At 39.3% G+C, this 62,592-nt stretch overlaps 2 long non-coding RNA genes across 5 annotated transcripts in view; one reads left to right on the top strand and one right to left on the bottom strand.

Moving 5' to 3' along the window:
* The first annotated feature begins 13,047 nt into the window (after nucleotides 1-13,047).
* LOC125618914 lies at nucleotides 13,048-45,999 on the top strand. 2 transcript variants are annotated; one of them, XR_007350296.1, is made up of 5 exons: nucleotides 13,048-13,180; nucleotides 14,705-14,816; nucleotides 37,207-37,295; nucleotides 45,061-45,147; nucleotides 45,406-45,999. It is a non-coding gene; the product is annotated as an uncharacterized LOC125618914 (long non-coding RNA). The 2 variants fall into 2 exon arrangements; XR_007350297.1 differs by lacking the exon at nucleotides 37,207-37,295 and having other exon boundaries at nucleotides 45,406-45,996.
* Nucleotides 46,000-57,788: 11,789 nt separating this feature from the next.
* The window catches only part of LOC107158518, a 5,146-nt gene continuing 342 nt past the window's right edge, over nucleotides 57,789-62,592 (bottom strand). The window contains exons 1-4 of one of the 3 annotated variants that reach the window (XR_007350294.1): nucleotides 62,334-62,562; nucleotides 60,797-60,974; nucleotides 59,455-59,615; nucleotides 57,789-58,258 (exon numbers count right to left, since the gene is read on the bottom strand). This is a non-coding gene — a long non-coding RNA (uncharacterized LOC107158518). The other 2 variants (XR_007350295.1, XR_007350293.1) reach the window with 2 other exon arrangements.

The raw sequence follows: 62,592 nt of genomic DNA, 5'->3' as shown, positions 1-62,592 counted from the left end.
AACTGAGCTAAACCTCCAGTGACACACTGACTTTTTAAAAATCTAGCATTTGCTTGTAAATATTACTGGCTATGTTAGGCACTGCTAAGTGAAAAGTGGGACTTGTGATATTCAGAGAATGCAATGCTGTAGGACTGGGGTTCCTGATTCATAAACAGTATGTGGCAACTATGAAAGCCATGAAGGTAGAAGGAGTAGCGAAGCTGATTGAACAGATAACAAAAAGAGATACTGAGGGATATGCCAAACTGAAGAACATGTTCAAGCCAACCATTGGTATGTGGGCTTGTGAGCCTAGATCTTCTGTTTTGAAAGAAAGAATACAGTGTTGATGCAAAAATATCTAAGAGTTAAAAGTGGGTAATTAAATAAAATGCCATCAAAATACACAACTGATAAAATTAGCTGCCAATTTGTGAATTTACCTCAAACAGAAAAACAGATGTTTATAAAGAGAGAAAACCTTTGTCTTGTCCAGGATGCTTACAAATATGTTTCATTTAGCTCAGATGCAAATAACTTTAAATAGATTTATGATTTCTGAATGAACCTATTAAATATTATACTACACAAATAACAAGGTTTTCTTTATATTCTTTTATTCTTAAAGCCTCACATATAAAATATCTCAGAGAACATATGAAGGGAATAAGCCAAAGGATGAGAAAATGGCTAAAACCCATTCTCAAATGTGCACATGTAGCCTGAAGATTAGGAAAAGTGACCAGACACATTGTGTATTCAATACTGCACTGAGGCTACAGGTGTATCAGTATGGCTATCCTGATAGTGATGGCACCAAGTCACTAAACATGCCTAGCTTTCCTCAGAAATATGACACAAAGCCAACAACCTCAGTTTGACGGCACCTAAATGTTTCCTAAAACAATTACTGTTATGGTTTGGATGTGAGGTGTCCCCCAAAAGCTCACGTGTAAGACAATGCAAGAAGGTTCAGAGGAGAAATAATTGGGTTGTACGTATCTTAACCCAAACAGTGATTTAATCCCAATAGGGATTAACTGAGTGGTAACTGAAGTGGTAGGGGGTGGCTGGAGGATGTGGAAATTGGGGCATGGCTTATATATTTGTTTCTAGAGAGTGGAGTCTTACTCTCCCTGCTTCTTGATCACCATGATATGAACTGTTTCCCTCTGCCATGATGTTCAGCCTCATCTCAAACCCCAACAAATGGAGCCAGCCTTCTATGGACTAAGACCTCTGAAACCTCAAATAAACTTTTCCTCCTCTATAGTTGTTCTGGTCAAATCCATTGGTCACAGCAATGAAAGAGCTGACTGAAACAACTATCAACCTATTTAATCAACTAATTAATACATACCATAACACTATCACTTACCCTAAATCTCATAAAATACAATTTTAAACTGACAATCATTTGCTTTGATATCTATACTTGCATTTCTTACCCAATGATGATCAATTCCATACTTCAAGTGATAGTTTTATTACAGAATGTCTAAGATCTTATATTTTAGCTCAGCCCACGTTATTGTTTCATTATTTTATAAATAATAAAATATAACATCCAAGATCTGTTATTTCAGATTGTTGTGAAAATTTCTGTGATAATCTACTCAGATACTTTCTATGACTCACCAAATATAAAGATCTATGAAGTATTACAGGTGCCATAAATGAATTTATCACCAATAGCCTTGATAGTCAACAAGAGCTTCACTAGCTGCATGGGTACTTGGCACCCATCCAGCCCTGGTAAAGCAGAATCTGTAGTTTTATAAATTCCCAGGGGAGTTGAATAAACATCACAGCTAAAATTTCCAGCAAGGAACATTCTAATGATGACTTGCATGTTACTAACAGAGTTTCTTCTTCTGTGAGTAGATGTGACAGACCAAGATGTCAGTGAAGAAATTGTGCATATTAAAATTAGAATAAGAAAACTATTTTCAATTAGTCCACCTACCCTATGCATCGAAGCAGTGTCAGAGGATGTGTGATTAGGAATGCATAAAACTCACTATGAGTGTCAAGAAAAAAACTTTATTATAATAGGCAATTTAACACTGACTCCCTGAAATCTTTTAAAATATTTCTGTGATCACATTGTAGAACACCCCTCGACCATAGTTCACACATAGCTCACAGTTTTCAGTATTCATTGTGATTCTTATTCTGTGATTCTAGGGAAATTAAGCACATTTGCTATTCATAGTTTAGAGCAGAAGCCCACCACAGACACAGTGGTCAGCCTAGGCCCTTCTACTTTTCCTCTCCTCAGGGGATTCCCACAACCACAGCGGTGTCACAGGGTTGTGTGTCCTTCTGATGAACAATCAGTGGCCATGCTGGAACTGACCTCAACACCAGATCAAGCTGGGCCCAAGAGTCACTAGTCTTGGGTACCTTGTGAAAAACATAAAATATCTCCCCCTGCCTCCTGCCACCACATGATATGGCTACTGCCATGGTCTGGGGACATTTCTATCAAAGTTAGAAATACATTACAATTCCTTTGGGTCAGATCTATGGGATTTACCCATTAGATGTCTAGCTGACTTAGATTCCCTGGCCAGAGCAGGACTTCTGGAGAGAGCTCTGGACACAATTCCATACTGAAACATTGACCAGGCACCTTATGTCATTGTCTGGTAAACATTTCAATGAACTGAGCTAGTTGATGTTTAAAACTTACTAAGAATAACAAAAATGCTTCATAATTCCCAATTAATAAAAACAAAATAGTTATCAATTGCCATGTTAAAAATGATTCAAAGCTCAAGGCCAACCTCATAAACTTAGCAAGTCCCCATGCAACTTAGTGTCACCCTAATAAAATAAAAAATAAAAGGGGCTGGAGATGTGCTCAGTGGTAAAGTACCCCTGTGTTCCATCCTTAGTATGAAAATTAAAAAAGAAAAATGAGTTGTTTCTGGAAGGTTGACCATTTGTGAGATAAGTGTTCTTTTTTCCTAACCCATGATATATTACTGGTTATTGTCATTAATCCATTTCAATATCCTTTCTACCCTCCTTTGTATCAAATCTTCACTTTTCTCTTGACTCTGATTGTAGAATATAGAATATGAAATTCAGAATCCAGCAGAACTTATTAGAAAGAAATCAGATGACAAAGTTCCAGATAAAGGTATCCATTATACCACATTTGATGTTAAAAAGCAGAATCCATGCCAAAATATTCATCAGTGTCCTGCTGAAATCATGATATAATTTATGCCTCTATCATGGGAAAATGTTTTCATATTTTCTTTTGGTCAAAATCATTTTTTAAAAAATTGCTGAATATTTCAGAGGATTTGAAGAGTTTTCTGTGGGTCAGAAAGATAACATATGTGATGAACAAGTCAGTGAAAAGAACTATTTAAAAAACAATAAATGTAACAAAAGTGTTTCATTAGCCACTACAGGAAAGGGAAGTTTGTGGTCTAAAACCACAAACCACCTGTCCCCAGTTTCCCTCCAGAGTTCTGGCTGATAAGGTCAAAATACACAAAATTTAGTCAGAGGTGGTAAAAACACTTCACAGAAGGCTTTATATATCAGAAGGATTCATTCATTCAAAAATACTTATTGAGGGGTCATTGTGTACTTGGCAATGTTCAAGGTACAGTTTAAAGCAATGAACACAATCAAATTCTTTCCTTGTGAAAATTACATTGTAGTGATGAGAAAAAATGAACATGAATAATATATGTTAGCTGGATGTTTTAATATGACACAGGGAAAGGTACTAGGGATTACAATAAAAGAACTGAAGGAATCTCCTTTATTCTTCCTCAAAATTATACCTTCAGACTTCCTAGGCTTTCTTGGTCAGATGATATGCAACAGGGAACCAGAAAAAGACAACAGAGGCCTCAGACCACTTATTTTTCACACAGTGGTCTCAATGCCCAATATCTTTGGCCAGCCAGGCAGTACCCTGAGTCACAAACCAGTATCCCATTGATTTTGGATTGAATGAATGGAATCACAAGGCCACCTGCCTCCTGGCTATTGGTGAACACAATGAAAAGAATAGGCGAACTCTGGATAGGGCAGAGGGGTGAGAGGAGAAGGGAGGGGACAGGGTGATGTGGAATGATGGGGACAGCAATGATGGTGGAATGTGATAGACATCATTATCCAAAGTTCATGTATGAAGGCATGAATTGGTATGAACATACTTTATATACAGAGATATGAAAAATTGTGCTCTATATATGTGTGTAATAAGAATTGTAATGCATTCCACTCTCTCATGTTTAAAAAATAAAATTAAATATTTAAAAAATAAAAATAATAAAAACAAAAAAAGAAGTACATGTCATAATAATTGAAACTTAAATCTCATGAAAGAGAAATAAAAACTCATTCTCAGGGCCCATCTGACCTGAAGAAGAGGAAAACTGCAACTTTAGGCTGTATATGCTGTCATGGGGGGAAGGGAAATTATGAACTCCCTCTAACCTTCCATGTGGAGGAAAAGGACCACAGAAAATTCCCTTTCTTCGACATCTTACCCACACATTACTCAAGGCCTATGTATCTGAATTCTTTTAACAAGCACATCATGTCCAGATTTCAAGAAAAAATTATTAGGCAAAAATCACAGCTTGTAGAGACAGTGCATGCATCAGAAGCCAGATCAGATGGCAGGCAATGATCAGACCAGGACTGTCAAGCAACCGTGACTCATAAGCCAAGCCTGATGATCTGCTTATTTCTGCCTATCCTAACTCATGTCTTTGGGAAAAGGATGAGGGAACTGAGAGCAGGGCAGGCACAGGGAAGAGGCCTCATTAGCATGAGAGGAAAATACACCTCCTAGGTCAAGGAGAGAAAATATTGAATGGACATGAGTAACTAAAGATAAGTGAAACTGAGAGGACCAGGAGACCTATAAGTTTCAGGGTTTAATCAATGCTTAATTTGTATATATACTGTATATACACTGCACTAGAGGAGAGTTAGGAAAAAGACAAAAGGCTGGTCAGTTTGCGTGTTCATTGCACATTCTAATACATATTATATCCCATGTTGAGTATGTGGCTTAATAAACATTTTTCTGATGTCCATCTGTTACAATTCGGGTATGAAGTGCCCGCCCCCCTATACACAAAGCTTCTATGTTAACGCCACAAATGTTCAGAAGTGAAGTGATTGGATTGTGAGAGCTCTGACCTAAAGAGTTCATCCTAGTTGGAATGACAGGGTAGTAACTCTAGGCAGGTGGGATACTACTAGAGGAGTAGGGTCACTGGGGCTGTGCCCTGGAAGGATGTATTGAACACACGTCCCCTTCCCACCTCTCTTTGCTTCCTGATCCTACTATGCGCTGAGCATCTATTCTCTGCTGGGCCCTCCTCCATGATGAGCTGCCCTACTCCAGAGAAATCGAGTCAGCCATCTAAGTAGGGACTGAGACCTCTGAAACCATGTGACCCCAATAAACTTTACCCCTATCAGTTGTTCTTGTTGGCTGCTTAGGTCACAGTGGGGAACAGCAAATGACAACAACAACAAAAAATCCAATAGACTGGAGGCAAGTACCAAGATTTTACATAGATTTGCTAGATTATGGGTCCCCCTGCTGGACACAAAGGATGCAATAATTCTGAATCACCAGATCCTCCCAACCACTTGGAGTCACCTATAGGGATAAAGTCTGGAAAAGCAAAGTCCATTTGCAGAGGATGTAAGAAAAAAACATTCCATAGACATTTCCTGTTCCTAGAGTGTTATGCAGTGGATGCTTGCTTCTTTCTACAGAGACATGCTAATTCTCAGGCTTTTAAGTTAGCCTCATTTGGATCAGACACATCCAGAGTACACATTTACCAGCACTATCTGGAAAGCAAAAGATTTCTGGACACATGTACTAAGTCCCCAGACATTTGGGCTTATGGAATACTAAACAATGACTAATTGATGAGTCAATAAAACTGTCCAGGTCATGTTTACATCAAAATGGGAAAACATCTTGATTATTCCAATTAGTGAAAAAATGCACATGGGTGCAATGTCAGATATAAGGAATCCTTAGTCAGAGGAACATTTTTGCATATAATACAAAACAGAGATATAAAATGCAACGCTCATGTACCCACTGCTTAAGATATCACCAGCACAGGGGAAGCCAATGGATACCATCTCAGAGATTATTCCTTTTCCTTCTGTCTGATATTTGTGATTCTCATTCCCATGCAGTTTTGATACTTATTATAACCAAGCTTACAGATTTAAATCATCATACTATACATATATATTCTTCCCCAAATTTCTTTTTCTGTTGGACACTATGTCTGGCATATTCATTCATGTTCAAACATAGAGTCCTGGTTTTTTCACTGAAGTTTGACATTTCAGGAATTAGTAGAATAAACCCACTTCTCTCTTGGTTTTTATCATGTATCATAATTTATTTAGATGTCTATTCCCCTATTGCTAGATGGTTAGGCTGATTCCAAGACTTTGCCCTACCCTCAATGCCACTATGATTATTGCGACCATGTTGCCTTGGGAGTTTATATCCAGTTTTCCTGGGTATAAACCAAAGTAGGAAATTATATATATATATCCAGCATGACCAGATATTGAACAAAGGCAAAGTAGATTGAACCAGTTTACACACCCATAGATGAGAAAGGTAATCTTTTCACTTCTTGACTGGTCAGTGGTTTAAAGATCTCATTAAAATTCAATACTTTTTTATGATTCTATACCCTTAGTCTGAATTCTTATTTTTCAACAGTTTCCTATTTGTAGACGTCATTACCCACACTAAAATACCCTCCTCCCTTTTTAGACCTTAACGTTATTTCACATTCAATTATCTCCTGCTCTTTTTCCAGTAGAGAATGTCATAGACAGTAAACCTAAGATACACAGAAATATAAATCTTCAAATTTTTCTATAATTAAGCTTCACTTCTGACTATGAGCCTCATGTTATTAAAAATAAGAAATCAGACTGAAATCATGTCCTGATGAATATGATTTAAGTTGACTATTGCTAAATCACTTTGAAAATTATTACCCAAGTTCAGAATTTTGCAATTCCCTCTCGGTCTTCCAAGGAGAGAATCTATATTAAGGGGTGGAAAGGTAATAATTGATGTTACTGGGGGAAAAACTGCATTTAGAAACATGGAGACTACTTGGAAAGAAAATCAGACCAAGATAAAATGGGACAGCAGCAGCAAAGACAGTAAAGGAGATCAAACAATTTTGCCCCAATTGTGAGCTGAAAACCATGCCAGAAAGGTAAGACATTTTATATAGAATCCACAGCTAGTCAGCCTCCACAGAAGCAATTAAATAAATACAACTTCTGCCTATGTATAAGGAATTACAAATAAAACCCAAGGGAATGCCTCTGAAATGGGTTTTCTCAGTAATCTTTCTAAAAGGAACTCATTGAGGGATCCTTGCTGGATGAAGGCTATGGAACACCCTCAGTGGTGTGGAGCTGACCCCAAAGCAAATGGTTCCCAGGCAGTGCTAACCCCACCCAGTGCTACAGTCACCACAGGACTCAGGTGAGGGCCAGCCAATTGATACCCTAATTCCCTTCAGGGTAAATGGTAAAGACCAGTGATCTGCAGGAGCCAGCATGGAAGCTTCTAAACCACAGAATGCCTGGCCAGCCTGCACCCACAGGTCCTGCACCTGTACATAGCTAGCAAGCACTTAGCACTGCTACACAGAAGCCCCACTGGAGGGAAATAGGTGCACAAGTTCAAAGCTGCCAGTCCCAGGAGCTCAGATGAGGGCAGGTAAACTGACACCACACCCTAGTCACATATTGGTACCCAGGTGATCCTCATCAGCGAGGGTGCAGGGTGCGGCTATTATGCCACAGACCACCCACAGAGAGCCGGCATTCACAGGGCCCACATTTGCAGACAGACACCAAGGCTACTGCTAGTAAGTCGCCCCTGCAGAGGGAATCAGTGCTCAATGTTCCGCAGCAGCCAGGGACAGTCCTGCACCCTGCACTCCTGCCACCAAGGGAAACAGCCAGCAGATGCGACGCCCTCCAAGTATGCAGACTCAGGACTCTGGGCTGACTATCAAGCACCAAGTGGCAGGAAAAATCACAGAAGCCAGGGAAGTAGCTCCTATGTTCCAGCACCTCTAAGATGGTCCATGGCTACAAGCTCCAGAATTGCTAGTCAACTTGATTCTCATTCAAACACATGAACTCACAGAAGGCAATGGCTGAGGAGAACACCAAGCAGCCAGTGGAGAACACTGCACAAAAACAACAGCAGTATACCCCACAAAAAGGCTCACAGAGGAGCATCACACAGACAACAGCCACCACCCAGTGTGCCCAGATATAAGCCCACCAACCTGCATCCTCTGCACTCCAGAGGGTGCAAAAAAACTCAATTCATAAATGAGAAAACACAACTTTTCAAGCATAAGTTGAAGGTTTAAAAACTCAGCCAGGAACTGCATGAAAGAAAAAGAGAAAATAGTTGAGTCCAGACACTAGATGATGTGGAGCCAGATCCCACTGCTGCAGTGAGGCTGCTCCCATGAAAAGTAGCAAAAGTTCCTCAAGACCTGGAGAACTTCAACATGAAATGCAATTTGGAGGAGCAGAACATTCTTTGGGCAATATCCTTTTACACTTATTAAGTTGTCAACAATTAAAACCTAGTGAGAAGTAAGAAAACCTATCGCTGGAGTGGATATGGATCCATAGGTTCCCCGTACATTACTAGTTGAGGTGAAACTTATTTCAAATACTTTGCCATTTGGCAATATCTTCTAAAGCTGAATTGTCGTAACTTTTCATGCAGCAATTCATCCCATTGTCCTGTGAGTATACTTTGCACATTCATAAAGAAGACACATATTATAAAGTTCATGGCCAAGTACTCTAATTGCATGAACTCTGGCATGACACCAATGCCAGTAAGCAGTGTAGCAATCATGGTGAAGTACAAAGATACAGATGGGCTTTAGGAAAATATTAAGTGCAAAAAAAGACCTAATACATCAAAAACAACATGACATGCTATTCATGAAGTTAAAAACTAACATGGAAAAACATTTTCAATGATACTTACAGATGCAACGAAACTTCACACAAGGCAAAGAAATCATGAGCATGAATTTAGGATGATGGTTACCTTGGGTGTGGGAAAATAGTGGGTGGGATAGGAATGGGTGGAGACCACAGAGGAAGATGCATATCATTTTTGACATCCTAGCCTTTCTTTTGCATTCATAGCTGATTCAATTACAAATATTTCACTATGATGGAATCAGAGAATGCAAAAGTAAAAGTCAACTTTTAGAAAACATGAATTTATTACTTCAGAAAGACAGAACATGTTCTATATTTTAAAAAGATATATGAAAAAGAATATTCAGATATCAAGAATGAGCTTTTTAAAATTAAACATTTAAACCCCAAAATAGAGTGGTAAAAAAATCAGAAGTCAGTGACATTTCTTAGACAAAATGAAAATAAAAATCAAATTCTAGATAGTATCAGCAAAAGTTTTGTGGCATATTCTGTAGACTGTTTTCTTCAACCTCAAGGGTCAACTGTTTCTTCCTTGCCTGCCTTTTAAACAGACACTATAAATGTTAAAACTTGACAGGATAAAGATGCAGGAACAGGGAGAATAAGGAAGCCTGTGTCCTCGTGACACCACTGGGAGACCGAACCAGCTCTAGGACTACCTCCCTCTGAACTCTTACATGAAACAATTCCAACAGAAACTATACTGTTTAACAAAATCAAAACACAGGTAGAAAACTGTAGCCTTCTATATCAACTTAGAGCCATGCTCAAACCATAGAATAAAGGCATTTTAAAATACAAAACAACACAAAAATTTACATGCACTCACTGGAAGGAAGCTACAGAAGGATAGACTGAAATGAGATAAACAACTCAGAAAGCAAAGGATGAGACAGCATAGCACAGGGGCTTGATGCAGGAAAGCAGTGCAGAGTTCCCAGAAAACGATTCAGCAGATCTAGAAAACAAGCAGACCAAACAAGTGCATAAAAACAGAAGGCGACAGGAGGCTTCAGGAAGCAGGAGAGAGCCATGCAAATGGAGAGACAGGGGACATACTAGAGGGATACTGTGATGCAACCACAGGTCTTGTGACTGATACACATGGAGGATAAAGGAAATAGGAAAGCTCAAGCATCTCTAAAGCCAAAAGGCACAAAAACCAGTTGTGTTGTAGACCCACTCAGAGGAAGAAGACAGCAAAAAAACTCAGGCAGCTAGATAGAATAGTCACATCTATAGGTGAGTAGCCATATCTAGATCTACATACAGATTACATATATCTAAGATCATTGATGTTCTAAACATGCATGGCCAGGTTTTCTGAGAGGAAAAGGGAAGAATGGGACAAGGAATGAGGTAACAACCACAATTAGAAAGAAGATAGGAGGGAGAAGACAGAGAATATTCATTTCATTAGCCCCCCCCCCCCTTTTTCTTCTGTTAGCCAAACAATCTAGGGCAGAGAGAAAGTAGTAGAACAGAAAGAGAAAGCCAGAGAGTCTCTAGCAAGAGAACAGTGCTCAGGGAAATTCTATTTATCATTTTACATTTCTCTATGTAAATAAAAATTAAAGCAATATTCATTACTTTTTCATTACCTAATATCCATTTTCTCCATGAACAGATTTGAGTTTTTCAATTTTATTCTCCAATTCTAAATCATTAAAAAAAAAATTCCAGTTTAGAAATAAATAATTACTAAACTGATAAATACATACTAAAAGAAGACCCTAAAATCTGTAAGCTATAATATATTTAAGAAACAGACACTTTGACAAATATTAATTTGTCACATACAATAATATTACCTGTCTTTTCCCTTTTATTATGGAAAGTTCAAAGAGCAGAGAAATGAACATGATTAATCTCTATGGACACATTATCCTACTCTAACAATTATCACATAGGTAATTTTGCTTCACTTCAAATAGTACTTACTTCCTTCTTCCCATCTTTTCTTACCTATCCTTGTCATTATTGTTATTATTTTAAACTTTGAGACAGGATCTTATTCAGTTGCCCACGCTGGTTTCAAACTCAGGGCTCATGTGATCCTTCCCCTCCTTAGCTCCCAGAATGGCTGGGAATACAGGCACGCACCACTATGCCTGGACACCCTGATAATTTTGAAACAAATCCCAAAATCACATCATTTCAGCTATAAATACTTTTTTCTATATAATCTTAAATCTACAACTAACCTCACAATAAGCATAAGTGTTAACCCAAATATTCATCAACACGTCTAGTTCTGAACATAGAACTTCTTTCCAAATAAATTACTCTCTTAATTATAAACAGATCCAACCTTTAAAACATAATTTCACCGTTTCTGGTACAAAGTAAATCTTGGTTTATAGGTTGGGCAGTTAACATTTTCAAGTCATTCAAAAAAATGTTCAAGAGCATACCCGCTTACAATAATAAAGAACACTAGCATATATTTCCTTTTGGAAAAAATGAAAAAAGAAGGGGAAATCAAATAGGCAATCAACCGGGCAAATATATACACTTCAGATTCAGGAATGGCAATCTTTTATGTTATTTAAGGACACTAATGTCTTTGGGCTTCTGTCTTTATGTCTCTAACATTTCAATTTGAATCCTCAAGAAAAACACTTTAAAGCATCTACAATCCATATGAAGGGAAAAAAAATAAAATTTTTAAAAATAATCCTCCGTGACTTTATCAACATATAAAATTTAAAACACACACACAAAAAACACACACACGCACACACAAACACACACACACACACACCAAAACAGAGGTAAACAGAAAGTAGTGGTGAGATTCCACCACAGCAGCAAAGAAGCATTTGGAGTCATTAGAAAAAAAAAAACAGGACAATGTACTACTTAAAAGTCCATCATTTCTAACCAAGATGAATATTGTGAATCCAATACCTATACACCTCACTTTAGCTTTCTGTAATAGAACACTGGCTTCTTGGTAAACTTGATGAGCTCTTCCTTGGACAATGTTTCCAGCAGAAAGATGTTCCTAATTTGTTCTCACATTTCCAGGATGCCACAAAAAGTAAACATAATGTCTGATAAAAATAAAAACATTCTACTGAATAAATCTTAAAGTGGACCAAACACCATACTTTGTTCCATATTTAAAAATTAGCAAATGCATGCTCAACTTAATAACTCAGTCATTAGGCAAAAGCAATGAGTAACCTCTTCCACTGTACTGTTTTACAGACTGACATTTTCTGATTTAACTATACATTGAGCAGTCAAAATGAATGCTACTTAACATTCCTTAGAGTTGTCAAATTCTTTCTCTTCCAAACTGAATAAAAATCCTTGGTCGCAATAAAATGTCAGCATATTCTCAACAACAAGATACATAAGGGAACATTTGGGTTTTAAATAAAAAAGCAGGCTTCACTATTTTGAAAATTACCTAACCCCTGTGGGCTCAGATTTCTCATCTGTAAAACAACAAGTAGAACCTACCTCATGGTTTCCATAAAATTTAATAAAGGAACCCAGTGCTTAAGCTAGTGTCTGAAACGAAGAAGGCAAACAATACATTTTAAGCAATAAACCACTAGCACTGGGAATCATTCAATGGTACATATTGTTAAAAAAATAAAAATAAAAAGATCTAATTCGACTCTCTCTCACGACATAAAAACTGGAGCCCGCAGGACTGATTCCCTTGATCCCTTGATCCCTACCCTAAGCCACTGCTCTTTCCATGGCACCAACACATACACTTTCATAAATTAGACTGCTTTACGTAGTCATTGAAAATTTGTAGGATCTCTTCCCAGTGTTAACCAGGAGCAGGAAGTGAACAAGAAAGGTCTTCTAAAGCAAGCACTTAAAAAAAAAAAAAAAAAAAAAAAAAGACCGGGGTAAGAGTCCAGAGAAACAGGACACCGCCTGTGACTGTGTCAGTGAGACCTGAAATACCTGGGCGGGTCCCTCTTTTAAACCGCCTCCTGCTCCCCAGGTCACACTGGGCTCCTCCGTCGCCCTCCCCTCTCCAGGGGGCCTGCGGGTCAGGCCACCTCTTCTCCTCTGAGGTCCGCGGCCCAGGCCACTTTGCTGAGGCCCCCGCATCCTGACCAGGACCCTGCAAGTCAAACCCCACCCAGCTGTGAACAGCAGCTCCGCTGAGGGGAGCCCTCAGGTGAGAGCCGGGACAGCGGGCTCGGGCGGTGGGCGCNGACCCGCCAGCGGGGACCCGCAGCCCCGCCGCCTGGGCACGGTACCGTCCTCTGGCCGGAGACTTTAACCCGACTAACGGCCAAAAGTAACGCTCTCGGGAAGGCCCCGCCCCACGCGTCTCCCTGGTGACAGCTCCCCCTCGCTTCCGCTTCCGACTCTGCCCTCTGGTGGCGGTTTCCCACGTGGTCCCCGGTGCCCCCCAGGCTGAGCTCTAACCGAGCCTTCCCTTCTAAAGCGATCCTGGGGCTGCTTGTCGCAAACCCCTTGCCACATCATGGCCGTGGGACCGTGTGGACGCGGCCCTGATGCTCGGGTTTCCCGTCTGAAATAGCTGGTCAGCCAGGGTAATGGGACTGCTGCCCTGGAGGACAGGGGCCCTGGGGAGGCGCCTGCCAGTCTCCTTGCTTTAAGGGACCGCCTCCAAGGGCCTCCTGGGCAGCCAGCTGCTGGCGAGGGCTTTCCTGGGCATATGTTGTGGGTCTGCCCCAGCTTCAGGTCTGGAAGTGGGACCTTCCTTCAAGCAGACACGACACTCAGGGTAGCACTGCCCTTGGTGGCCCTGTGCAGTCAGCGATGTGATAGAAAACAGACTCTCCCAGGGTGTTGGGACTAAGCACCTAAGAGAAACCACACCAAAAGAAAGCCAAGGACCCTCGCTTCCCGGGCTCCCCATGGGATCGGCCTTGGAGTCCCCAGAGCTGCTGCTGTGCCCTGATGGGCCCTCCAGTTCCCCAAGCAGCCTTCCTGCTGAAGTGCTGAAGAGTTTGCTGTCACCCTGACCTTCCATTAGTGTTCCCCATAAAATCCCATAACTAAGGTAACCTGGAAAGATAACTCAGTTCCCTATTGTTTGACATAGCCAAAAGGATGCGAAGAGGCAGCACACGGTATGGATTAAATAGATGGTAGCCGATTCTCTTAGGTAAAGGAAGTGTCAACTAAAAGAGAATGACTACTGGAGACATTAGGGTGCCCTTTCTATGATCTACTCTTCCCCTTCTACAGTGTGTAGTGCTGAGAGCCACAGCCGAGTCTGTATGGCCCCTGGCATTTTGCCAACAGTATTGATTGACAGGCGAGGCATTACTATCCGCCTCTGCCGCAACTTTTGAGTTCTCGCACTATTTTGGAGTTCTCATGGGGATTTCCGGGGATTCCCCGAGAGTTCCCATTGGTTGGGGAAGTGCAGGAGGAGGGATTTCCCGGAGAGATATTTCCGCGGGGGGGTTCCTGGACAAGCCTCCTGGCGTTGGGGAGGATTCCCCAGGAGCTGTGTGAAGTGTTTTCCTGCAAGTTTGTTCCTGCTTCAGTGGCTGGTGATTTGTGCCCAGCCAGACTGCGGCAGTGTAGCATTCCTGGTGCTTGGCTGTGGTTGGTTCAAGGATAACAGATGTGGTAAGATGTACAGTCAGTGAGGTTGGGGACTTCTGCTTAATATTTTGGTTTAATCGTAATTTTTTTTTTTAACCTTTGATTGCTGCCTCAGAATTTGCCACTTCAGTATTAGGCAGCCTGAAGACAAAATTGCTAAGAGGAAAAAGGCAGGCCCAAGACCACCATGGAGAAGTGAAGATGGAGTCCAGGTCCATCTATGAGCAGTGAGTGAAATTCATTTTGGGAATTGAGCCAGTTAGCATTGGGATTTGCTATGGCTTGTAACAGTGTACCAAGTAATTTGGAAGGTTTTCCAACTAGAAAAAAATGATCTCTCCATAATAAGACAGTTGGAGAAAACGCCTATAAAGATGTGCATTGTACAGTGTATAAAATGAGCAACTTCTCTATGGGACTAGAAAAGTAATATCAAACAATTATTTCGAAAACTAACTCTTAAGAGCCACCAGAATATTAATATTTTTATAACAGCAAATGCTATTAAAGGAGGGTGGATAAATGGATTTGCAAACTGTATTCAAAGCCTTAGATGGAAAGAGAAATTTGTCCTGCCTTATCTTCACAAGTAAGGTGCCTTTTTTTTGGACACTTAATGGAATCTATTAATTAATTGTAGAAAAAGATCAAATGACAAGAACTGAAGATCACTAGTCAGTTTTTTCCCCAGGTTTTGAGAAGGGTTAAAACAGAAACTTCAGAGATTTGTTTTCTATCAATCAAAATGATATTATATCATTTTTCCTTTCCAGTGTGGGATCTGGGTATTGTTTATGTCATGTCTCTTCAGGTTTCTTTATTTGGAATATGTTTCATCCTTTCTTGGTCTTTTATCAAATTAATATTTGAAGGTTATATTCCTCACTTTTTTTTTCATTTGACCTACAGTCAAATGGACTTTTCTTTTAGCTTACAGTTCTTTGAGTTTAGGTATACATTGAGATTTGTGCAATCAGCAGCACAATCAGGTTACAGAAAAAGTTCTGTTGTCTCTGAAAATCTCTCCACACTACTTTGCTATAACCACACTCCTGTCCCATACCTAATGCTGGCATACAAGGTCTCTTCTTCATTACTACAGTTTGGAACTTTCAGGAATGTCATATAAATGGAAACTGTATGGAAGCTTTTGAGACTGGTCCTTTCCCTCAGCATAATGCCTTGAGATTTCATCCAAACTGTCACCTTTATCAATAATTTGTTTCTTCTTATTGCTGAGTAAGTAGTTAGTTTTATTTTGTGGATGTATCACAATTCGTTCATTTAGCAGTTGCAAGACATTTCAGGTTGTTTCTAGTTTGGGGTTATTATGAAGTGAGCCAGCTAAACATTTCATGTACAGTTTTTTTGTGTGAACCTAAGTTCTTAATTCTAAGATAAATTGCTAGGAGTGAGATTTGCTGGGTTCTGTAGTGGGTGTATGTTTGACTTTTTTTGGTGGGGGGTACCAGGGATTGAACTCAGGGACACTCAACCCCTATGCCACATCCCCAGCCCTATTTTGTATTTCATTTATAGACAATTGGTTATCTTTACTTATCTTTACTATCTTTACTTTACAGTTGGTTGTCTTTACAGTTGAGTTGCTGAGCACCTCACTTTTGCTGAGGCTGGCCTTGAAATTACCATCCTCCTGCCTCAGCCTTCTGAGCTTCTGGGATTACAGGCGTGTGCCACCATGCCTGGCTGTGTTTGACTTTTGAAGAAACTGCCAAAATGTTCGTCCTGATCATCACCCAGGATGCAACTGGGAGGAGATGATCTCTTTCTGGCACCAGGCCAGTTGCATTCTTGAATATACCATTTTCATTTCTCACATTGTCAGAGTCCAAGTGGAGCCATCCCCAAATGGGAATCTCTTCCTGGAGATTCACAAGGCCTTTCCAAGTCAGGTATTCAATTTGTACAAGAGCTCTACAGCAAGCTGGAAGTTGCTTTTCTAAAAGGATGGACCTGGTATGCATGCTAGGAAGGCAATGAGTTCAAACACAATACCAGGCAGAGGCAGCACCTCTCTTCACCAGAGTTTCTCATCAACAAAATCCTCAGTCGCGGAAATATTTGTTTCAAAGTGTTACTGAGGGGTGTGGAGAGCCCAAAGTAGTGAGTAGCCAGAGCTATGCCACTTCCAGTGAAGCCTGTTGGATTGTACCTCACTCCAAAGATACTAATTTATGGGGCAGCCAGTATAAAGGACCAGGTATAATCCCAGATGAATCAGGTGCTGTCTTCAGCACCTCAAGAGGTTAACAACATCTTTGAGATCTTTTTGGTGGGAGTGAGGGGCAAACAGACCCCAGTCTTTCCTTGTCTTCTAGAGTGATTAAACAGTGTACATCTGCTCAAATAGACAACATTGCATCAAGAAACTGCTTGGTATCAGGCCTAGAGATTCTGCTGCAGTTTTCCAGCCAGCCTCAGTGGCAGAGATGTGATTATACTGCATTCAAGGCCTTTGAAATCTTGGCTTCTGACTTGCCAATGTACGGCACACCATCTCCATGGTGAATGCTTTGGACCTTTGAAGGGGACAGGCATTTGCACTGAATCCTGACTGGCCCATTGGCACTTACAGTACAAAGAAGTATAAGCCCATAACCTAGAGGTTCCTCTATAACATTCAGACACAGGAAAAACAGCATAGCAACATGGAGTCAACTGAAGGTACTCCCACAAGGTCACTTCAGCTTCCCTCCTCTACTGCAGACCACTTCTGACACTTCATGGAATTTGGGTTTTCTGTTCCCACAAGAAATCAGATATGATGGTTATTTAGATGTCTTTGTCTAACAGAGTCCTGAAAATTGGAAACCCTGGTTCTTCTATATCCAGATGGGAGCATATGGAATTCTATTCCTCTTTCAGAAAATCAGACCTCTGCCCCAAATCTCAATCTTTCTTTTTAAAGCAAAGGAATAGAGAACATGGAAGAGGAAAGATGGGTTCATGGTGCAGAGGGAAAGAGTGGTCTTTGCTGGTAAACAAGGCATGATGTTACATTTCGTTTAGAGCTGAGTGGTGACTGCTTGAGGCAGAATCAAATGAACTTCTCATGTTCCTGACCTATGAAAAGCCCTACTATGCTCATTGCTAGCACTGTGTATTTCAGTTGTACAACATTCTTGAAAAGGTTGTCCACATGAAAATCTGAGAATTCCTCTGCTTGAAAGATGATCAGAACTGTGAGAATTCTATGAAGAATTGCTTTTAACCACTTGTATCCTGTAACCTTGCTAAACTCACTTGTTAGGTATAGGAGTGTTTATTTTGGAGAATTTTTTCCTAGGTTGTCTCTTTTACCATCCTAACCTGGTATCTTTTGGGGCTGGAAAAGCCAAATTCAACTGACAGATCAGGAAGGGTCTATGTGACCTTGTGGGAGCGCCGTTTCAGTTGACTCAGTGTCCTGTTGCCCTGTTGATTTTCCTGTGTCTGATAGTGATATAGTTAATCACATCATCTGTGAAGAGGGACAGTTAGTTGTACTTTTTCCTTCCAACAGGGATGCCTTTTCTTCTTTCTTTTCTTGTTTTTTTTTTTTTCCTGCTTAATGTTTTATTAAAGATCCTGTTGGATTTTTATTTTTTTTAAATACTTAAAATAAGTAAATTTAAAATTTAAACTTAAAATTTTATTTTTTTAGTTGTAGTTGGAAACAATACCTTTTATTTATTTATTTTTATGTGGTGCTGAGGGTCAAACCCAGGGCCTCATGCGTGCCAGATGAGCGCTCTACCGCTGGGCCACAACCCCAACCCAGGATTCTTAATTATTAAGAAAACAGTTTCTTCTTACAGAAAACTTGGTTTGGAATTATACAGTTTATGGAGGATAGAAAATATAATTACATGTCACAATAAAATTCAAGAACTTAAAAAATGGTTTCAAAAGCTGATTATAATTAGTTTTTTTTAATCTTTTAGCAGATCCAAAGATTAAAAATATAGGATCATATTCATGAAAGCTAAAAAAATACTTGATAACATACAGCATTAAAAAGCTTCTTAAAATAGGATTCAATGAAATCTTTCTTAATTTGATAAAGTACATCTCTCAGTCCAAAAGACAACATCAAGAGAAAACCTGATACAAATAATAACAAAATGTAGTAAGGTAGCAGAGTATAACATTAACATTTGGAAACCCATAGCTTTGGAAAATATAATGAAAGAAATTAATGCCTTTTGGTTAATTAAAAAAAAGAAAAGAAACAAAACATAAAGTTCATAGGAATAAACAAGAAAGTTAAGATCTATATGAGAAACATTTTTAAATACCCTCAAAAATTGATGTAAGAAAATCTGAACAAATGTAAGGAATGTGATGCTCTTGAATAAATGGACTCACATAGTAGAATATCCTTTCTCCCTGATTTATTTTACCAATCAGTGAACCTAAATAAGATGGATTGAGCATTTTCTGGATATTTGTTTTCCTTTCTTTTCTTGTAGCCCAGGTTTAGACTTCTGATACTGAGCTGAATGGGAGCGTGAGTACACAGATCAGTCTTGAGCTGATCTGTGGAGATAAGCAGTCTTTCACCGTTGAGTAGGGTGTTAGTTGTAGGTTTGTTGTGGCTGCTCTTTTCAAAACCCCATCATTAAGTCTGTAGTATAAAAATCAAATGCAGGTCTAGGGAAGTAAAGAGAAGGCTTTCCTCAGTTCACTGCACTTTAGCAAGTGCTTCTCTTTTTGTCATATCCCCTTTGGCTCACTAAGTGACCCACTCCTGCTTTATGTACTCTTAGGTAACATTTTCATTTCACTTATATCTTCTAAGTGTAACTCCAAAAGTTATGTTCTTGTTTGTTTAGGCCCTTTGTTCCACTGTGGTAACACGTCCAAGGAGATGACATTGCTTCCATTAACCTATCTCTATATCTGTCGTTACATCCAATCATCTCTCTTCTCTGTCCCAGATGTCTCCACATCCATGTATATTCATCATCTATTTCAATAATTGACAACATGAGTGCAAGTTTGTTTTGCTTTTACTTATATTTGTTATTGCCCTGTATTTCCATATTATTTAGAAATAAGTGCAATACATTTATTTTTTTCACTCATAAATAGAAAAGTAGGACAAAACAATCATCATGGCCATCATGCAAATAACATTGAATTCTTTTTTATTTTTCCGGTGTCAGCAATAGAACTGAAGGCTGTAGTACTGCCAGGCATGCACTTTAACCCTGAGTACATCTGCAGCCCAATCCTAAATTTTTGTTTTGAAACAGGGTCTCACTAAATTACCCAGATTGGCCTCAAACTTGTTATCCTCCTGCTTCAGCCTCTGAGTTGCTAATAACCGGGGATTCTTAATATTACCACACAGACAATCAGTGTTTATATTTCTCCAGTTTTCCTAAAAAAATACTCTTTTAGGGTTTGGTTATTTGATTCATAAGATGAAAAGGCCTATGCTTTGCAATTGAATTCACCTGTCTTTTAAATTTCTTTATTCTGAAAGTTCTCTGTTTATTTTTTTTCTTGCAGTGAAAGTAACTGAGTCATTTGTCCTGAAGAACTTCTTACACTGGGGTGTTGCTGATTGTGTCCCTATGTCTCACCGATCATTCTCTATGTCTCACTGTCTTCCTATCATCAGTAGTTGCATTTAAGAGCTCAGTCTCTGATTTTTGTTTGTGTACCTGTGTGTATGTGCATGTACACATATGAAGAACAGTTTACAGGTGGTGTAATTCTATCAGGAGTTGTGCAAAATCTTTCATCATATGATTTGGGCAGTTATTGATGATCATTGCTTGGATTCATTTATTAATCAGGAGGTATAAAGTATTGATATTCTGATTCTATCATTCTTTATTATTAGCTAGGGTACTTCTCTAAGAAGAAACTTCCCTTCATTAACATTTTTCTTCCCTGAGGATCAATGTCTGATTCCCACTATGCTAAGTAGTTTTCAAAGCAATCCTCCCAAAGTGACCACTTCTTCTTTTGTAGAATCATTTAATATTCATGGGTCCAAAAAGATTGAATGAGTTTCAGTTTATTGTAGCTCTTTTCTTTCCCACTGTTCAAATTATCCTATTCTTGGCTTTGAGAGGGATCCTTTCCAAGTTGGTTCTGGAGCTGACCATATCCTGTTCCATACACCTTTAACTCTTCAGTTTGGTGGAACCTTAGAGGTTTGCTGCTTCAACCTTTCTTCTTTCCCACTGAAGCTCATTTCTTCTCACCGTTCAGAGACTTCCTGAGGGCCCTAATTATGTATTTACACTAACTTCTTTCTTCTGCTAATTGAGATGTTTCATGATATTGTGTCAACACAACAATCATTCTTGATTGACTTAGAATATTTGGGGGGCATTTTTGCTGTACCCTGACAATTCTACTATAGCAATTAATCCACATTTATAGAATCTGGACTAAGCCCTAAATTTACTCAGCATGTTATCCTATTATTTTTCAACTCCTTTAATCCCAGAGTCCCTTAAAATATTCTTAATTGAGGATGAACAGCATCATCTCTAAAGGGAACTGAGAAAACCAAAATTGCTGGGCTTCTCTCCTTTTACCTGTTTTGACTCATTGCTTCTGGGGTGAGAGGAAATTTTTGATTTGGTGAGCCTTCTCTACAGTGAGCCAAGGAGCATAAGCAGTGAAATTATAGTAAACATGTATAAATTTGTTCACATATGTGACTAGAATGAAAACAAAATAACAAAACAAACATCAATACCAAAACACATGGGAGGAGATGAGAAAGGACTACTATAGAGATAGGAGGAACTATCTGGGATATGTCTTATCAGAGAAGTTGAGAGATGGAACCATTTCAGAAAACAATGAAAGTTACACTGTCAGGGGATTCAGAGGAACCAAGAAAAATATGTATTTAAAAGTATCCATGGATTTAGTGGCAGAAGGACCTCAGTGACCTTGGCAATAGCACTTGTGATAGAATTTTGGATACAGAAGCCTGACTGCACTGGATAAAATGTGAGTGGACAATCAGCCACTTAACAGGGGAACAGTAAGTGTTTATGAAAGCAAGAGAGACTTGAGAGTGTTAAGTGATGAATAGCAGCTCTGATTCAAGTGGCTGATATATCAGTACACACTTTAATCTCTGCTCCTTTCAAGATCCCATTAGTATAAAAGTAAGTTCTTTGGAGGCACCAGAAACAATGATTGATTTCTTGAAGATGCAAAAGGTGGGACTGTATCTTTGGTAAAAGACTCTCGAAAACAACAGAGTGGAGGAAGGATCCATTGCAAAGCCCCATAAAAGACTTTGAAAGCCCTTTCAAGATAAAGAGTTTTTAGGAGAAGTGGGAAGAGAAGGCAGTGGGTACGAGTATTCTGTAGGGCAGTTGATAGAATGGTTAATTCCAAAAAGTGCCCCTCCAGGCTGTAGTTAGAAATAGCATTGTCTTACAAACTGTGGGTAAAGGTCCTCATTTCAGGGTTGAGATGTCAGTGTGAACATTGTAGTCATAGACAGTAATATGTCCATTTTGGTTGCCATAACCTGAACTGTCTATGGCTACATAAGGATTTCAAGAACTGTGAAGGATCTGGATTTTGGTTTACTTATAAGCTACTAAGTTGTAGAGAAGCTGGCAAAAGATGTGAGACTTCTGTGTCAGAGACAAAGGACTTTATTTCTCAAGGCACAGCAGGTGTCAGGTACTTCATAGACTTCAGATTAACAGGTACACATGCAGTGGTCTTGTATCATAGCTAAGAAACATTGGATTCAGAGAAACAAATCTTGTATGTTGGCTCCAACACACCTGCTCTGTTCCCCAGAGGAATATATTATGATTATCACTCTGGGTGGTACACAAAGCCACTTATCATTCCAGAAGCAAAATACTTCCAAGGCAGTATTTTATACAAATATTCTTAAAAATATAACCTGGAGCAAAGAGGTACAGAAAGAAGAGCGACCCTTGAGGAACTGTCTCCCAACAGAAAACTGAAGGTCTTAGGCCTCAGGATGAAGAAGTACCAGAGCCAAGATTATAAGCAGTCTATGTGGACCATATGCTTAGCCAGAGGTTGTCAAATCATGGCCTGTTTTTGTATGATTAATGAATCAAGAATGGTTTTCTGATTCATAAAGAGCTGTAAAAAATGATTTGTGATACAGATTGAATAAGGTCCACAGTCCACAGAAATTAAAATGTTTATATAAAATGCTTGCCAACCTGTGCTCTTAACTGGTGGTCCTGTCTACACGTATCAAATAGTTAGTGGGGTATGGGGTTGGGGGTCTAATCTAGATTTGAGATAGTGGAGATAAGGAAGGTATAAGTTGAAAATTGAATCAGGCCTTAAAAGGTGAATAGGAGTTGGGTAAAGAGAGAAGAACAAGTAGGTTATACAAAGAAAAAATTTCCCTGAATGAAGAAATAGCACTTTAAGACCAAAGCTCAGTAATGAAAACCACCATCCACACTTGTTGGTACGTCAGGCCCAATGTGCTTGTCATTCCTGAGTGCTCTGCAATGAGCCAGTACAAGGTACAGGGGCAAAGAGATATGGCAGAAATCCTTCTCAGTGAGGTTGCTGAATGTGGCCACTTCAACCACTACGTTTCTCAGACCAGAAGGCTTGGAGTCTGTGTGGGCTCTCTCTCATCCAGCGAGGAGGTCCATGGAACAGGGTAGAGGAGAGTGTGGCTGTGAAGTTGCTATTCAAGACCTCTGGAGACCAAACAGGAAGCAGGTCTAATTTTACTGTGCAGTTACCATGTATATATACACAGGCAGTAGCTAAGCAGATTACAGGCAGCCTCCAGTGCAATTTCTTGCCAACTGTCCTTGCAGCAACCAATTGAGGAGTGGGCTGTGGAGCAATCACAGAGACTACAACACATGGCCTCATGCCCAGGGCTGTGCCTATGGGGTAAGCGGTCTACCGCTTTTGCACCTAGCATGAAGGGAGTGGCCTGCCACTCAGACACCCTTAACATATGCTATATATGCAGTACTACATGCACTTGTCCCCACAGGAGTCATTCTTGATTCGTTTCTTTTTCTTTGCTCTATATCTAAGATATCTAGACTAGCCCTAAAATAGCTGCTGAATCCAACTGTTAATTCTTTCCCTGAACATTCTTTTCCCAGCCAAGTTAGGAGAGCCCGCTGAACTGCATGGTGCCAGCTCACTTTCTCTTCTATGCTACAGTCAGTCTGATGTATTTAAAACTCAAGTCAGATGATGCTATTCTCCTATCCCAATCCTATGATGGTTTCTCAATACATTTAAAAGAAAGTTCAAATCCCTATGGCCCTGCCCTATTCTTTCAGCCTCATTTGTTATTGTTTCCACTGTTACTTAAGTTTCTCACCTCCCTGGAAATACATCCTCAAATTGATCTCATTAACATGTCTTCATCCCTACAATTCTGTACATTCTGTACAATTCTGTACATTGCTCCAAGACACCCCTTCTTAAAACATTTCTTTGTTTGGTTTATTTTTTTTGTAATATCTCTCTTTAGCCCTCACTAGAAGGAAGGATTCCTAAGGGCAAGGATTTGGTCTTGGTTAGTACTCATTCTCTGTGCCTGAGGAAGTGTCTGCTACATTATGGGAGTGTGAATGCATATATGTTGAAAGAATTAATACAATAAAATATGAGTCTCATGTGAAAACACACTGTGTATCACCTATGAATAAAGAAAACCCTAGCAGCGAGGTAGATAAGTGGATCCTATTGGTGACAGAAGTTGGTGAGAACCACCTGGCTTTTCTGATTGTCCAGGAAGGAAGTAGTGATGGAGGAAGTAATGTACAGATATTTGGGACAGGGGACCTGGTGTGCCACTGATCAAATCCCACCTTGTGTTTGTGGATGACACTTGTAATTGGTTTGCAAATGGACTGCTTTGGGTCCCAGCCACTGTAAATTCCCTTTGAACGACTGACATCTGGTAAAAGAGACTGACCAGGACCCCTGCGAACCTGGCAATTGTAGCCAGTTAGATTATATAGTTATAATTTGTATCTATATTCCTAGACCTTTAAAGGACTCCAAAACTAACCAGCAGAAGGCACTAGAAACTTCTGAGATAGCATCAGCTAATCTCACATTTTAGTATACTAATTTTATATACCTAAGATTTGGCCTAAAAAAGTATAAAGTGAATTCCACACACAATGTCATCCCTAATGGACTTATGTTTTATATTTCTATGCAGAAAGATAGGTTATGGAATTATAACCCCAGGAGAGGTATAATTCTATCCCTTAGATAATTATTTATGAGTTCATGAAATTCTAGACTTTGTCAGAGGCTTATTCAAGGCATTGAAGGAGTACTTATTTATGTTCACATGGTGTACAACCACATAGAGATCTTTATCAAGCTAAAAGATCTTGTGTGAAATCATAGCTATAATTGAATTTTTTAACAATTCTAGGTTGACTTTTAATCATTTCAGATTATCTGTAGTTATAGGAAAAAATCTAGGTGGGTTACAAACTAAGATGATTTTTGTGGTTAGATTGATTTAGCTTTTAATATGCCTAAAGAAAAAAGAAGTTGTTGTCGCGACCCCTCGCCAGCAAGGGAAAACACGACACAGGATTCTTCTTTCAACAGTTTATTCAGGCCTTGATTCAAGTATCATCTTCTAGCGACCCGCGCCCGCCACGCCCAAGCACAGCCTAATAAAGCCTCCCGCATACCAATCCTAAGCTGCCACGTGGATCTTTCTCATAGGGTGGTAAGGGATTGCGCGCCAATTCTCCATAAAAGGAGTTGTTTATCACAGGCCACAGTGGAAGCCGGCGCCATCTTCTAATGGCGGCCACGGTCTAATTAGAACGGCTCACCACAAGTTGTTAGGTCACTTTTGTGGGGTGTTTATTTGTTTATTAAGCATCAACTAAAAACAAGAAAGGACAGAATAAGAAAAGCTACATGGTCCATATAAGGTGCAATAAGATAAAACTTGGTCCCACATTGCCTATTCCTAAAGGACTGACAAAGAAACTGGGTTTGGATATTCTAGCATGAAGGAAGGTTTCAGACACAGTGATCATCAGGCAGGGTGCCTCTTCTGGGCTGAGATATAAATACAGAGCAGGTGTAGATGAGGTAATCTCCAACCTCTACCTGTAGTAGAGTGATAATGAGCTGCTGACACCAGTCAGTCTCACATTACCCAGTGATTTAGGGACTGGGTAGAACATCACACAACTGATTCCTAGTAGCCTTTGAGTTAAGATAGAACAGGAAAAGAAAGGAGAAGCTATTGTGTATCAGTTTCTTCAGTCCAAGTGGACAACATTACAGAGTGTCTACTCCGGTGCTAGGCAGTCGGGTGGAGGGAGGGCCATGCAATTGTAGTTGAGACATAAAAATTCTCACTTATTGAGCTACCAGTCAGGATAGGATATAAGTACATAAACAAAATACTGGTTTTAGGCCTAGGAATGAGAAGGGCTTTCAGATGTTGCTAACCCTGGGAGCCCAGTATCCATATTGGTTTTGCTGTTCACATCTTTATGTGAGTATCTATTTTTGAATTCTCCATGTGGGATCCTGACTGATATGGGTGACAGTGAACTTGGCTTGAGGAAGAGAAAGAAGTCCAGGATGAATAGAGAACAATGACAAGTGGAGCAGTGATAGGAGGTGCAGTTGGAGAGAGTGGGCCAGGCCACTCGGGCATTGAATGTTGAGCTAAGGAGTTTGGATTATATTCCCTTTGAAGTGGGAAGATATTGAGTTGCTTTAAGCAGGAGAAACATGATTTGAGGTATGTTTTATAAAGATCACTCTGGCTTTTTTGTGGGAGAAAAAAGATTTTGGGATCAGATATTGGGGAGTGAAGCAAAGAACAGTTGGTATGTGTGATAGTGGATCAGCAATGACAGTTCTGTGTGTGGTGATGACCTTAGAGAAAGTAATGAGGTGTGATTGGATAGGGGATAAAATTTGAAGTTTGTGTAAACTGTGAGATACAACTATTCTAAGAGGTGTTGTGTTGAATGGGAGAGTGAGGCTTAACAAACACTTTTTTGACGTCCATTCCAGAGAAACAATTTCTCACGTACATAGCTAAGCACATGAAAGCTTCTGGCTCACTTTGTTTCCACCCACATCTTAAACACTGACAAGCCAACTGTGTCAAGGTTTGGGTGGAAACTAAGTGAGCTAGAAGTTTCCATGTGCCCACCATGGTAGGAGCAACAGGTCAACACCACTTTTCCTCTGGGGAATGCCAGGATTCTCCACAGCTATGGACTGCCTTCTCTGTATAGCTCCTCACTGAAGATTGAAATTGAAAAAGACCTCAGAAGATGGAAAGACCTGCCATGTTCTTAAATAGGCAGAATTTATATGGTTAATATGGCCATATTACCAAAAGCAATATACAAATTCAATACAATCCCCATCAAAATACCAATAACAATAGTCTCAAAACTAAAAGAAAAGTGCTAAAATTCATCCGTAAGAATGAAAGACCAGAATAGCCAAAGCAATCCAGCAATTCTAAACCAAAAAAGCAACACTGGAGATATCACAATCTCTGACTTCAAATTATACTATAGAGCTATAGTAACCCAAACTGCATGATACTGTCATAATAACAGACAGATAATGGTACAGAATAGAAGACACAGAAACAGCCCCACACACTAGACATCTGATCCTGACAAAGGTGCAGAAAATACAGCCTCTTTAACAAATGGTCCTAGGTTATCCATATGTAGAAGAATGAGACAAGACACTTATCTTTCACCCTATAGTGACAAAAGCTGTCACCCTACAGTTGACAAAAGTCAACTCAAAATGGATCAAAGACCTAGGAATTAGATCAGAAACTATTCAACTCCTAAAAGATAACATAGGGTCAACACTCCAGCATACAGTCACAGGCAACAACTTTCTCAATAGAACTCCTAAAGCTCAGGAAATAATGCTAAGAGTTGATAAAGGGGATGCCATCAAATTAAAAGGCTGTGCACAGCAAAGAAAACAACTGTGAATGTGAAGAAAGAAACTTCAGGAAGGGAGAAAATTTTTGCTAGCTACTTTTCTGACAAAGGATTAATATCTATAATATATAAAGAACTCAAAAAAGGTAACACACAAAAAAACCTCCAAATAACCCAATTAATAATGGGCAACTGAATTAAACAGGCCCTCTCAAAAGAAGAAATATAAATGGCCATGAAATATATGAAAAAATATTTAACATTAACAACATTAGCAATTAGGGAAATGAAGATCAATATACCCTGAGATTTCATCTCACACCAGTCAGAATGGCAGTCTTCAAGAATACAAACAGTAACAAATGCTGGAGAGGATGTGGAGAAAAAGGAGCACTTTTACGCTATGGTGGGATTATACAACAACTGTGGAAATCTGTATGGAAGTTCCTCAAAAGACTAGTCATGGAACCACCATATGACCCAGCTATACCATTCTTGGTATTTATCTTAAAGAATTAAAGTCATCTTACTACAATGATCCATGCATACCCATGTTTATAGCAACCACAATTCACAATAGCCAAACATTATATAGTATATATGTATTTGTGTGTGTGTGTGTGTGTGTATGTATGTATATATATATATATATACATACATATATATATATACATACATACACACACACACACACACACACACACATGCCGCAGTCTGGCTGGGCACGAATAACTGAGCCGCCACAAAGCCTTATAGGTTCAAATAGCAACTACTTTATTTCAACTCTCACCTGCACTGCATGCCACGCGCGCTTTTCCGCTAACGCCACCCACGCGGCCCTTCCAGCAAAACCCCCACACTGGAAATCCCTCCTCCGGCACTTCCCCAACCAATGGGAACTCTCCGGGAATCCCCGTGAGAACTCCAAAGTAGCGGGTGCCCGAGGCAGCAAGAGCCGCCCCATTGCCCGACAGTAAAGGTCAAATATACAATACAATCAATCCAGCATCACAGCAATTATATATAGTTTAACTCAAATCATCATCTCAATGGTTCCCTTTCAAACATTCCCTCTGGCAAATGCCAGGCATCATTCTGACTGGCTGTGGCTCTCAACACACACACACAATAAAATTTTATTTAGCCATATATAGAATGAAATTGTATCATTTACAGGAAAATGGATGGAAATTGAGACCATTATATTAAGTGAAACAAGCCAAACTCAGAAGGTCAAGGGTCATATATTTTCTCTCATATGTGGAAGTTAGTGAGGGAAAAGGAAAAGAAAGGTGGATGGTAGGATCTCATAAAGATCAAAAAGAGATCAATAGAGGAAAGAGACCAGGAGGTGTGAGGAGAGAGGGAAGGGGGAGTGCTGGTGAATGATATTGGTCAAATTATATTGCTATGTTATGTGCATGTATGTATACATAACAACAAATTCCACCATTATGTACAACTATAATGAACCAATAAAAATGTGAAAAGAAAAAAATATAAACAATAACAATTATTGGTGAGAATATAGAGAAAATGCTATATATTTGTACAGTGTTGGTGAGACTATAAATTAGTACAACTACTTTGGAAAGTAGTATGAAGATTCCTCAAAAGATATGTAATGCAACCACCATATGATCCTAGCTATATCACTCCTTTATATTTATCCAAAAGAATTAAAATCAGCATACTTTAGTGATACATGCTTTCCCGTGTTTATAGCAGCACAATTCACAATAGCTAAGTTATGGAACTAGCCTAGATACCCATCAACAGATGAACAGATGAACAAAACTTGGTATATATGCACAATAAAATGTTACTCAGTCATAAATAAGAATGAAATTATATCATTTGCTGGTAAATGGATGGAACTGGAAAACATCGTGCTAAGTGAAATGAGTCAGACTCAGAAATTCAAGGGTTGAATGTTTTCTCTCACATATAGAAGTTTAGAAAAAGGAATGAAAATGGAGCTCTCATGAAACTAGAAAGTAGATCAGTAGGCAGGGAACCAAGCGGGAGGATGGAGGGGAGGTAATGGGGAAGAAGTTGGCCAATTATGTTATAAATATATCACAATAAATTCCACTTTTATATATAACTATAATACACAGTTGTGTGTGTGTGTGTGTGTGTGTGTGTGTGTAAAACATTAGAAGAAAGGAAGTGTTTTGAGAGAGGGAGGGGGAAAGGAAGAGGGGAACTGGAGATTAAAATGGAGCATATTGTTATATGCATATGGAAATGTCAAAATAACCTCCACTATTTGTATAATTGTAATGCACTAATGAAAGCATTTTAGAGAGAAAATAACTGAAAAGCGGGCAAGCAAGCAATCAAACAAACCTTAAAGCAATTGGTCAGGTCATGAAACCACAACACTGTTTACCCACTCCCCTTCCTGATATCTGAAATCCCACCAGTAAGAATGCTATTCTTTCAGTTCAGACTAAAAATGAATGCTAACTGAACTTTCAAAAAGCAAGCAAGAAAGAAAGAAAACAGAGGAAGGAGGCACACAGGGTGCCCAGGTCACAGCAAGTGTAAGTTACCAACTATTTCTCCCACTGGAACCAGGTGGAAAGCAATGATTTCTCCCTGCATGATGTATGATGACATACAGGAGTACTGCCAACCAGTGAAGCTCATCCAAGCCTTGGTGTACAGGGATTTGACTAGGTGTCAGTCATGTGTATATGTTAAATTAAACTCAGTTTGACCTGAGGATGACTGTACTTGAATCCTTACATAATGAATGGCAACCTAACTTAGCATGTAGAGTAACTGAAAACGTGGGTATTCTTTTGCAACACTTAACTGTGTCTCAGCCAATCACAGCCACTGAGTTTTGTCAACAGCAGGTAGTCAGCTGATCATACCAGGTTCAAATAAGACAAATACCCTACTTTAACCAGTTAGGTTGTTTCTGTACCTCTCTTTTGTTTTATGTCCATAAATGCTGCCTGATCATGTTGTTGTCTGGCATTCTCCCAACCTGTACAGCTTTTGGGGCTACCAGATTTAAGAATCATTCCCTGACCAATTAAACTCTGTTGTTATTTTGTCTGAAGTTTTTCTGTTACCATAGGTATGGCTGGCTGTCCACATAACTGATCTTAGTCTCTAGTCCTCCAACCCCTACCAGAGTTCAAGTTGATACTGAGTGGTCCAAGGCCCCTCAATCATAAATTAATTGGCATAGACTATCTGGGTGGCCTAAGATAGGTAAATACACTTATCAGGAGTAACATGCCAAGGAAGGAAAATTTCAAAAATAAGCAATTCAAACATTTTAAGTTGCTCACCATTCTGAGTAATATGATTAAATCTCACACCATTCCACTGCTTCTTGCCCATAATGTGTATTAGTCAATTTTTCTATACTGTGACAAAATACTTAAGATAATCAACTTCAAAGAGGGACAGATTTATTTTGGTGTACAGTTTCAGAGATTTCTGTCTGTCATCTCTGTTTCCTTGCTGCCATAAGAGGAGGACTTTCCTCTGCCATTCTCTTTGCCCACAATGCTCTGCTCAACTTGAGCCCCAAGCAATGGATTCTGCTCTCTATGGACTGAGACCTCTGATACCATGAACCAAAATAAACTTTTCCTCCTCTAAGTTGTTCTTGTCAAGTATTTTGGTCATAGCAATGCAAAACATGGCTAAAACAGGGAAGTCTTGGGGTATAGCTCAGTGGTAGAGCTGTTGCCTATGTACAAATCCCTGGGTTCAATTCCCAGCACTCCCACACACATGCAGACAGAGGGATGGAAAAAAGCATTAAATTGTAGGGTTTAGTACAATCCCCATGGGAGTCTTGTAACATATCTCCCTTGGGTAAGGAAGGGATACTATACTATGAGGTTTAGCAATTCACAGAAATGCTATAGCCATTTACCTTTTTATATATCATATTTTGAATCAATGCTGCAATTTATAGTAGTGACCTCCAAAACAGGTACAAACACCCCCAGAAGGGCCAAAAATGACCCATTAGATTCAGAGTATAAATGCTACCACTTTTCCTTATTTTTATATCATTCTTAACTTACATTTTTGCATATGTTTTATGATATATTTAAACTAGAACAATATAAATATAAATGAATATTTATTTTCATACTCATTTATATTCATATTAAGAATATTTTTACTGATGTGATACATGACCATAAAAGGCTTAGAAAATACTAATTAATAAGATACTATTTTTGAGATTTTTCCAGAAATTTATTTTTGACGTTTGTGTAAGATTGGTGAGATCTCCGAAAAAGAAAAAGACCCTCACTAGATAGTGATCCAGAAGTATGGCCAGTCATGCTTGTCTCTTTAGTTAGATGAACAAAACCTCCACTGTTTGCTTGCAGCATATCAATTAGGAAAAAAAACAACTGATTAAATATCAGATTTGAAGAGTTATGCAATGTACTCACAAATAATTTATGGCTAGATTGCTTAAACAAAAGGAAATATTCTGAACCTAAAATATTAAATTACTGACATGGGATTTGGTTTATAAAGAAGCTTGCCTGACTACCTGTACATTCCAGGAAAATTAGAGAGCTCGATCCTGGATATATAACTTGTCTTCTCTTCTCTGAGAGGTACCAAATGCATTTGGCATGTATACCTTTGTTATCCTTAAATGTTTACTTCTGCCTTACTTTTTAAGCATCCTTGAATTCTTTTAAGAGAAATAAGTCGAGAACTTTCCTAGTCTAAGTTGAGGCTCCATTTTCCCCTTGGAGAGACCTCCTCAGACCCCTGTCTATTGACAGTTTTATACAAATTTATATATTGTGCATAAACATATGCAATTTTATAGTTTTATTGGTAAATATATCTTACTACAAAAAATTTAATATTCAAATAACTTTGCATTTTCTGATCAAATGAATTATCCTGCACAATCACATGAGTATGAAACCTGTCATTCACTCCCTGAAACCACTGGACAAGTATATCCTGTGGATTTCATATTCTGTTTCTTGAATTTATCTGTCTCCCTTCATCTCTGTTGTCTCTACTGCAATGGAGGACAACTGGTTTAGTAGAGAAAAGGAAATTGTAGCTCAGGAGCCCATCAGGGAGGATAACAATATAGTTTGGATGGGAGATATCCCCCAAGGCTCACGTGTTGAAGGCTTGGTCCCCAGTGACTTACTTCTTCCAACCATGATCCATCTTCCTATAGTTTCCACCACCTCCCAGAAATACATCCAACTATCTGTGGATTAATCCATTGATGTTGTAGAGCCCTCATGATCCAATCACTTCCCAAGAGCTCCATCTTTAAACATTGCTGCATTGGAATCCAAATCTTCAATACTGAGCCTTTGGGGGATATTCCAGATCCAAGCCATCTCCTCCTGTGGCTTGGATCCCTTCCGACCCTTCCCCACCATTTGGGATATAAATGGAAAGGTGATGTTCCATATTTGATTATTGGACCTTCTGTTGAATTTTTGGGTATGGAACCAAAACCAAAGTTTCACTCTTTTCAGCTTTCTTCTTTGCCACCAGAATGGGGTGAGATTTAAGAAGTCCAAAAAAAAAAATAATACCTACTGGGCTGGGTGCAGTTTTAAGCCTCCTGATCATCCTAAGACTTGTCTTATTGCTACTCTGTGCATCCAGAGGAGCTGAAATCTAAATTTATTTCATTCTATTCTAACAGACAGAGCATGTTCTTTGTACTTCAAAGATAAGTGAAGGCCCAGGGGCAACTTTGCCTAAAAAAAAAAGAAAAAAGGGAAGGAAGGAACAGGAAGGGGAGGAAAGGAGAGAGCAAAGTTTAATATAGAATGTTAAACGTGTTATTTTTTGTTAGAAAATGAAACTAAGGGGCTGGGATTGTGGCTCAGTGGTAGAGCGCTTGCCTAGCATGTGTGAGGCCCTGGGTTCGATCCTCAGCACCATATAAAAAATAAATAAATAAAATAAAGGTATTATGTCCAACTACAACTAAAAAAATTAATTCTTTAAAAAAAAGAAAATGAAACTAATACTAATCTCCAATCTGAACACTAGTTAGAAATGTTCTTGGAAAACAAAGCTTTAACTTATTCTAGTTGTCAAGCACTGTTTTTATTAAATGTGTTTAATGAATCATGATATACTTTTCACTTGCTGTATCTATTTTTATGTATAAGGTATTTTTTGAACAACTCAAGTAAGTTTAAACTACAACCTATCAGGTAAAGAAGTTCCTTAAGTGGACTTAACAGAATGCTCATGTGGGTATCTGTCATTGTCATTTCTTATATTCAAAATTATTAGAAATTATGTATTTTCCTATTTAAATTTTATTCATGCCAGTTTTATTTTTTCCTTCAAAAGAATTCCATTCTCAGCATACTCTGTATCCTACCAGTGTATTCAATATTGAAATAAAAAGAAAGAAGGAAGGAAGAAAATTTAAAAAAATAAAAAGAAGGGAGGTAGAAAAGAAAAAGGGAGAAGGGAGGAAGTGAGAGGATTCGGAACAGGAAAATAGCAAAAGGAGTTCCCAGGAGAACCAACCAGGTTCTAGAGAGCCTACAATGCAGATTGGAACTCTGCAGGGGTAAGGGCCATGATGGTACAACTGCCAGTCACTTGACATACCTGGGCCTTTGAAAAAATTAGACACATCTACTGGGACATTTGCACAAATATTAGTGAGAAGCACATAGTAAGCAGCAAATTTAAAAATTATACAATTATGAACTCTAGGAAAAATATAGGATGCTGAGGGTGAAAAGATAATTATGACATATCATCTTACTTGGCAGTTATCAATAATTTACACAGTAATACTATATAATTATTGATTCTTATTTAAAAGTTGTGATAGAGCTTCATTAAGGTAAAGTTAAGGAGAGGGGTCATGTACAGCTACAAAAATTCCAAAAACAAAGTTCATAGGTAATACCGAAAGTAACAAATTACAGAATGGTAGGATAAACATTACTGGGGAGGGTGGATCAAGCTCAATAATATAGGACATTTTTATTTTGCTTTGGTGCTAGGGATTGAATCCAGGGCCTCAAGCATGCTGAGCACACATTTGGCCACTGAACCACACCCCGACCTTATAATCTGTTTTTTTGTTTTATTGTTTCAAACAGATATTTTATGTTTTTTAAATTAAATTATTTATTTATTCTAATTTGTTATACATGATAGCAGAATGCAATTCATTTCATATTGCACATATAGCGCACAATTTTTAAAGTCACTAATTGTATACAAAGTATTTTCATACCATTCGTGTCTTCATACATGTACTTAGGGTAATGATGTCTAACTCATTCCACCATCATTCCTACCCCCTTGCTCCCTCCCTTCCCCTCCTTCCCCTTTGCCCTATCTATAATCTGTTTTGATTCCAGGTGATTATAATAAGTGTCCAAGAAATTTTCATCCATCTGGTATGATTCCAACAGAACAAGTTCCTTGCATTCTTTTAATTTACAGGAATTTCATATAAATTACTTTTTTCATAAGCAATGGTGGGTTTGTAGAATAGTATATGCTGGGAGAGTGGTTAGAAAAAGAAGTAGGAAGGTCTGGTGGATATGGAGAACATCTCAAGATCAGAATGGCCTGAACTTTGCATAGACAGGAGGATGAATCTATGAGGGTTTAACAAAGTAGAGTAGGAAAATCTAAATAAAGACCATATGGGTGAAAATCTGGGAAGAGATAGTCAAATAAGAGAATTCAACTAGAAGTATTTTGCATGAAACAACCAGATGAAAAATATAATAGATCAAGTTATATTTGGGAAGGATCCCAGAGCATTCAGACCCTCTCCAGGTATGCCACTCTCCAGGCACTTCTACATGCTTAATAATCCAGAAGCTCCTAATCATGTTATTTAGATAATATAGAAGTTACTCAATGCTAGAAGAAACAGCTAAAAGAGTTGAGAGTTGTTATCTTTGGAAGAGGGTCAATATCTAGGGAGGAATAGGCTGTGGAATGGGTGTTTCTTCACTATAAACATGTTGGAAATATTTAGTCTCTCATGCAAGTATTAATTTGGTAAAATTAATATCTTAATAAATTAAAAAGAGAGTGATGAGCTGGGTGTAGTGGATACTCAGAGGCTGAGGCAGGAGAATCATGAATTCAAGGACAGAGTGGGCAACTTGACAAGATCCTCTCCCAAAATATAATTTTCAAAAGGACTGAGGATGTAACTCAGTGGTAGAACACTTGCCTAGCATGCACAATCTCCTGGGTTCAGTCCCCAGAACTGTAAGGAAGACTGGGGGTGGGGGTAAAAATAAAAATTATTCATGTTTTAAAAATTATAAATTATGGTATAAATAACAATCAATTAAAAAATTTTTGGAGAAGATGAAAGATAGGTAACCAGAAAATGTTCTAGGATATAAAAGATGATAAATGAAAACAAGCAGTATTTATTTGTATTTATTTATTTATTTGTTCTTTTTAGTTATACATGACAATAGAATATATTTTGAAATATCATATATACATGGAATATAACTTCCCATTCTTGTGATTTATATGCTATGAAATTTCTTTTTCTGAGTGCAGTTTTTAAAGTTATTTTTATGGGCCTGGAAACACTAGGTTTCCCTAGGTTTATTTGTAACACCAGTCACTTTTTGCAAAAGGCAGTGAGTTTCAACTTGTATTCTTTAGGGTTATGGAGTTATGGAGGCCTTTCCAGGCCACCTGGAAGATTTAGCAAATGGGGCACTGGGTGTTGCAGTAATTCACTTGCAGGTCAGCATGGGAAAAGAAAGAAGAAGCAGAGCAAGCAAAGCAGCAGCAGAAAAAAAGTCCTTTATTGTGTACCAGCAATCTTTTTATAGTATTGTGAACAAAGAAGTCAGCCTTCCAACATCAATAAATCAGGTCTTTCAGCTAGTTAAACATAGCATACAGAAGTTTTACTTTCTAATCAGAAGTGACCCGCTTCTCATGGCTAATCTATTCTCGGCCTGGAGTATGTTGAGCTCTGCTCTTTGTTAAGAACAGATAATAAAATTTTTCTCAGCGCCCTCCTAGCCCACTTGGCAGAACATCCCGTTTGCAGGCAAGTCCTCCCAAGGACAGCAGACACCTTGTTTTCAAGCATGTCCGCAGTTACCTTATCTAAACCTTGAAGGAGCCTCTCGTTTGCAAGTAGGCCCTCCCAAGGACAGCAGACACCTCGTTTTCAAGCATGTCCGCTGTTACCTATCTATACCTTGACAGAATACCCTGTTTGCAGGCAGACTCCATCAAGGACAGTAATAGTAACGCAGTTACATCTGATTCTCTACACTGGGTTCTGCCATTTCAACGGGAATAGTTCTCCAGCAAGCCAATTTGCATATTGGTGTTCTTCCTAGGGTACTTCATGAAAGGGGACCTTTGTTGCTAAAAGAAAGCCTGAAAACCACTATTAGTCTTAAGTTCTGCTGTGATCTTTCATTGAGGAAAGATTCTATACTTAAATCCAGAAGTATTTCCAGTTACAACACCCTGAGCCACTGAGGGTTTGATGTGAAGAGATTGGAGGTGGGGACAGAGACCTGGACCACCCTGCCATGGCTCAGCAGGGACAACCACAGGTCTGGGGCTTGAAGTTTTCATTCTGGTGTTCTCCTGTATTAGCAGGTTCAAATCAAACTCATAATAATATGGATTTTTCATTGGTTAGGTTCTGTGGAGCTTCCTGGTCACATCAGGACTCTCCTGCATTCCTCATCAGCAAAACTTTACTGAGCTCGACAGTGCGCCATACACTGGGTAAGAGTTGTAGCTCCAGCAGCAAAGATGGGCCTGCAACTGACTTCATGCTCAGGAGACTAGTTGAGGACACAGTCTGGTCCACAGGAAATTATAGGACTCTACAGCCACAGATCTTCCAGCTGCCTCACCATCAGCCCCTCTCTTTCTGTAAGGGTAAAAGAAATTGAAGTTAAAGTGTAAAAGACCGGGTGTGGTAAAGTTTCTAAGCTGCAAGTCCTGAGTTAAAATGTAAAGGACCAGGTATTGTTAAGTTCCTATGCTACACGCAAAACCTGAAATTCCTGTAGCTGTTAAAACAATTCCCGGGATTGCCCAGTAAATATTCCCCCTGACCATCTGGTTGTTTAATAACCTAGGACCCTGTGCGGCCTTGCACGTAGACATCGCAGGGCCTAAACCAATCAGTTTGAATGTGTACCCCGCTTTAGAACTGACCTATCACTCCCGCCCGACCTGTTCCCGCCAATGAATGTACTAATCATGTCTCAGAATTGTTTGATTTTCCCGTGGTGTATGATGATTTGTTAAAGGAGACTGTGATGTATGTAAAGTCCCCGCCCTCCCCCAAAAGTGTACTTAAGCGCTGCTCAACTCCTGCTCGGGGCTCTGGGCTGCTCTCCCTTCTTGAGTGAGCACGGAGCCCCAGCGCACTGGATTGGATCCTCAATAAACCCCTTTTGCTGTTGCATGAGCTGCGGTCTCTTGGTGGTCTCTTGGTGGTCTCTTCCTCCGACGTTCGCCGGACCCTTACATTTCTATACCCTTCCTTCAACCTTGGGAGGCTGATCATCATGGATCCTATTGACAGACTCCCTAGGCCTCTGACTTCCAATGGGGGTTGCCAGCAGGAGATCTGAGTAGGCAGAAGAAACAGTGTAGGGTATTTATTCCCCTAGCGGAAGAGAAGTCCACTGATCTCATGTACTATGGTTCAAATATTTTTGTACACATCAAAATCATGCTGAAATTTAATCACCACTGTGAAATGTCAAGAGTTAAGACCTGCTGGGACCTTTAAAAAGTGATTACGGTTTTGCTCTTATGAATGGACTAATCTACTTATTCAGTTAATGGGTTATCTCAAGAGTGGATAACCCATTAACTGCATAAGTAGGGCTGGGCTGAGGATGTAGCTCAGTGGTAGAGTGTGTACTTAGCATGCTCATGGCCCTGACCTTGATCCCCCACATTGCCAAACAAAAAGTGGATCTGCTATAAAAGCTAGTTTCGCTAAGTCTCTGCTACTACCTGACTCTGGCCTGTGCCACTTTGGGACTACTAGCAAGAAGGACATCACCAGATATGCATTTGAATACCCCATCTGTTTCCTGTTCGGAAAGAAAGAAAGAAAGAAAGGAAGGAAGGAAGGAGAGAGAGAAAGGAAGGAAGGAAGGAAGGAAGGAAGGAAGGAAGGAAGGAAGGAAGGAAGGGGAAAGGAAAGGGAAAGGAAAGGAAGCCAACTGTGACAGGGGCACCATTAGCACAGGCATAGAGCCCAGCATTGTCTAGGATATATCTTGTGGTGAGAGTGATGGGAAGTGGTTGGGTGAGATGGGAATGGTAGGACATACTTGTTATGCCCTGATTTGATAGGCTGAAATGACAGTTAATATGCAGCCATTTTGTAGTTCCAAAGTCCACAAGTGGCTTGGACTGTAAAGCAGAAGTTGGTGAATTACTGCCTGGGCCAAACCTTTCTTTTTTTGTAAGTAACATTTTATTGAGATCACACCCCTTCATTATATATTCATTAAGACTCTTTTGCATTACAACAAAAGACTGTTCCCTCCAAACCCTAAAATAGTTACTATGTACCTCCTTCTAAGGCAGCAGTTCTCAAAGTGTGGTTCATGGAACCTGGTGGGAGAAGGTTGCTCAATCCCCTTCCAGAAAGTTTGGAAGGTCAAAGTTATTTTCACTAAAAAAGGTAATATATTATATATTATTTTCCTTGGGTTTTTTTTTTTTTTTGGTTTTGTTTTGTTTTTCAGTACTGGGGATTGAACCCAAGGGTGTTTTACTGCTCAACTATATCCTCAGTCCTTTTTTTGAATTTTGAGATAAGGTCTCGCTAAGTTGCCCAGGCTGGCCTTGAATTTTTAATCCTTCTGCCTCAACCTACCAAGTCCTATGATTACAGGCATGGAACACCATGACTAGAAACCCTTTTTTCTTTCTTAAAACTATTGCCAATTGCACTGGTGGTGCAAGAGCCATGATCAATAAAATCGCTAATACTTTAACATGAATCAAGGTAACAGTATTAAATTATTCTAGGAATCATACTCTTTTTTAAATTTTTTTTTTTAGTTGTAGAGGGACAGAATGCCTTTATTGTTATTTTTAATGTGATGCTGAGGATTGAACCCAGTGCCTCACACATGCTAGGTAAGTGCTTTGCCACTGAGCTCCAGCTCCAGCCCAGAATCATACTCTTCACTATCACACATTTATGTTTTTAAAAAATCCACTTTCCACTGAAGAATGTCCTTGATGAAGAAGTAAAGATTCTTATGAAAAACCAGCCTCTACCTCAGGGCAAAGCCTGTCCAAGGAAGGGGGCGTGACCCTTGTCCTTGGAAAGACCCACAGAGCACTCCTAGGCACATTCCCACCCTGCTAAGTTGTTTATCTACGAATAACAGGAGAGATCTGCTGCACCAGGTGTCCCTGACTTAGTCAGGCTAGGTGGGGATCCATAGCAACCCCTTAGCAGTCACCAATCAGCATGAGACAGGGAAATATCTGGGATGCCAGATGACCCCCCAGTAGTTTATGGTGTTGATAACATGTTGGGAAACCGTGTAGTTCAGCACAAACACCCCTCTTGGCTTAAACCAATCAGTTCAAAGGAATCTCCCTCTTGTACTAACCAATCACCCTTACCCAACTTGTTCCCGCCAGTGAATGTGCTATTCCATGTTAAGAGTTGTTTGATTTTCCCGCGGTGTGTGATGATTTGCTAAGAGATGCTATGATGTATATGAAGTCCCTGCCTTCCCCAAAGAGTGTATAAAACTGCTGCAAACCCTGGGCTCGGGGCTTCTCAGTGTCACCAGTTGCTGTGTGTGCGCGGAGGACCGAGCTAGCTTGCAATAAACACCTCTTTGCTGTTTACATTGATCTTGGGTCTCTGGTGGTCTTTTGGGGGTCCTGAATTTGAACATAACACTTAATTTTATTAAATCTCATCCCTTGAGCACATGCCTTCTAATATTCTTTGTGATGAAATGGTAAATATGCATAAGTCACTCTTTCTGCATTCATGATTGTCTCAAAGAAAAGCACTTTGGAAACTGAATTGTAAGGTAACCTAATTAGTCCCTTTTCTTCATGGAACACCATTTTTACTTATAAAGATAATCAGCAGAGGAAATATGCCTTTTTAGTTTCTGGTTCTTAACAAACATTTTTCTTGAAAATGAATGAAGGAAAACTACTGGTAGTGTTCATTCCCAATGATAGAATTTGAACATTCATGTGAAAAATCAGAATTTGGGGGGTTGGGGATATATAACTCAGTGATAAAGCACCTGGCTGGGTGTAAGGCCCTGGGTTAGATCCCAAGCACCAGAAAAAAACAAATATAGAAAACCTGTATCTAGTACTGTGAGCTTAACCACTTAACAATATTTAAAATATTTTTCTGGAGAGATATGCAATATATTAATAAATGCCACATTTAAAATAACATAATGAAATGTATCAACTTTGGAAGATCTACTCACAGTTTATACATGATGAAAGATCTTCACATTGGGCAAGATAGATCATTGGATTCTGGTTTACAGACTATGGAAAATTCATATTCCACATTATAAAATATCTTTTGGAAACCACCATTTTGTGGTTTACAAATGAGTTGTCCTGCCAAAGTTCATGTGTGAGAGAATGCAAGGATTTTCAGAATTGGAATGATTAGATTATGAGAGGTGTAACCTAATCAGTGGGTTGATCCACAGATATGGATTAACTAACTGGGCAGTTATGGTAAGCAGGTAGAGTGTAGCTAAGGAAGCAGGTCACTGTGGGGGGTGCCTTTGGTATTTATATTCTGTGCCTATTGACAGGAGCTCTGCCTCTGCTTTCTGATTGCCATGTTCTGAGCTTCTTTGCTCTGTCATGCTCTGCTACCATGATATTCTGCCTCTTTCCAGCCAGAGCTATGGAGTTAGCTGATCATGGACTGAACCTCTGAAACTGTGAGCCAAATATGAACTTTTCCTCCTCAATGTTGTTCTTGTCAGACATTTTGATCACAGTGATTAAAAAGCTGATTAACATGTACCACTTGTTGAGTTTTACATATCTGAGTGAGGCTGGATTTTAAACATGTACATCAGCCAGATGTATTTCAATAATTAACATATTCCAATAGATTAAATACAGAAGCAGATATGAGAATCCAACTGTCTTTTATTGCCAAACATTAAAGACATTTGCAAAAAAGTACAGCAATGTTACTCTTCTTACAAAATATGTTTGTTTGCAAAAACATAGCTATTTTCATTGTTATTTTTGTTTACATGCCTATTTGATTTATGGTACTGGGGATCAAACCTAATGCTGTACACATGCTATGCAATCACTCTACCTAGAGCTACAGCTTTGGTCCCATTGCTAATTTTTTTTTAATATTTATTTTTTAGTTGTAGTTGAACACAATATCTTTATTTCATTTATTTATTTTTATGTGGTGTTGAGGATCAAACCCAGGGCCTCACACGTGTTAGGCAAGCACTCTACCACTGAGCCACAACCCCAGCCCGGCCCCATTATCATTTTTAAGTGAATAAAAGATTTTAATATTTTATTAGGTTTAGTTGTTTTATTTTATTCTATTCACTTATTTGGTGCTGAGGATTGAGACCAGGGTCTTTCTCATGCTAAACACATGGTTTATTACTGATTACACATCTAACCCCTATCAGTTTTGTTTTTAAAATGGTAAGTCTCGATAGATATATCCTATATAAAATGAAAGTTCTTTAGTGGCTTCAACCATGTTTTTAAGAGTGTGAAGTTGTCCTGACACTAATTCACTTGAGAACTGCTGGTCTAATTTAGGGAACTGGAAATCTTTGGAAATGTAGGAGGCAACTGGTATAGGGAGTACTAGGTAGACCGCAAACTTTAGTCTGGACATGATTTTGAACATCATGAAGGCCAGGGTTCTGTGTGCTAGTCATTGTGTCAAGCCTTTTAGTCACTATCTTATTTCTAATGATCATCTGAAGTTGGCTTATTAGGCCTTCACTTAATGATGAAATTGAGACTCAGATCTCAGTTCATATAACTAGAAATTGCAGCCGGGACTCAGATTCAGCCAGCCAGCCTTGGATCCCAGTTCTTAATTGCCACCCCATGCTGCCAGGGCACATGTTAATTTTCCTATGGTCCTTTTCCAGTACATCCAGATGTCTCATGAAGATCATGTCTCATTAATTATTTTTTTGTTTTTTGCCATTCTGCAGATTGAACCCAGGGCCTTTCACACGCCGGGCATGTGCTATATTACAGAGCTATACCTCCAGCCCCTCTCTCCTTATTTATCACCCTACAAATGCCAAAGGACTTGCACTGTAGCTCTTATTCAATTATCTGTGATTTTGCTAAATGAGTTCCCACACAGGTGAAGATAGAGTTCAAAATTATCTCTAACAGAGAAATGAAAACAATAAGCACCGAGGTCTTCATTTCTTCATTATGAGTTGATAACTTGCAACTTACCATCTATAGCTGTTTTTAGTTCTGTTATTTAGTTTACTAAATATCACTCCCAGTTATCTGCAGTAGGTAGGATCTTTTACCACCGCTTAAGTGGAAGGGGTGTTCACAAATATTGTAAAGGTCAGGTGAATGTTGGAGGAAAAGACCACCAAGAGACTGTCTCATGCAACAGCAAAGGGTTTATTGGGGGTCCAGCATGCTGGGGCTCCAAGCCTACCTCGAAGAGGTAAAGAGCAAAGAGCCCGAGAACAGCTTGAGCAGAGCTTATATACATTCTTTGAAAAGGGCAGGGACTTCACATACAGCATAACAAATCACCTCACTTCACTTACATCATAGCATCTCTTAGCAAATCATCACACACCTCGGGAAAATCAAACAACAACTCTAAAACATGATTAGCACATTAACTGGCGGGAACAAGTTAGGTAGGGGTGATTGGTCAGTACAAAAGGGGTATTCGTTTGAACTGATTGGGTTAAGCCAAGAGGGGTGTACGTGCTGAACTACATGGTTTCCCAACAGGTTATCAACTACCATAAACTACTGGGAGGGTCATCTGGCATCCCAGGTATTTCCCTGTCTCATGCTGATTGGTGACTGCTAGGGGGCTGCTATGGATCCCCACCTAGCCTGACTGAGTCAGGGACACCTGGTGCAGCAGATCTCTCCTGTAGATAAACAACTTAGCAGGGTGGGACTGTGCCTAGGAGTGCTCTGTGGGTTTTTCCAAGGACAAAGGCCATGTCCCTTCCTTGGACAGCTTTGCTCTGAGATAGAGGCTGGTTTTTCAATATCATTATTCACAGGTTTTGTCTTTTTCATTGGAAGGATTTAGAAATGCTGGAAACTAATTTCATTAGTTAGAAATATTCTGTTGAAGCAATCTAGATGTTACCAGAGTCCTAGATCAGAGGCCTGACTCTGCGGGGGTTTCAACAAACCAGGTCTGAGTGCTCGCCCCAAAAACCAAACAGAAAAGATAATGGTGAAAGGCAGGAAAAGAACTTTTAATCCGTGTAGCTAGCAGGAAGAAAAGAAGACCCACATCCTTAGCCCTCTCTTTGGGGCATTATCCAACAATGCAGGTTTAAACCGAGGAATAATGGGGTGGGGGAGGGTTACATACTTCAGTAGTCTTGGTCAAACTGTGGTCTGGTTAGTCATTCTCTCAGTTCTGGTTCTGCAAGGTGGCTCTGGAGAACTTATCATTTGAGGGGGCAATTGCCACTTGTTGCTCGGGATATTTATTTCTCAGACCTGTGATCCTAGAAGAAGGTCATTTAGTTCCTTTAAGATGTTGCTCCTGTTTAGGAGGAATTTTTATCCTGGGGATGATCTGTCTGTCAGGCTCATGCTGCTCCCGGAAGGTGTCAAACAATGACTGAGGACTTCTAGGTGCCCCTTCGGTGGTCTAGAACAGGATGCTGTAAATGCTCCTGCAAACCTTGCCTCAGTCTTACGTGGGAATGAGATAGGGGAGGTAAATTGAGGGATAAGAAACCTCGTATTACTGGTTCCCACAAGAACATTCCTTAAATGATTAACATGCCTATCTGCAGAGCTGGCAGGTCACTCTCTTAAGGCAATAAAGGAGTCAAAATGAAGGCCGAGTTGCCAAGGTTTATCCTGCTTGCAGTCACCCACTGGATATCTGTAGACCTAAGAGTGTTGCTTTTAGCAAAGGTTGCCAGAGTTCACGTTAAAGGTTAAAAGTTCTATGGAAGACAGTGAAAGGTAGGTATGCTTAAGAATCTAAAAAAGATTAATCCTTTGATTTTTTAAAAATGCCCCCTACTCTCGTCTTAATGTAGGTAAGAAGAGGCAGGAGAGCCCCAAAGAATGACTCCCTTGTGCCATCAATTAACTGCCCCCAGGAATTTCCCCCCCCCCTCCCCAGCCCCCGCCAGGAAATTGAAACTCAGAGGGCTCAACAAATTGCCCCAAGTAATGAGGGTGCCAAAACTCTGAGATTCTAGCCTAAAGGCTTGACAGAGGCAGTGACTATGTTTCCTTCACTTTGTGTCCTCAGAACTTCCGTGACCTGGCATGCAAGAGGGCTTGTTTGGCAGGCACTTGCTGAGCAGCATCCAAGTCACAGATCAGGGGTCCCAACCAGGTGAGTGGCACCCTGAAGCCCTGCTTTCCACTATGTAACAGGGTTGGTCAAATAGTATGAATGCCTTGATTGTGGAAATTAAAGAAATCCCAAATTATTGATGACCGCATGTGGAATACAGAAGCACCTTGGGGAGAAAGGGGAAATGGAAAGAGCTGGCGGTAGTAGCATAATCACAGTGGGCTATGATTCATCTCATGGGCACAAAATTCAAGGTTTCAAGGGAAGGTGACTTTTTCTTTTTTTTGCCTCTCTTAGTTTTTCTGAAAGAACCACTTGGGTGGCATAAGAAACAAACCAATCACAAGAGTCATTAGACAGCACCTTGGAAAGGGTTAGATGTTCTTCCTCACATATTGAGTTTCAAAGTGTTCCACATGGAAAGCAGATTGAAATGGCCATCAACAACAACCCAGAAAGGAACAGGTGGGAGTCTCAGGACACAGAATGAAAAACATCTGGCACTCCTTCCAGTTTGAAAATGGGGACCAGAAAGAAGACATAGGCAGATATCTGTGGGAAAAAATTCTGATTGTACTCTTACAGTTAATATTTTCCCTCTTTCAATGTCTTTTTCCTCCAAAAATATGACTCGTGTATTTGGAAATTATAGGACCATAAAAAGAATAACTAAAGTATTCACTTAAAGACAATCATTACTTAAAACTTTATGTGTGTGTGTGTGTGTGTGTTGCTGTTGTTGATGGAGAACAAAATCAATCTAATTAAGAACAGAGAAATATCTTTAGGGCTAATTAGGATTGTAATCCAGGAAAACTTGAAACCATGGAAAAACCTGAACAAACCCTCTAGTTTCACTTCCTTTTAGTAACTTGCTTGCATAACCAACTTTGTGGGTTATAACAGGTTCACTTCATGCTTATTGCTCAAACACTGAGAGCTTATTTCAAAACTGACCTTTCTTAATCTTTGCCATGTGCTCCTCAGATAGAGCATTAATCTCCAGGGTATACAAAGAACTAAAAAAACTGAACACTGAAAAAACGAATAACCCAATCAATAAATGGGCAAAGGAACTCAACAGGCATTTCACACTAGAAATACAAATACAAGTCAACAAATATATGAAAAAATGTTCAACATCTCCAGCAATTAGAGAAATGCAAATTAAAACTACTGAGATTTCAACTCACCCCAGGCAGAATGACAATTATCAAGAATACAAATAGTAATAAATGTTGGTGAGGATGTGGGGAAAGAGGTATACTCATAAATTGCTGGTGGTATTGAAAATTGGTGCTACCAATATGGAAAGCAGGATGGAGATTCCTCAGAAAACTTGGAATGGAACCACCATTTGACCCAGTTATCTTACTTCTTCATATATGTCCAAAGGACTTAAAATCAGCATATTATAGTGATTCAGCCACATCAATGTTTATAGCAGCTCAATTCACAATAGCTAAACTATGGAACCAGACTAGGTGCCCTGCAAGAGATGAATGGATAAAGAAAATGTTGTATATATACACAATTGAATATTACTTGGCCATAAAAAATAATGAAGTTTTGGCATTTGCCAGTAAATGGATGGATCTGTAGACTACCATGCTGAGTGAAATAAGCCAATTCCAAAAAACCAAAGGCTTAATATTCTCTCTCCTATGTGGATGCTAATACACAATAAGGGTGGGGGAAGGAAGAATAAAAGTTCAGTGGATTAGACAAAGGGGGATGAAGGGAAGGTAGAGGGGATGGGAACAGGAAAGACAATAGAATGAATCAGACACCACTCTTCTATATTCTTATATGAATACACGACCAGTGTAACTCCACATCATGTACAATCACAAGAATGGGAATTTATAAATTCCATATGGATAAGATGTCAATATATACTGTACTGTCATGTGTATTTAAAAAGAACAATTTTTTTTTTTTAAAAAGAAAAGAATCCTTGTTATTCCCCAGGGTGCTGCAGCCAGGAGCATCTTGAGAGGTGAATTACTGTCAGAATGTGGACTGCTTTAAGATCAGAGATCCCTGCATAATCCCATCTCTAGGGCCCCACAGGGCTTGTTGTAGCTTGTTGCTGCCTTGAAAACCTAACCTGTCCCAGCAGAGGGACTCTGACTCAAACCTGCTGGGTGCCCTGCATGGCAGGAGAAAGGTGTTGGAACGTGCTGAGGAGCAGAGGGCACTGGCCTTGTGACCCAGGAGATGTGGGAACTTGACTTCTGAGGCCAGGGGTGGCCAGTGGCAGGACTAAAGGCAAATGCACATGCAGTTCTCACCCACCCCTCCCCACTCCAGCTCACGGACATCTGCTACTGATAAAGCAGGAAAAGAACATTGGGTTCCATGGCTGTGCCACCCACAGGGGTGTGCTGAGAGGACCTTGAGCAATGCTGGCTCCTGCTGTCACCCCACTCATGGTGCGGGTCAAAGGAGGTCTGGAGACAAAATTCACTCAGCTCTGGCTGCATCCTATTTCCACTTGCTCTCAGGTGGGCACTCCAGGTGAAAGAATCAGAGAGAGAAAAGTCACATCCATCACCCTGTCCTGGGTATACGTGGCCAAAGGATCCCCTGAGGGGACTCTTGCACACACTGGCTGTATCACGCTTGCTCCTGGGCAGCACTACAACTGAAAGTGTCCGTGTGTTTGGGGAACCAGGCCATCATCCTGTCTTCAAGAGAGCACATCTTAGGGAGGCTTAGTTACCACTCCTGGGAGGGCACTCCCACAGCCGCAGAAGCCACCACACTTGGTTCTGGACACGGGTAGATCCCACACCACATCTGGTCATGGCTGCTGTCAAGACTTGCCGAGAGCACTACAGACGGGGTGCTGTTGCTCTTGCCACTGCCTTTCCCCGTGAAGTACTGGGGCCTGGCAGAGGGCACGGGCCTCGTGGTGCCACAGTGCCACCAGCGTCAGAGTCCCTTGCTAACAACAGAACCAACATCAGCAGTGCCTGCTGAAACTCCATCACTCAATAGGGCCACCACTCTCATTGTAGGAGTAGCTACACAGTCTGTACCCCTTATCTACTGCTGTCTACATCATACTGTCTGAAATTCCAGTGTCCCCAATCTTTTTTACTTTTACTTTTTTTTTTTTAGTTGTAGTTGGATGCAATGCCTTTATTTATTTTTTTATGTGGTGCTAAGACTGAAACCCAGGGCCTCACACGTGCTAAGCAAGCATTCTACCACTGAGCCACAACCCTAGCCCTAGTGTCCCCATTCATGTAGGGCCAGCTGAGACAGTGGATCTCTCCAATTCTGACATGCTACAAACTGTGCCCAAATTCATTACTTACAGCCAAAGAAAGTACAGGGTCTACATGACTGTTCCCAGCTAGAAATAAAGCCAGTTTTGCATAACAAACCAACACCCTAAGAAACCTCTTCAGGAAAAAGTTGCTTACTAAGAATGTCAACCCATAATAGTGGCAGAGCTACCTGATTCATCAGATACACAAAGCTCAATACAGGAACACCAAAAACATATATATAAAAAGATAATATGACACCTCTAAAAGATCATAATTCTCTAGTAACAGATTCCAAAGAATAAAAATGGGTGAAATGCCTGATAAAGAACTTTAAAAAGCTCTGTGAGATCCAAGAGAATACAGATAAACAGTTAAATGAAATTAGGAAGATAATTCAGGATATAAATGAGAAAGTCAGCAAAGGGATATAGTTTTTTTGTTTTTATTTGTTTTGTTTTTGTGGTGCTGAGGATTGAACCCAGGGCCTTGTGCATATGAGGTAAGCGCTCTGCCAACTGAGCTATATCCCCAGCCCTGGGATAGAGATTTTGAAAAAGAACCAAACACAAATCTTGGCAATGAAGAGTTCAATAAATCACATAAAAATTCAGCTGAAAGCCTCAACAATAAATTAGATCAAGTGGAAGAAAGAATATCTGAACTTGAAGATAGATCACTTGAAATATCCCATTGAGAGAAAGAATTAATTAATTGATTAATTCGTTTAAGATCTTTGGACATCATTAAACCAATAAACATGTGTCTTTGGACAACCTAAAGGCAAAAAGGTAAAGGTCACAGGCATAGAAAACCTATTCAAGGGGCTGGGGATGTGGCTCAAGTGGTAGCGCGCTCGCCTGGCATGCGTGCGGCCCGGGTTCGATCCTCAGCACCACATACAAACAAAGATGTTGTGTCCGCCAAAAACTAAAAAATAAATATTAAAAAATTCTCTCTCTCTTTCTTAAAAAAAAAAAAAAAAGGACATCCTTGTCTTGTTCCAGATTTTAAAGGGAATGCTCCCCACTAAAAAAAAATAGAGAAAAAGAAAACCTATTCAAGCTGGGCACAGTGGTACATGCCTGTAATCCCAGCAGCTTGTGAGGCAGAGACAGGAGGATCACAAGTTCAAAGCCAGCCTCAGCAAAAGCGAGATGCTAAACCTGTCTCTAAATAAAATACAAAATAGAGCTGGGGATGTGGTTCAGTGGTTGAGTGCCCCTAAGTTCAATCCCCAGTATCCTCCCCCGCAAAAAAAGAAAAACTATTCAATAAAATAGTAGCAGAAAAAAAAAACAAAAACAAAAACACTAACAATGGGGAAAATATGGGCATCCATGTCTTATAGAATCCCAAAAAGATATGATCAGAAAGAATTTTCACCATGACATATTATCGTCAAACTGTCAATATAATCCTGTAGACCAGGAAGGAATGGAATGATGTATTCCAGCTCTGTAAGAAAATAACTGCCAACCAAGATTACTATACCCAGCAAGGTTAACCTTCAAAAAGAAAGAAGAAATATCTTCCAAGGTAAGCAAATATTGAGGGAATTCAGAACTACCAGACCAGCCGTACAAAAGATGCTTAAGGGAGTACACACTCTGAAATGGAAGAAAGATAACTAGCATCAAGATAGCATGTGAAAGTATAAATCCCATCAAAAGGGTAGTAGGTAGTAGTACACAAAAGAGAAGTAGAAAATTATCAAACATCATCAATACATTAAAACACCAAACCACAAAAATGAACAAAAAAGAAAGAAAAGACCTATTTTCAAAACAATTAGAAGAAAATCAACAGAATGAGTATAAGAAGCCCTTCTTTTTCTTTTCTTTAATCTTTTTTTTTTTTTGGAAGCCCTTATTTTTCAATGATAACCTTGAAACAGACTAAATTCTTCAATTAAAAGATTCAGAATGGACAAGTAGATTTTTAAAAATGCCATCTATAAGAAATTCACTTCACAAGTTCAGGAACACATAGATTGAAAGGGAAAGGACTGCAAGCATATGGAAACCTAAAGGGAGCAGGAGTAGTTATACTTATATCTGAAAAAATAGACATTAAGAAAAAAGCTGTAAGAAGAACCAAAGAAGGTCGCTATACAACCATCAAAGGTTTAATTCATCAAGAAGATATAACAGGGGCTGGGAATATGGCTTAGTGGTAGAGAGGTTGACTAGTATGCATGAAGCCAAGGGTTTGCTCACCAACAACACAAAAAAAAGAAGAAAAAGACATACAGTTATACATGTATATGTAACTAATGTTGCACCACCAATTTTATTAAAAAAAATTAGACCTAAAGGGAGAGGTAGGCTCTAATATAAGAGTAATAGGGTATTAAAATACTCTAATCAATGGGCAGAGTTCATCCAGACCAAAAAAATCAACAAAGAAACATCAGAATTAAACTATACTATAGATCAAATGGACTTAACAGACATTTATAGAATATTACATCCAACAGCTGCAGAAATACTCTTTTATCAGCACATAGAGCTTTCTCCAGGATGGACCATATATTAAGTCTCAAAGCAAGTCTTAACAAAACTTAAAACATTTGAAATCATATCCTGCATCTATTCTGATTACAATGGAATAAAACTAGATGTCAAAAAAAAAAATAAAAAATAAATAAATAAAACTAGATGTCAATAACAAATGAAACTGTAGAAATTTTACAAATACCTGGAGACCAAACAACACACCTCGGAATAATAGGTCTTTGAGAAAGTCAGGAGGGAAATTTAAAAATCCCTTGAAACAACAACAACAAAAAAATAGAAACATTATATATCAAAGATTGGGGATGCAGTACTAAGAGGGACATTTATAACAATGAGTACCTACAAAGAAGGAAGGAAGGGAGGTAGGGAGGGAAGGAGGAAGGAAGGAAGGAAGGGAGGAAGGAAGGAAGGAAGGAAGGAAAGAGGGGAAGGAAGAAAGGAAGGAAGGAAGAATTCAATTAAACAACCTAATGATACATAATAAGTACTTAGAAAAGCAATAGCAAACCAAACCCAAAATCCATAGAAGGAAAGAAATTACAAAGATCAGAGCAGAAAAAAATAAAATAGAGACTTAAAAGATCAATGAAACAAAGAGGTGTTTCTTTGTAAAGATAAACAGCATTGATAAATCTTTAGCTAGACTAGCCAAGAAAAAAGAGAGAAGACCCAAATAAATAAAATTTGAAGCAAAAAGGGAAACATTGTAAGAAATACTACAAAAATAAAAATGATACTTAAAGATTATTTTGAAAAAAATCATATGCTAGCAAATTGAAAAATCTAGAAGGAATGGACAAATTTCTGGACACATATGATTAAGAACATAAATAAAGAATATAAAAGCTTGTTAAACAAATAATGGTGATGAGTAATAGAAAGTCTCTCAACAAAGAAAATCCCAGAACCAAATGGCTTCACTGATGAATTTTATCCAAATTTTGAAGAAGAACCAATGTCAGTTCTTCTCAAACTATTCCATAGAATTGAAAGGGAAGAAAAAAAAAAAAAGAAAGGGAAGAAATCATCCTATAAGGCCTGAAGTGCCCTCTTACCAAAACCCAACAAGGACACAACAACAACGGCAAAAACCAATATCCCTGATGCAAAAACTCCCAACAAAAAAATACTAATAAAACAAATTCAACAGCATATAAAAAATCACCATATACCACCATCAAGGTGGTTCAGTCCAACAATGCAAGCGTTGTTTGATGTATGCAAATAACAAACATAATACATTAAATCAACATGATGAAGAAATACATAAAAATTATAGGATCATCTCATTGGATGCAGAAAAAGCATTTGATAAGATTTGACATCCCTCCATGATCAAACTTCTGAATAAAGTAGGTATAAAAGGATCATTCCTCATCATAATACTGTCTACATGTGACAAACTCCCAACTAAAATCACACTGAATGGGAAAAGGTGAAAGCATTTCCTCTAAGATTAAATAGAGGACAAGTTACCACTCTCATCACTTGTATTCAATATACTGCTAGAAGTTTTAGCTAGAGCAATTAGGTAAGAGAGAGAAATAAAGAGCATAACAATAAGAAGGAAGTAAAATTATCTCTGTTTGTAGATAAGATGATTCTATACATAGAAAAAACCCAAAGACTCCACTAAAGGAGCTTAAGAACCAATAAATTGAATATAGTAGTGAGATATAAAATCAACATACAAAAATTAGTAGCTTTTTTATATGCCAATAATGAATTTGCTGAGAAATAAATCCTGAACATAATCCCAGCCACAATAGCCAAGCAAAAATAAAAAACCCCGGGCTGGGGCTGTAGCTCAGTGATAGAGTGCTTGCCTAGCATGCGTGAGGCACTGGGTTCAGTCGATCCTCAGCACCACATAAAAATAAACAAGTAAAATAAAGGCATTCTGTCCATCTACAACTACAAAAATAAATAAATAAATAAATAAAAAATAAAAAATAAAAAAACCCTGGGATAGACTTAACTAAGGGAGCAAAAAAGCTCTATAATTAAATGTAAAACACTGACAAAGGAAATTAAAGAAAACACTAAAAGATGGGAAAACTCCCATGTTCTTGGATTAGAAGAATTAATATCATTAAAATGTCCATACTATCCAAAGTGGTCTACAGATTCAATGCAGTAAAAATACAAATGACATTCTTTTTACAACTAGACAAAGCAATCATAAAATTCATTTGGAAGGACAAAAGATCCTAAACACATAAAACAATCTTGAGCAAAAATAACAAAGCTAGATTCATCACAATACATGACTTTAGTTTGCTACAGAGATATCGTCAACAAAATAGCGTGGTAGAGCCATAAAAATAGACCTATATACCCTTGGCTCATGGTGGAGATACCAGAAACAAACCCATGCATCTACAACCAATTCTTGTCAAAGATGCCAAAAACATACATTAGAAAAAGGTAGCCTCTTCAACCAATGTGCCAGAAAACAAGATATCTACATGCAGAATATGGAAACTTGCCCCCTATCTTTTTACCCTATAAAAAAATCAATACAAAATGGATAAAAGACCTAAATGTAAGACTTGAAACTGAGACTACAAGAAGAAAAGAGGGGAAAGACTTCAAGACATTGATACAGACAATGATTTTAGAACTAGACAAAGCAATCCTAAAATTCATTTGGAAGGACAAAAAAATCCTAAACAGATAAAACAATTTTGAGCAAAAAGAACAAAACTAGATGCTTTGTTAGGACCACTAAAGCACAGAAAACCAAAGCAAAAATTGACAAATGGGGTGACATAAAACTAAAAACCTTCCGCACAGCAAAGAAAACAATCAACAGAGAAAAGAGAACCTACAAAATGGGAGAAAATGTTTGCCACCTATTCATCTGACAAAGGGTTAATATCCAGAATATTTTAAAAAACTCAGAAAAACTTAACAATAAAAATAAGTATTCAATTAAAAAATGGACAAATGGTCTGAGTAGATACTTCTCAAAAAAATAAATACATTAAAAATTTTAAATTAAAAAGTACAAATGGACAATAAATATGAACAGATGCTCATTAAGCCATCGGGGAAATGCAAATCAAAACTACAAGATACCACCTCACCCGAGTTAGAATATTCATTACAAAAATAAATAAATAACAAAAAATAACATGGTGAAGGAGATGTGGAAAAGAAGGAACTCTTATATACTGTTGGTAGAAGTGTAAATTAATATAGCCATTATGGAGAACAATAAGGAAGTTCCTGAAAAAAATAAAAAAATAGAACTACCATATGATAAAGCTATCCCACTCCTCAATATATGTCCAAAGGAAATGAAATCGGCACACAAAGAGAAATCAGTATTCCCATGTTTATTGTATCACTGTTCACAATAGTTCAGATATGGAATCAATCCAAGTCTCAGAAACAGATGAATAAATAAAACATATGTGATACACACACACACACACACACACACACAGAGGAATAGAATATAGCCATAAAGAAGAATGAAATCTGGGCTGGGGATGTGGCTCAAGCGGTAGCGCGCTTGCCTGGCATGCATGTGGCCTGGGGTTCGATTCTCAGCACCACATACAAACAAAGATGTTGTGTCCGCCGATAACTAAAAAATAAATATTAAAATTCTCTCTCTCTCTCTGTCTCTCTCTCTCTTAAAAAAAAAAAAAAAAAGAAGAATGAAATCCTGTCACTTGCAGCAAAATGGATGGAACTGGAGGACATTATGTTAAGTGAAATAAGCTAGACCCAGACAAGCTCTGAATGTTATCTCTCAGATATGGAAACAACAACCAAAAAAAGTGAACTTGAAAAAAAAAATAGTAATTACTCGGAACTGGAAAAAGGAAAGGTGTGGGGTGAGGAAGATGGAATTATCAATGCACACTTTATGCATATATGGAAATATCACACTGAACCCCATTAACATGTACAATTAATATGTTAGCAAAAAAGAGTACCAAAAGCCAAAATTGATTCTACTGTCAAGTATAACACAAAAGAACCAATAAAAAAATAAAACTGAACAGAACTTTAAAAAATATATGTAAAAATTGGAACCTTGGGGGGGAAAATGTTACATAAATGGAATCATATAATATGTGATCTAATGAAATTGGCTTCTTTCACACAAAATTCCTTGGAAATTCATCTAAGATGTTACGTATTCAATAGTTTATTCCTTTTTTTTTTTTTTTTTTTTGCTAAGTAGTATTCCATGATAAAGACTTACTATGTTTACTTATTTTTCTGCAGTGCTGGAATGAACCTAGGGCCTTATCCATGTAAGGAAAGTACTTTACCATTAAGCCACCTTCCCAGCCCACTATATTTATGTTAACTTGCTGAGACTGGCTTTAAAATCATGATCCTCCTGTTTCAGCCTCCTAAGCCACAGGGATTACAGGCATGTGCCACTGTACCCAGTCTTATATTTATTTTAAATGGTTAGTAAATAACATTTTTTTGTAGTGTTGAGGCTTCTACCAAGGTCTGGTCCATGCTAGGAGAGTGCTCTGCCACTGAGCTACACCCCAACTCAGAAAACATTTTTAACAGCTCCATAATATTCCCATGGGTGAAAATGCCATGAATTTCCCAATTATTTCTTTATTGCTGAACTTGTAGGTTATTACTGTTAAAAATAAATGTACTGAATATCTTGTACACAAAGGGTTTCCTGATTTGGATTTTTTTTTTAAAAGACAGATGTGTGTGTGTGTGTGTGTGTGTGTGTTGCTGGGGATTGAACCCAGGTCCTTGTTCATGTGAGACAAGCACTCTATCAACTGAGCCATATGCCCAGAACTCTTTAAGACAGACTTTAAATAATGGAATAACTCAGACAAAGTCTATTACCATTTTTTAGACTCCAATATAGGCTAGCAAATTAATTCTCCATAAGTTTGTAGAAATGTTCCACCAGTGTTCTGGAACAAACTGACCCCACTGTACGAGAACCAGCCCCAAGGTGCTGTGAGACTGAAGGAACAGATAGATCTAGGATTGCACAGAGTGCAATTATGGACAGAAGCATGGTCCTGGATAGAAGCAAGATGAGTGTATTCCTGCGATTTGTGTCAGAAGACAGGCTTATGAAGTTATCAGTGTAGTGGCACCTCCACCGCGCGACCAGCACGCTGGCTTCATACTAGAGGTTCGTAGCATAGAAGTTAACTAGTGAGATCAAAATACACACACACAAACTCAAATTACCTTTTTCTTTGACCAGGTCTGAGACGGCTCCCTCCTCTGGCTCCTGCCTTGAGCCACCCAGTGGGGCAGAGAGATTTACACAGACTAGCAGGAGAGAGAGAGAGAGCACTCCAGAGAGTGGCCTTTTATTGGGGAGCAAGAAATTCAGGGGAAAATTCCATCCAATGAAGGTCGAGGGGGACAGCATTCCAAGGTCAGGGTCAGTGATTGGTCTCAGGGTCAAGGGTCAGTCACACCCCCACAGGATGGGCTCTCACACCTAGAAAGGGTGGGGATTAGTACACAGTTTAGCCAGAACGCCTCACACCCAATCAGGGAGGTGCCCAATCACGTGTGAGAATGGCTTCCCACAGGCACCCCCTTCCTCCACAGAAAAGTCTTAACTGGATTCTCCAGAAATCTTCACCATGGCTGATTTTGGGGACTGTCAGCAAAAAGAGTCTCTGCAAATGAGTCCAATGTAGATAAACTTCCTATTTTCGAGTCGCCCTGTTTACTTGGCCACTGGCCGGGAAGAAATCAGAACTCCAGGTGCTGGACACCCCCTTACTCATTTTTCACAAACATATCCAGTATAGTAGTTTGTAGAAATGTGTAAACAAGGCCTCTGGCCTTGAGCTGGGCTTCACAGAGATGTCTACATTTCTAAGATAAGAGAAATTACCACTTGGGCTCCATGGTAACAGCTGGCAGGGGGAGGAAAGAGAGGGGAGAAGAAGCTCTCCCCTTCTCAGGTGTTGTCCTTGAAGGGTTAACTTGCCCCAAAAACAGTAAAAGAAAAAGTTGCTTTTATGTGAACTTCTGCAGACTGTGCACTTCTGAGCCCCTCCCCTTACATGCTGGGTATAAAATTCTGAAACTACCTGAACTTGGGGTTCAGGGGATTGATTGATTACAGCAAAAACTGTGCCCTCTGAACCTGGCTACAGCCAAATAAAACTGTTTCCTGCTGTCTTGGGTGCCTTGCCTCGTCTGTCCCTACATCAGGTCAAAGTGACTTCATCCAAACTGGGATGTACCTGGTTGAGCTCTATCAAAAAACAAAACAAAACAAAACAAAAAACAGGCACATTTACTGTCCAATTGTAAAGTTCCACATCTCACTCTAATGGTTTTGTCTATTTTATAGTATACTGGGAAACCATGTGGAATAAAACTGACTTATTTGACTCAGGGGCAATCATGGTGGTTACATCTTTAAGATGGCTACAGTCGTGTTAAGCTGAATATACACTGTTTAAGTCAGCGTTTTGCTGCTGTGACTTAAAGACTTGACCAGAACAACTTTAAAAGAGGAAAAGTTTATTTGGGGGCTCAAGGTTTCAGAGGTCTCAATCCATAGACAGCAGACTCCATTCCTCAGGGCTCAAGGTGAGGCTAAACATCATGGCAGAAGAGTGTGGCGGAGGGGAAGCAGCTCACATCATGATCAGGAAGCAGAGAGGGGGTTCCACTCTCCAGATCCAAAATATATACCCCACTGCCACACCCCACCTGCATCCAGCTACTACTCAGTTAGTCCCATCAAGGATTAATTCACTGATTAGGTGAAGGCTATAAAACAGTCATTTCTCCTCCAAACCTTCTTGCATTGTCTCACATCACAACCAAATCATAACACACACAAAAAGCAATACAGAGGAAATGAAGAGATATTCCCAAATTACAAGTTACATCATAAATATATAGCTTGCATTCTACCAAAAACAATTCTCCATATTCATAGGAGAAACTATCATGTCTAAGATGTACTTGACCTGGGGATGTATGACCTAAGGTTATTTGGTATCATGCTGCACTCTTTGTGGCCAAATGATTGGAGGCAATCCGCTACACGGTACTTGCATGGTACAATGGTGGCCAGGAGATTTGACTTGTGTCTTCTCTGGATTTTTGTTGACTACCTCAATAGGCTGTATTAATTTGCTAGCATTGCTATGACAACATCTCACAAACTGGGTGATATAAAACAGTAGACTTGTATTTCCTCACAGTTCTGGAGGTGGAAGTCCAAGATCAAGGTGCTGGGTGGGGCTGGAGTCCTCAGACTTCTTTCCTGCCTTAGAGATGGCCATTTTCTCCATGTGTCCTCACGTGGTGTCTCTCTCTGCCTGTGTGCTTCTGCTGACTTCTTGTCCTTATCTCCTCCTAGGACACCAGTCAGATTGGAATCAAGCTTATGCTAAGGCTTCATTTTAACCTAATCACCTCTATAAAGACCCTATCTATAAATACAAATCACATTGTGAGGTGCTGAGGGTTAGGACCTTAACTTGTGAACTCTTTGCAGGGGGAAAATTCAATCATAACAGAGACTTATTACTTCTAGAAAGGAAACAAAAATGAGAGAATCCAGAAAGTCCAGAATTGAAAAGACAAGTGATGTTGGTGGATGCCACTGAGATTGGATGTTTGGTCCATGCCATTGACATGTGGAACACACTAATGCAATACCCCTGTGAGCTTCATCTTCAAGATTAACCAACAGCTTAAATTAAGCCAACTTATTGGGAAGCCTTGTTGTATTTTTAGTGATATGATAACTAAATTCAGAATGAAAACGGAATTCTAAAAGCATCTCATCCATACAGTACAAAGATCTCTGATACAGACATTCCTTCTTATATGGGCAATAGAAAACTTCTGGCCAAAGAGCTAATGTTTGATGGGCATGTATCCTATGTCATAAGGAACTCTCATAACAGGACATATTTGTAGATCTGGCTCAGGAAAGTGCAATAAGATTCAACCTGGAGCCAGCTGGGATGACTGACCAACACTATAGGCAACCAAATCCAGAGCCAAACCTGGGAGAGCCTGGGTTCTTGACTGTGGAGATGATCTTTACGATGGCTACTGTCGTGTTAAACTGAATATACACTGTTTAATCAGCTTTTTTTCTGCTGTGACTTAAAGACCTGACCAGAACAACTTTAAAAGAGGAAAAGTTTATTTGGGAGCTCATGGTTTCAGAGATCTCAATCCATAGACAGCAGACTCCATTCCTCAGGGCTCAAGGTGAGGCTAAACATCCTGGCAGAAGAGTGTGGCGGAAGGGAAGCAGCTTACATCAGGATCAGAAAGCAGAGAAGGGGCTCCACTCTCCAGATCCAAAATATATACCCCACTGCCATGCCTCACCTGCCTCCAAACCATCTGCTATGGTTACAATATCTCATGTGTTAGAAACTTAATCCCCAAATTCATACATTAATGAATTTGAGATGGAGTCTTTGGGAGGCCATTTGAATTAGATATGATCAAGGGGATGGGGCCCCATGAGGGCATTAGTAGATTAATAGGAAGAGGAAGAGATGTGTTAGGATGCAGCAAGAGGCCCTTACCATAGGCTGAGCAGTGCTGGTGCCATGCTCTTCCCAGCCCAGTCTGTTGTATTCAGTTATAGCAGCAGAAAATGGACTAAGAAACCATCTTTGCTTTAAGAGGCAATGGTTTTCAACAGAGCTGAGCATCTTCCTTATTAGCTCAGGAGATCCACTGGGACCTAGGAGGAGGAAGTTATAAATGAGGAGTTAGGCTTGATGGTTCTGCGGATAGCATTCACCATGACATGCTTCACTGAGGATCAGCTATGTAGGTAGACTGCAGGGAGCAAAGGTTAAACAGCAGGACAAATGAGTCCATCAACATATGTGACCAGCTCAATTTCATCTTCCCCTGCTGTTAAGGTATAGAACTGTAAAAATCAGCAACCAAACATGCTTAGCATTACTTGGACCCATACTCAAAGTCAAGGTAGCCCCAGTCCCTCTGAAGCGGTTGGGTTTTATACCATGTTACAAACATCTCACAAAGCCCTGTAAGAGCTGGCAAAACAAATGTAGTCCCATGAAATCAGGAACCTAATTATAGGAAGTATAGAACAAAAAACACTCTTAGAATGGGAGAAAATATCATGACACTTATATCTGACAGAGGAGTCATATCTAGAATATAAAAATACTCCCACAAATCAGTAAGAGACAAGATAAATAGAAGAATGAACAAAAGATTGTAACGGGAACTATGCAAAAGAAAATACCCAATGTTCAATATCATGTGAATAAGTGTCAACTTTGAGGGAAGGGAAAATTAAAAGCATAATGTGATCCCAGTATACATCTGAAACTTGAATGGTTACAAAGAAAAGCATTAATTATTGTTGACTATGTGGACCAATCAGTATTCTCATGTATTGCTGGGAGAAGTATAAATCGGTACAGTACCTTTGGAAAAATATTTGCCAGTGCTTACTGAAGCAGAACATGCATGCATATATCCAATGATCTAGCAGTTCTACTCCTGGGTATATAGCCAAGAAAAAATGCTTATGTCTACAAAAAGATTTCCTTGAATGCTCGTAGCTAGCTCCTCCACTCATCAGAGCCCCAAATTAGAAACTACCTAAATGCTCATCAACAATAAAATGGGTAAATAAATTCTTGTATATTCACACAATGAACTTCTGTATCAATTATACCACAAACTAAGTGGTTTAAATTTATATATGTTCTTTCATAGCTCTGGAGGCTAGAAGTCTGAAATCAAGGTGTCAGGGCCAAGGTTATTCTTTAGGAATCTAGAGGGCAATCCTTCCTTGGCCCTTTGTGTGTGTGTGTGTGTCTCGCTGGGCAATGAGCGCAGGGCATCACAAATGCTAGGCAAGCACTCTATTACTGAGCTTACCAACAATCTCCCTTCCTTGACTCTTCCAGCTTCTTGTAACCCAGGTGTTCCTTGCTTATAGCAGCACCACTCTAATCTTGGCCTGTCACGACGTGGCCATCTTCTCCCCCTGTGTAACTGTGGTATGAGCTGTCTGTTTTGTTGTCTTCTTTACTTTTGTTTTGAACTTCCTGAAATACTTGCAGCCAAAGGAAGAGACAATAAAATTTTTTTATTGCTTCATATCAAAATTACTGCTTACACTTCAAGCTACCCTTAGAAGGGAAATCCATTGTTATTAACATCCAGGAAAGAGAAATGGTGGAAGGAAAGCATGAGAATTTCTACAAAAAGATGAAAACAGAATTAAATCCATTTAAGAATCTGGACACACCCAGAGATAAAGTCCTTAAATAGCAAAATGCTTAAGCTATCTTTCAGGAAAATCCTACAGACTCCACTTAGCGATCATATGAAACAGTCTTTTCAAGAACGGATATATGCAAAGTAGATCCTCTGATCAATGACCTTTAGAATGTCATGTCCCAGGCTTAAAGTTCCCAGAGCAGAACATGTTACCTCCCCCCCATTAGAAACATTTGATCTGTAAAGAGGCATGAAAACCACCTGTGCCTGCATAAAAGAACCCTCAAACTCCCTTTCATGCCATTCAATCAATAAGCAACTTCCCCCCTCTCCCCTCCTGTAAATTTGCTACCAGCAACTGACTGGGGAGGCAAATTTAGGCTTCTATTAGCTCTTTGTCCGTGACAGTGCAATAAAACCTTTTCTTTTCTTTTTTGAGATGGAGTTTATATGTTGTCCAGACTGGAATCGAACTCATGATTCTCCTGTCACAGCGACTATAGCTTTCTGACCCACGTCTAATTTAAACCACTTTCTTTTTGCAAAACTTAGTACTGATTTCTGTGCATATTACACAGTGGGTCCTTATTCCATATCAGAAGGATAAAGCAAACATCAGGCAGTATTTTAGCTTACATGTGAAAGGCAAATGTCTACCAATCTCAGCTACCTGCAACTCAGCAAGGAAGAAGAGAACCTATTAGTCCTCAGGACTGCACATAAACTGCACCTGGGAACCGTTTCCGGGTTTTCAATACCCGATTCATAATCCCCAGGGGTGGGGCAAGGAACTAGTGTTAAAGGGGCTCTGAGGGTTTCTAAAGCTCAAACAAGCCAAGAATGAGCGCCCTACTGGCGAAGTAAAAAGTGGCGCAACAAACAATTTTGTAAACGAATACTTCTTGAAAAGATTTTCTCGAAATCTCATTAAAATAACCATGTAAAAAGGCTCATTTGCAACGTTCCTTTTCTGCAACAAGAAATGTAAGACCGGGAATTAATTCTGGTTATGACAAATGTGTTAGCGTCTTCAGTTATTTGCATTTACAATAATTTTACCACGGATGTAATTGAGAAAACTAGCACCTAAGACGCATTTCACAAAAAACAATGTAGCCAAAATTTACTGAGTACGTCAGGCGCCAAAACCCACCGAGGTTGCCAGTTGTGTTGCAATGAGATGGACAGTTACCCTAGGGACCTGTAGGACTGCACTTACGATGCGAGGCTACATCGTGTACGAACAGAGGAATGAAATGTTGTATTAAAATTATGTTCAACGAATCTGCTGTTCATTGTCATATATACGTTCTGCTGTCATATATACCTAATCAAAATTAATTAATGAATTAATTTTAAAAATTAAAAAAATAAAAAGACCCCGCAAAAATACTGCAGAGCCCCGCCTCGCTGCGCCAGCCCCTCCCTCCCTCTGGCCCCGCCTCAACTTC

This window comes from Marmota marmota, unplaced genomic scaffold (assembly GCF_001458135.2).
Source record: "Marmota marmota marmota unplaced genomic scaffold, marMar, whole genome shotgun sequence".
Taxonomy (NCBI): Eukaryota; Metazoa; Chordata; class Mammalia; order Rodentia; family Sciuridae; genus Marmota; species Marmota marmota.
Note: the sequence above shows the minus strand (reverse complement) of the source record. Positions and strands in the feature narration are given on the sequence as shown.